This window comes from Pelophylax lessonae (genome assembly GCF_965119305.1).
Source record: "Pelophylax lessonae genome assembly, chromosome: 12".
NCBI classification, from domain to species: domain Eukaryota; kingdom Metazoa; phylum Chordata; class Amphibia; order Anura; family Ranidae; genus Pelophylax; species Pelophylax lessonae.
This window is the reverse complement of record NC_138779.1, coordinates 57,726,572-57,783,423: the sequence shown is the minus strand read 5'-3', so window position 1 is coordinate 57,783,423 and position 56,852 is coordinate 57,726,572. Positions and strand designations below refer to the sequence as shown.

Below are 56,852 nucleotides of genomic sequence, written 5' to 3'. Positions count from 1 at the left end.
CATATCATCTCTGTCTCTTCTTTCTTCCAAGCTATACATGTTAAGGTCCTTTAACCTTTCCTGGTAAGTTTTTTCCTGCAATCCATGTACTAGTTTAGTAGCTCTTCTCTGGACTCTCTCTAGAGTATCTATATCCTTCTGGAGATATGGCCTCCAGTACTGCGCACAATACTCCAAGTGAGGTCTCACCAGTGTTCTGTACAGCGGCATAAGCACTTCTCTCTTTCTACTGCTTATACCTCTCCCTATACATCCAAGCATTCTGCTGGCATTTCGTGTTGCTCTATTACATTGTCTTCCCACCTTTAAGTCTTCTGAAATAATTACTCCTAAATCCCTTTCCTCAGATACTGAGGTCAGGACTGTGTCAAATATTCTATATTCTGCCCTTGGGTTTTTACGCTCCAGGTGCATTATATTGCACTTATCCACATTAAATTTCAGTTGCCAGAGTTCTGACCATTCTTCTAGTTTTCCTAAATCCTTTTCCATTTGGCGTTTCCCTCCAGGAACATCAACCCTGTTACATATCTTTGTGTCATCAGCAAAAAGACAAACCTTACCATCGAGGCCTTTTGCAATATCACTTATGAAGATATTAAACAAAATTGGTCCCAGTACAGATCCCTTCTATTATGCTAAGCGGGAAATACTTCTTAAATGGAATGCCGGTTCCCCTCGTAGGTTCATGGGAAAAATCTATCAATGCTGTCCTTCCTAGATACAAATTGACATACATCAATAGGAATTGCTCTAAGAAATTTGACAAGGTGTGGCAGCCATGGACAGCCTAGGAGGAGGTCTTTTCTCCTTAAACCCTTGTTTAGGGCACTGGTATGGCTGCAATACCCTTCTCTTGCTTTGGACAGGCCCTGGTTTGGGCATCATTTTTCCTCTGGGTTATGTTTTTATCCTGGAGTTTATTTGTTTACCTGTTGTGTACTTTGAGTTCTCCAGACCTGTCCGAGTGTAACGAAATTCTTAAAACTGCTCATATTACTGAATTTGTACCATGCCTTTGTTTCAATAAAGGAACATTCGGTTTGCAAAAAAAAAAAAAAGTTCATATCTGTGTAAAAGCAGGTGTCCCAATACTTTTGGTAAGAGAGTATATATCTTAACTCTCACAGCATGAGAATCCCAAGCACGACCCCTAGGGTGGGAACTGACCAATCAATGGTCTAGGGGAAATGTGGGGGAGGGCAATCCTAAGGGTTAAAGAGAAACATAAATCAAACAAACACATCCAAAAATATCACAGGACTGGTACAATCCTGCAGAAATCGACAGCGCGGAAACAAAAATGCAGAAGGCAAGATGCTGATATCCTGCAGTTTACTATTTCAAAATAAATAGCCTATTGTACCTTATATAACTTTGCCAAACATGCAATACCTATTATCTCATGTGTTTGCCACCATGAGCCTCTTTCACGAGTCCTAGGGAAATTGTATTCATTATTCATGACTATAAGGGCTCTTGTGAGGCCAAAGGTTCTTAGTTTTATCTGTATTTTGTTTTATTTCATTCCCTTGTGCTGCCTGAAATCCAAAATGGCGCTTATTGGTGGGCTGGAAAGCATGCCGGCCCCCTGGGCTGGAAATTCAAGCCAGTATTGCGTTCCTGCTGGCACTTTCAGTCCATCGGAACGTAACTTATGGTGCGGTGGCCATCTATGAGTAGCTTGCTGCTAGAGGCCCTGAGAGCGATATTAACATCACCTCCAGGCCTCCGCTGCATCGCTTCCTGTTCTGTGGCCATTTTGTTGTGGCCAACTAGTAGAGAGTTAGAGTAACTCTCTAACTATGCCTGACTACACAGAATTATATTTTTTCTAATTGTCCCTGTTCACACTTCTATGCTTAGTCACCCTACTCTGCACACTCAAATAAAGTACATGAGCTTTTTTTGAGCATATTTAACCACTTAAGCCCCGGAAGAATTTACCCCCTTCCTGACCAGGGCCTATTTTGCGATTCGGCACTGCCTGACTTTAACGGACAATTGCACAGTCGTGCGACGCTGTACCTAAACTAATTTGACGTCCTTTTTTCCCACAAACAGAGCTTTCTTTTGGTGGTATTTGATCACCTGTGCGATTTTTACTTTTTGCGCTATAAACAAAAAAAGAGCGTCAATTTTGCAAAAATAACAATATTTTTCACATTTTTTATATGAAATTCCCCCCCAAAAAAAAGTAAAAATCAAAATTAAACAATTTAATTTAACATTTTAGGCCAATTTGTTTTATGCTACATATGTTTGGTAAAAAAAAAAATTGCAAAAAGCGTATTTTGATTGGTTTGCGCAAAAGTTATTGCGTTTACTAACTAATGGAAAGATTTCTGTCATTTTTGGTGTTTTTTTTTTTAACGCGTAATGGCGGCGATCTGCGATTTTTTTTGCGGTACTGCGACATTGCGGCGGACAGATCGGACCCTTGACTGACATTTTTGACACTTTTGGGGTTACCAGTGACATTTCTACAGTAATCAGTGCTATACATATGCACTGTTACTGCAAAATGACACTGGCAGGGAAGGGGTTAACTTTATTGGGGAAGGAGGGGTTAAGTGTGTCCCTAGGGGCGTGCTTCTAACTGTGATTGGACATGGCTACTGTTGTAGGAACAGTGATCAACGGTCCTACATAGTAGAACCGTATGATCACTATTCATACACAGGGGAGAATGACAGGCGGCTTGTTTACATTAGCCGCCTGCCTTTCTCCCTTCACGGCGGACAATCGCGAGTGACCGGCGGACATCGGGTCCGCCGGTCACACGCACGGACTTCCCAGGGAACGAGCCCAGAGTATGTGACGTACGTACCCATACGTCACTTTGCCTGGCCGCGGCTCTCCGCCGCAGTATATGTACTTGCGGCGGTTGGCAACCGGTTAAGCAATTTCTATACCGTAGACTTCAAAGGGAATGCCTGTATACTGTATGTACAATACATGTGTCTTTGTGTACATTTTACACTTGAAAAACTCATCTCCTCTAATAGAACTGCTCTCCTCCACTTGCCCAGTCCTGGAAACAAACTCTCGAAGCTTGTTATATGAAAAACTCCCTATAAAAATGCCTGTAATATGTCTATAAAATGACTGTAAAATGCCTAAAAATTCTTCAAAATCACCAGGAATATGTTTTGCTTACTCTCAGCTCAGGTTTAAATGCAGGGTTAAAGTGACAAATGGCAAATACAGGGGCACTGTGCTGCAGCTGCTCTATCTGCTCACACAGGACTCCTATGTTACAATTCTGCCTCCATCCACTGGAAAAAGTTGGTGAGACATAAAGTATTCAAAATATTTTTCATGAAGACTACGTTGTAGCTTGTTAAAATAACTCGGTTATAGCAGTGGATGGGTTGAAAGACTACAGTCTCCAGTGGAGAGACATGTAGGGGAGGAGAAAGAGCAGTTGTCCTGGGCTGTGAGAAGGACTTTCTCTTTCTCTGAGAGAACCGGAAGGATGAACACCTCCATTTAACTGTGTGCAGTCCGCAGAAGGGCATCATTCTTGGGTCTGAGACTACAACCTCGATGGTTGGGTGCCACAGAGAGGAGACTCACCCTAAAGGCATTGCTAGAAAAATTCTGGTTGCCAAGCACCTGGACTGGAGTTACTGAGTGCACAGGACTGGTAAGCAGCCGCTTGTAGGTATCACTCTACTGTCGCTAGCAGAGGCAGGCTGACTTTCACTTAAGAAGAACAGCAAACCACTGCATGCAGAATCCCTGAAGGCACAGTATCTAATTTCACCACTAAAAAGACTGGGCCCCACCACATAGCTGGTAGAAGAAATGATTATCTCACGTGACAACCCCTGTGAGTATAGGTGAACTTTAAAGGCACAACATGAGACATGTACACAAGTAATTTCTATAAAAATTCTATGTGTTTAACAAATCATTAAAAACAGCTGGTAGAAGGTTGAGAGCAAGGAGTTTTTTTTTATTTATAGCCAAAGACACCCTTTTCAGGTTAAATACAAAATTCCCTTTTGAGACATTCACTGATTGCTACCAGACAGGTTAACTGTTTGCTTTTGTCTTATCATTCTTGATATTGTTTATTGCTGATATTATTCTTTGCTTGATGCTCTTGGTTATATAACTGCAAAGTGTGAGTCACTATGACCTAACTGTTAATCCATTTAGAGCAAAAATCTTTCCTTTCACAGACTGATTCATTCTTGCACAATTGTTTACCCTTAATTTGTGATAATATATTCTACTTGCAGTCAACCAGTTTGGGTTAAATTTCTGGTGGCTTTTTCCTGGTTGTGTGTGGGAATATTTATATTTATTCATACATAGCTGTTTGCAGCAATCCTCTACCTAACCAGATGTGTCAGAGGGGATAGAGCTGTTCACAGAGGCAGAAGTACAGAGAACCAGATACATCAAGCCACTCCTCTAGGGGTAAGCGCTACATAAGACAACAAGGACTTTGCACTCTGTGAACTGTCTGATGGAAGTTTATGGAATTACAGTCTTCCTGTCCTGTTAGACAGTACTTATCTGAAGCTTCATTTAATGAAAACATGTTCCTGTTCCTACTGATAACAACCAAACCAAGAAACCAAACTACTTAGACACAATCAAAGAGTCAGAAAGGGGCGTGGCAAGGAACAGCATGTGAGCGAACGCTTCTTACAGAGCTCCCCGCTGAATACCGTCCAACGATCCTTCTCCAGCCACCCGTCCACCGCCACACAGATCCCCCTGCACCCTGCAATACCTGCTCTATCCTCCGGTGCCTTCCCACCTCACATTGCTTCTATTGGCTTCCGCCGCAACAAGTCAGACTCCGCCATGCAAGCCAGTCAAGATGGCGTCGTGGAGGCCCTCCCGCAGCGGAAACTGCGCGGCAGTACAGTATGTAAGGACCCTGCCAGTAAACTCCCCGAACCATCCAAGAAGGGCCCTAAAGACTCTCATAGAGACATGCGCTTTTGCACACAAAAGATGCCATCGGCCCTGGGGGAGCTAGAGGGGGCGGCTGCAACACAGTCTCGGTCCTCTTCCTGGGCAGACAGCATGGAGGATGGGCTGGAATCGTGCTCCCATGGTATGCATGCCCTTCTACCTACACAGATTGAAGCCACTACCAGGTTAGGTAGCTCTGAAGCTCAGCCTACCCTTGCTAACATTCTGCATGTGGTGCATAAGTGCACAGCTTCGGTGGACCTGATGAAAGAACAATTTGGGGGCCTTAAAGAGACAGTTGCCCTGATCCGGCAGGACCTCCAGAAGGTCCAAGAATGCACCACAGCTGTTGAAAGTTGTGTCAGCAATCTGGAAGAGCAGCCTCCCCCCATTTTGCGAGATGTATAACAGGTCTCCAGGTTGGCGAAGACCACCAACCTCAGGGCTGAGGACATTGAAAACGGGCTGAGGTGCAACAACGTGCGCATAGTCCGCCTACTGGAAAAAGTGGAGGGCAGGGATCCCACAGCATTTGTGGAACAGTGGCTTTTGGACATCTTTGGGAACAATTCCTTCTCCCCACTATATGCAATGGAATAAGCGCATAGGGTCCCCCCTAGGCCCCAACAACCAGGTCGACCTCCTCGTACCATGCTGGCCTGCCTATTAACCTTTTGAGATAAGGAAGCCATACTTAGGATGGCTAGGGAGAAACGCAATGTCCAATTTAACATAGTGCGCATTTCCTTCTACCCAGACTTTTCGGGCAGAGGCTCACAAGAACAGGGCTCGTTTTTCCTCTGTGAAGCAACGGTTGCAATGCCTCAGGGCCACCTATGCCATGCTGTACCCAGCCAAACTGCGAATTACAGCTCGAGACCAAGCCCACTTCTTTGAAACAGCGGAGGAGGCCTCCTCCTGGCTCGACCACAGTGAACATCTGCTGGATGAGACAGGGCTGAGGAGGATTGATGTTCACACTTTTGGATACCTCATGTCCGGTGGAGGCTTCTGTTTAATCCCCCACTGACTGCTGGGTTCTGAGCTATGGGGGACTGGAGCCGTTTATCCTTACTTCTCTTTACAGTGGAGTTTGAAATGTTTTTACCTACAAGAGTACCGAACTACCTTTTTCGTCCAGTTTATGATGTCCCTTCACCGTGATCTCCCGGAGGTGCCTATTCGAGGGTGGGGATGGCCTGTTGGCTTCCATTCACCCCCCTTGCTTCTTCTTGTTGGAGTAGTCTCGGCATACCCATGTTGGGCTCCGTTGAGTCCTTGGTTTGATTTCCTCACAGTTTTTTCGTTTTTTCCACTACCATGATATAGACCATTGCTACCGACATGTCCACCCAGTGTTCGAGATGCTGCTGATGCTTGGCCTGCCTTCGGTCCTGCCATGCTCCTGCCACATCTACCACGTTCTATACCATGATGACTGTCCCGATTGTTTCTTGGAACGTTAGGGGCTTACATGACCCCCTGAAGCACACTATGGTGTCTACTACTCTCCGTAAATACTTACCGGCCATTTGTGCGCTTCAGGAGACTCATCTCACCAAGGACTTCCAGTCCTCCCTGGGTTTTGCTTGGGTGGGGTGGGCATACCACGCCACCCACACCAGTTACTCACGGGGGGTTAGAGTGCTGGTACACGGGTATGCTTTGTCAACTGTATGCTTTGACGTGTATCCTTGCTTTTGTGTACATTCCTCCTCCCTTTCGCACTGACGCGTTACATGCTCTGCTGATATACCAGGTGGGCTTCCCGGGTATCCCTCTGTATGTCTTATGGGGGGGACTTTAATGGATATTTGGATCTGGCCCTGGACAAACACCCAGTGGTGCCTATACCTGGCCAGACGGGCCTTACCCCTTTAGGCAAATTTGTGTCCGAGGTGGGTTGGGAGGATTACGGGCATAATACGCACCCAGGGGAACGTCAATTTTCATGTTTTTCTAAGACCCACCTCTCCTTATCTAAGATTGACCTCTGTCTTTGCTCCAGAGATGCCACAAAACACTTAACTGACCTTACTTATGCTCCCAGATGTGTATTGGATCACTCCCCGCTGGTGATATCCCTCGAGGCGAAGTTGCCCTCAGTTTTGCCACGGGCATCTTGGAAGCTGAATGCATTCTGGGTTAAACTATTGCCCAGCCCTGATGGGTTGCCGGCCTAGATCACATCCTTCTGGGAGGATAACTCTGGTCTCCGTCCTCTATGTGCCACCTGGGAGAAATTCAAGGTCTTTCTCAGGGGATGTCTGATTTGGGAGGTCCAGGCTATCAAACAGAATACGGCGGCCCAGGGGGAGAGGTTGGCCAGCCTGGTACAGCAGCTGGAAACTCAGTTCACCACCAATCCTTGTGATGATAATAAGAACGCTTGGCTGGCTGCCCAGGAGGCCCTATCTCGTATGACTTCCTCGGCTGCCGAAAGGAAATGTTTTTTTAGCCGCCTGGTCTTTTATGAAGAGGGGGAACAGACCGGTAGCCTGTTGGCAACGATAGCTCGTGCCCACCAAACCGCCCCGGCTATTGGGGCTTTAAAGGGACCTGATGGTTGCCTCGTTAATTCCCCCAATTCGGTGATGGACGCACTGGTCTCCTTCTACACCTTGCTGTATTGCTCTAAACAAACTTTCTCCGAGGAGCAGTTCGACACCTATTTGCAGGACATTCCGCTACCCTCCCTATCGGAGGAGTCACAATGCATGTTAGACGCTCCCCTCATGCTGGAGGAGGAGATACAAACGGCGACCAGTACTTTTCCCAACTCCAAGGCGCCTGGTTTGGACGGCCTTCCCATGGAAATATTAAAATTGTTTGAGGCTGAGACCCTTCCGCATCTGATAGAAGTATTTGATGAAGCTAGGGAACAGGGTGTTCTTCCGGACTCTATGACAAAGGTCACTGTAATACTTATCCCCAAGCCGGGTAAAGACCCTTTAGACCCCGGTTCCTATAGACTGATCTCCCTGCTGTAAAGCAATATAAAAATTTTGGCCAAACCATTGGCTATTCGCCTCAACAAGGTCATTGCCTCTTTCATCCACCCCGACCAGTCGGGGCTATATGCCCCACAAATCCACGGCTATAGTGTATCGGGGTACCCATCAGGGATGTCCCCTTTCCCCTCTCCTGTTTGCCCTGGCCATTGAGCCCCTGGCAGCCCTGATCTGTTCGAACCCACTAGTGGTGGGCTTCCGATATGGTAACTTTCAGGAAAAAATTGTGTTATATGCGGATGACACCCTTCTGCTGCTGGGGGATGTGGGCCCCTCTCTGGGGGAGGCAATGCGGGTGATCATGCAGTTTGGTGCCTACTCAGGCTTGGTGATCAATTGGAGTAAGTCCTCGCTTATGCTGCTGGATCCCCCCTCGGATGGACCCCCCTTGCTGGTGGATGTTCCTGTTTCCACGTCCTTTAAATACTTGGGTATCCTGATTACTCCCCGCCCACTGGAGTATGTCAAGCTCAACGTGAGTCACCTCTTGGCCCGCTTCCAAACCAAGGTTAAGCTCTGGTCTAGGCTTCCCATGTCCCTCGCGGGACACGCAAACCTCATAAAAATTATCCTTCTGCCTCAGCTCCTCTACGTGCTGCATAACTCTCCTGTCGTGATTCCCCTGAAAATCTTCCGTATCATAAATACCATCTTTAGGTCCCTCCTGTGGCATACCGGCCGACCCAGAGTGAAATTGGAACAGCTCCAGAAGCCAAAAGAGGCTGGGGGTTTGGCGTTGCCAAACTCGTGGCTGTATTACCTTGCATCCCAACTACAGCAAATTACCCGAGCAGCTAACTCGGATTCAGGGGAGGATCCTATGTCCCGAGACCATGTTTCAGCACTGCTGAAGTTGACAACAGGTGGAAGGAATGTCCTTAGTAGCTTGGAGGCTTTGGCCTTCGCCAAGTCCAATAAGCTTTTTCCATCATATACCCTAATGTAGAAAGTGTGGAACAAAACCAGACAGCTGCAGGATGTTACCGGTTTCACGGCCTTCAGTCCCATATGGAGTAATGCCCATTACTTGGAACTAGTTAAACTGACCCAGGGGCCTAGATGGGAAAGGCAGGGGGTGGTATATCTAAAGCAGATTTTCTCCGGTGGGCTACTTCGCCCCTTTTTGGAGCTTATCACGCAGTTCCGTCTCCCGAACTCCTTGAAATTCTATTATTGCCAGCTACAGCATGCAGTTGTAACGCTCCTGCGTTTTTATATGGTGTGGATTTTCAGCTGCAGAAATAGTTCCACGTCAGTAGCCATGTAAGAGATATGCTGAGATACCATTCCCAACCTCAATGACTCATCATGTGTGGAAGGTCTTATTTCAGCCAGTAAATACACACAATTAGCAAGCTGGTTCTTAGAGTGACTTTATGCATGTGGTAACACAATGATGAAGGTTGAGGGATAGGTTGAGTGGAGATGGTAGGTGATAGACACTTGAAGGTGAGACAGTAGCAGATGGATGCAGGAAGGTTTAGCAATGTTGTATGATAGCAGATGATAGAATAGCAGGTGGACATACAAAAGAGATCAACCCAGTGCAGAAAAGTAGCAGTAGTCTCAAGAGCTAGCAATCTAGTTTATGCAGATGTGATAAACAGTCTCTACTATGCAGAGCTAGATAGTGTAAGCTTAGTATAAGTTTATAGAGAATTCCCCTGCGGGGTACTTAGCACTATTAGCGATACAGCCGAAGGGTGGTTCAGGAGAGGCGGATGATCCAGTAGCGGGATACAGGGATCAGCGCAGTGAGGTTCCGTCAGCGAAGTAAGCTTGCAAGCATGGAAGCTTCAAGCAAGGTTAGCATCCAGATAAGGGTGTTTGAACGAACACATGTGAGTGAGAACCGACGCCTTAAATAGCCATCTAGTCCGGCGCTGAGTGATGACAGCTCCAGTCTTAAAGGTGTATGCGCACCTTTCCAAAAGTAAATGGTAAGGCGCATACACTTGTGGAAAGTGTAATTTAGGGTACCAAAAGGTACCGAAACATTACAATACCCCCCCCTTAAGGCCTGCTCCTGAAGGCCTCTGGAGCTGGTTTGTCTGGGTATCTCGCATGAAAATTGCGGATTAATCTAGGGGCATGTATGTCAGAGGTGTTTAGCCAGGTGTCGTCTTGGGGCCCATATTTCTTCCATCTAACCAAGTACTGAAGTCTTTTTCTGTAGATACGAGAATCCAGAATCTCTTTTATCTCGTATTCTTCTCCACCTTCAACTTGTACAGGAGGGGGAGGTGGAATATTAGGCCTTATTCCTTGGTCCGGAACATGGGGTTTTAGTAGCGACACATGGAAAATGGGATGGATTTTTAGGTCCATTGGCAATGTAAGCTGCACTGCAGCTTTTCCAATAAGTTTCTTGATTGGGAAAGGTCCCAAGAACAGAGGTCCAAGCTTTTTGCTAGGGATCTTCAGTCTCAAGTTTTTTGTTGAGAGCCAAACGAGGTCCCTGATAGTATACTGTGGAGAAGGTCTTCTACGAAGATCATAGTACTTCTTTTGTTGACTGTGAGCGTGTGCAATGGTAGTATTTAGTAAACCCAGAGAATCCTTTATTTGGGAAAGATAGTCTGAGGCTACTGGGTTATTTGAAGGAAGGATGCGTGGAGGGAGAATAGAGGGATGGAACCCATAGTTCAAGTAGAACGGACTCTGCTTGGTTGTACTGTGAGTTGCGTTGTTGTAGGCAAATTCTGCCAGGGGGAGAAGATCCAACCAATCATCCTGTTGGTAAGAAGTGTAACAACGTAAATACTGCTCGATGCATTGGTTGACTCTTTCAGTCTGTCCGTTGGTCTGCGGATGGTAAGGAGAAGTGAGCTTCGGCTCAATCCGTAGTATGTGACATAGTTCTTGCCAGAATTTAGAAATAAATTGGGATCCACGGTCAGACAAAAGAGATTTTGGGATACCATGTAATCTGAAGACATGTTTCATCAGGAGTTCTGCCGTTTGTTTGGACGAAGGTAGTCTGCGAATAGCAATGAAATGTGCCATCTTTGTCAGATGGTCCACTGACACCAAGATGGTATTAAATCCTTTGGAAGGAGGCAATTCTACGATGAAGTCCAATGACAGAACCTCCCATGGAGTTTGGGGTATTGGTAGACTGCATAGTAGACCGGATGGTCTCGTAGTGTCAATTTTGGACCTGGCACAGACATTGCATGAAGAGACGAATTTTTGTATAGATGTTTTCATGTCAGGCCACCAGAATTGCCGAGAAATCAAATTGAAAGTCTTTGTCATACCCATATGTCCTGCCATAGGCACATCATGCGATAATTCCAAGATCTTGGTGCGTAGGGTAGGTGGTATGTAAAGTTTGTCGTTGTAGTAGAGGAAGCCTTCTGCATCGGTAGTTAGTTGTGGTGGGGGTGAATCCAACCTTATACCATGCAGAACCTCTTCCTTCAAGGAACGGACAACTCCAATAATGCGTTTGTGAGGTATTATAGGAACGGAAGGAATTTCAAAGTAGTTTTCTTCAGTTAGTCGTGATAGTGCATCCGCCTTTTTGTTCTTATCTGCAGGTGTGTAGGTCACTAGGAAGTTAAACCTTAGAAAGAATAGTGACCATCGTACCTGTCGATGCGAGAGAGTTTTGCTAGTCTGAAGATATTGGAGGTTTTTATGGTCCGTGTATATAATTATTGGTAATTGGGTGCCTTCGAGTAAATGTCGCCAATTCTCCAGAGCCAATTTTATAGCAAGCAGTTCCTTCTCACCCACGGGGTAATTTATCTCGGGACTGCTCAGGGATTTAGAAAAAAAGGCGACTGGATGAAGTGGTGAAGTGGGGGTAGGTCGTTGGGAGAGTATTGCTCCTACTGCCAGGTTTGACGCATCTACCTCCAGAATGTATTGGAGGGATGGGTCTGGATGGCGTAATATGGGAGCGGAAGTAAACCTTGTCTTTAACAAGTGGAAAGCCTTATTTGCTTCTTCTGACCATTTAAATGGTATTTTTATGCTAGTGAGCTGTGTGAGGGGTCTCACAATAGCAGAAAAGTTTTTTATGAACTTCCTGTAGAAATTTGAAAATCCCAGGAATCGCTGTAGCGCCTTGCGTGTAGTTGGTGTAGGCCAATCCTGAATGCAGGATATTTTACTCATGTCCATCTCGATTCCTGTTTTGGATATGATGTAGCCTAGAAAGAGTACCTCATCTTTATGGAACAAGCATTTCTTCAGCTTCACATAAAGATTATGTGCAAGCAATCTCGATAATACAAGTCTTACATGTCTTATGTGTTCAGACAGGGTCCGTGAATATATAAGTATATCGTCCAGATATACCACAACACAGACATCTAGTAAGTCTTTAAAAATATCGTTTATAAATCGTTGGAAAACTGCAGGGGCATTGCATAGGCCGAATGGCATCACAAGATATTCGAACAATCCGTATCTAGTTCTGAACGCAGTCTTCCACTCGTGTCCATCACGGATTCGAATGAGATTGTATGCTCCTTTCAGGTCTAATTTTGAAAAATAGGTAGCTCCACGCACCTGCTCAATGAGCTCAGGGATAAGCGGTAGAGGATAGCGATCTTTTATTGTGATAGCATTCAATTTCCTGTAGTCGATGATAGGTCTGAGACTTGAATCTTTATTGCGAACAAAAAAGAGTCCTGCTGCTGTGGAAGAAGTGGAAGGTCTAATAAAACCTTTTTCCAAGTTCTCATCCAAATAGGTTTTGAGATGGGCAAGTTCATCCTGTGAAAGAGGATAAACATGACCGAACGGCAATTTGCTATTTGGGAGTAGATCAATGCTACAATCATAGTCTCGATGAGGAGGTAATGCTTGAGCATTTTTCTCAAGAAAAACCTCAGAAAGATCCTGATAACATAGTGGTGCAATCTCATCTGTCACCACAGACAGAATCTTCCCGGAAAACGGGAGGTTACACGTTTCCTCGCAATAACAAGAAGGGAAGGTCAAGGACCGTTTCTTCCAATCTATGGTTGGTTGGTGTGTGTGCAACCAGGGAAGTCCCAACACAATGGGAAAGTGGGGTGATGGTATTAAATCGAAGGTAGAAGTCTCCCTATGAGACTCGTTAATAGTGACTAGAAGTGCTTGTGTCTGATCGGTGATCGGACCAGAGGATAACGGAACACCGGTAATAAGACTTACTGAGACAGGTTTGAGTTTAGAAATAATAGGAATTTTATTTAAAGCAGCAAAACATATATCCATATAATTTCCACAAGATCCTGTGTCAATCATGGCCTTAGTAGTAATCCTGTTCTGGTCCCACTGTAATGTCAGAAAAACAGAAATGTAGGGTGTGACGAGACCAACCTCGCCACATTGCATTGGAGGAGCCTGGTTGCCCGCCTGCTGCCTTTGGACTATGGACCAGACTTTAAAAGACTTTGACTCCCTGGCAATTAAACTGTATTCGTGGGGTCTGAGTGCCATTCACCGAATAATGTGCACTCAGACCTGAGCTATCTGGGGATATGTAGCATGTCTATGTTTAGTGTATAAAAAGTAACTTTATATATTTTAAAGCAGAATACTGTATTTGGGTCCCCATGCGTGTAATGGAGTCTCGCTGTGAAAACTAGTTCTAGCTGCAGAGAGAGAGGGGGGGGGGATTGTTTCCAGCAGCCCCCTCCTGAGGAATGTCTACTGATTAACTGAGACTATTGATAAACATGTTAATGAGCTCACCTGGCTGTCTACTAAGGGAGGAAGCCAGGATGCCTTGTGGGGATGTTTTGCTTCTGGGAGTCTGTAATGTGATACATGTCTGTTTGTGTTACAGTGTTCCATTTGGTTCCCTATGGGAGTGTCCACCAGGTGGGAGACCTGTATAAATACGGGGGCAGGTAGCCCTCAATAAACATACCACTGCTTGACCTTCCACACGGAGCTTTGTCTCGTTCTTGGGGAGATTCACTGTATGCTGTTGGAGACCGATTGCTAGGAATGTAAGCTGATGTATGCTTCTCCTGTTCGTCTGCTAGCAGCTATTCGTGAGGTTCCAGGTTGGAGTGCTATATTGTATCCAGTTCGGGAGTCTGATGTTCTGCAGTAGCTGTGCCTGCTCTCTCAGAAAGGGGCATATCGCCTAAACGGATTTTAACCCCTTGTCTGCTGAAACGGTCTGTTACATTTGGTGGCAGCGGTGGGATTGTTCCTACAGCCAGAAGGACAGCTACAGGAGACACCATTGCTCTGGATTTTACAATTGAGGGCAACGCATGTCCCAGTACAGCGACCCTGACAGCACCAGCATGGAACCAGCAGTGGAGTTCGATGAGGGTGCCATGGATGACCGAGATGCAGTCCGTAAAGGCATCTGGTACCAGGCACTGGGCATTGTGGAGTACCAGCGGGGTGAGAGACTCCCCAAGGAAGACCAGCGGTTGCAGAAGCGTGTAGCCCTGCGGATGCCCTTCCTGGGGGAGCAGCCCCGGGAGGAATGGGTAAAAGAATTGGAGCTCCGGGTATGGCAGGAGATGTGGCTGGAGGATGCCTACCAGGCGCTGTGGTGGTGTGTTGCACAGTACCTGCCCTGGACAGCCGAGCATGACAAGCCAGAGGGAGAGGAGTTTGATGGTCCTGGCTTGTTATGGGAGTCTTTTTCAGAGCTGGAATTTGGGAGCCCTACACAAGCCCGGTTCAATGATCTCTTGGAGTGGAGGGAGAGCAGGTATGACTGGGACGACGCTCACGAAATTGAGCAAGACCTGGTCCACCTGGTGACCCGGGAGATGGAGCTAGAACAGGGCTACCAGCAGCTGTTCCAACACTATGAGAAGGCTCAGCAGGAGGGATGACATGGTAAAGTTTTACTGGGAAGAACCCCAGGTGGCCGGTAGAGATGGGACCGAGGTCTCTCCACCGGTCCTGCAGGGAATTGGGAGCCCAGTCTCCATTCCCCAGCGGCAGTGTAAAGTGCAGGGAGAGGAGAGCAGCGTCCTCCCTCCCCAGCGGCTGGCTGAGTTACAGGGGGCAGAGGTAGTTGTTCCTGCCCCCCAGCAGCAGAGTGATATGCCAGGAAGGCAGTGTGAAGTGCAGGGAGAGGAGAGCAGTGTCCTCCCTCCCCAGCGGCAGCATGATTTGTTGGGAATTGGGAGCCCAGTCTCCATCCCACAGCAGCAGAGTGTCCTGCAGGAAACAGAGAGCCTAGTCTCCTTTCCCCAGCAACAGGACACTGTATTGGGAGCAGAGACAGACGGTCTCCCTCCCCAGGGGCTGGAAGTATATTTGGGAGAGGAGCTTGTTACCCCCTCTCCCCATGGACAGTTTGATTTGTTGGGAATTGGGAGCCCAGTCTCCATCCCACAGCAGCAGCTTAACGTACCAGGGGGAGACAGTAAGCCCCCCAACAGTGCAGATGGGACTGTGGTCTCTGCACTCACAGCACAGGGGGTAGGGACAGTCGGTCCTGACCCCCAGCAACAGGGCTGTTTAGCCAAAGGGAAGACAGTCAGTCTTCCCCCACAGCAGTATGGTGGTGTATCTAAAGGAGAGACAGGCGGTCTCCCCCTCCAACAACCCGTCTCCAACCAGGCTACTTCTGTGGTAGCGCTGGCACCAGGACAGAGTACCGCTGGTCTCTGCCCACTCAGCAACCCACCAAGGCAGCCTACCAGTCCCCTACACAGCCGTGGTGAGGCACCTGGACATGGACAAGTTTCTCCTCTACCCAGGTGTAGTGACCATTTATTGTGGGTGGGCTGTACTGTTTTTTCTGCTTTGTGGGTGGGCTGCTGGACTAACGAGGGCACTGACCGGCAGGAGGTCAGGTACCCTGTTAGTCTTTTTGGAAAGGGGGAGAGAGATGTGACGAGACCAATCTTGCCCCATTGCATTGGAGGAGCCTGGTTGCCCGCCTGCTGCCTTTGGACTATGGACCAGGCTTTAAAAGACTTTGTTCCCCTATGTTTTAGCTGCTACGCTCCAAATTCCTTTAAAGAGGTTGTCACTATGTCTGCAAATTCAATGGGTATTAGCTGCAGATTGAGGGGGGGATTGCTTCCAGCAGCCCCCTCCTAAAGAATGTCTACTGATTAACTCAGTGCTTTTGTCTAAAATAGGACAGTATGTTAATAGAGTCTGAGACTATTGATAAGCATGTTAATGAGCTAACCTGGCTATAATTACACAGTCATTGTTCATGTGGTATTCTCAAAGTATATATAAGTGTGTGTTTCTTGCAGTAAAAGAGAAGAGAGTTACTCTTGATCAAACCTCACTACAGAGCCTTGTCTCGTACTTGGGGGGGAATTATTGATGTGCTTCATGTATGGCGGATTGGAGTGGTCGATAGCTGTCCGGGTGTTTGGGAGTGGATTATCCTAGACGACTGTAACCCCTTTCATACTTTGGGGTGTCGTAACAATTGGTGGCAAGCGACGGGATCGATCCTACAGCCAGAAGGACAGCTACAGGGGACACCATTGCTCTGGATTTTACAATTGAGGGCAACGCATGTCCCAGTACAGCGACCCTGACAGCACCAGCATGGAACCAGCAGTGGAGTACAGATATTCTCTGAAAGAATATGACCGTATGATGTGGTTACGGATGAGCTTCTTCGGACCCAATCCACTGGAGAGATCCAAGCGGTTCGCGAAGAACTTAGTGTTCGGGACTCTGCTAGACAGGGCAGAGAGAGAGGGCCAGCTGGCACGTTGGGAGGAACTCCAGCGGCAGGTACAGTTAAGGGAAGAGGAGAACCCAGTCTCCATTCCCCAGCGGCAGCCTGATTTATTGGGAATTGGGAGCCCAGTCTCCATTCTCCAGCGGCAGGCTGAGTTACAGGGGGCAGAGACAGTCAGTCCTGTCGCCCAGCAGCAGATTGATTTGTTGGGAATTGGGAGCTCAGTCTCCATCCCACAGCAGCAGAGTGTCCTGCAGGAAACAGAGAGCCCAGTCTCCTTTCCTCAGCAACAGGACACTGTATTGGGAGCAGAGACAGTCGGTCTCCCTCCCCAGGGGCTGGAAGTATATTTGGGAGAGGAGCTTGTTACCCCCTCTCCCCATTGGCAGAGTGATATCCAGGGAATTGGGAGCGCAGTCTCCATCCCTCAGCGGCCGATTGACTTACAGGGGGCAGACACGGTTGGTCCTGTCCCCCAGCGGCAGATTGAGCTATTGGGAATTGGGAGCCCAGTCTCCATCCCACAGCAGCAGCTTAACATACCAGGGGGAGACAGTAAGCCCCCCAACAGTGCAGATGGGACCGTGGTCTCTGCACTCACAGCACAGGGGGTAGGGACAGTCGGTCCTGACCCCCAGCAACAGGGCTGTTTAGCCAAAGGGAAGACAGTCGGTCTTCCGCCACAGCAGCATGGTGTATCTAAAGGGGAGACAGTCGGTCTCCCCCTCCAACAACCCGTCTCCAACCAGGCTACTTCTGTGGTAGCGCTGGCACCAGGGCAGAGTACCGCTGGTCTCTGCCCACTCAGCAACCCACCAAGGCAGTCTGCCAGTCTCCCACACAGCCAAGGTGAGGCACCTGGACATGGACAAATTTCTCCTCTACCCAGGTGTAGTGACCATTTATTGTGGGTGGGCTGTACTGTGTTTTCTGCTTTGTGGGTGGGCTGCTGGACTAACGAGGGCACTGACCGGCAGGAGGTCAGGTACCCTGTTAGTCTTTTTGGAAAGGGGGAGAGATGTGACGAGACCAATCTTGCCCCATTGCATTGGAGGAGCCTGGTTGCCCGCCTGCTGCCTTTGGACTATGGACCAGGCTTTAAAAGACTTTGTTCCCCTATGTTTTAGCTGCTACGCTCCAAATTCCTTTAAAGAGGTTGTCACTATGTCTGCAAATTCAATGGGTATTAGCTGCAGATTGAGGAGGGGATTGCTTCCAGCAGCCCCCTCCTAAAGAATGTCTACTGATTAACTCAGTGCTTTTGTCTAAAATAGGACAGTATGTTAATAGAGTCTGAGACTATTGATAAGCATGTTAATGAGCTCACCTGGCTATAATTACACAGTCATTGTTCATGTGGTATTCTCAAAGTATATATAAGTGTGTGTTTCTTGCAGTAAAAGAGAAGAGAGTTACTCTTGATCAAACCTCACTACAGAGCCTTGTCTCGTACTTGGGGGGGAATTATTGATGTGCTTCATGTATGGCGGATTGAAGTGGTCGATAGCTGTCCGGGTGTTTGGGAGTGGATTATCCTAGATGACTGTAACCCCTTTCATACTTTGGGGTGTCGTAACATAGGGGTTAGTGAATGAAGTTGTCAATCCTCCTAGGGAGACATGTGAACACTCACCCTTCTTTTTGTTGACTAGGGGACAGACGTTTATCTTGTGATCCGGGGATGCACAGTACAAGCAGAGATTTTCATTTCGTCTTTTGGCTTTTTCCATAGTTGATAGCGGTGGGCGTATGGTTCCTACCTCCATAGGAACGGCCAGACTCCGAGAGGAAACGGAAAATGGCATTCCCATCTTTTCAGCCTTTCTTTCTCGTAGTCTTCTATCTATGGTAATACTGAGTTGTATTAATGCATCCAGGGTTTTTGGCAGATCCGCTCGGGCGAGCTCGTCCTTAACGGCTTCTGATAGGCCAAGCCTAAATTGGGTTTTCAGAGATGCATCATTCCATTCTGAATCAAGGGTCCATCTCTTGAACTCTGCGACAAAGTCTTCCACAGGCCTCCTTCCTTGTTTCAAGGATCTTAACTGAAGATCAGCAGTACTCTGCCTATTGGGGTCATCATATAGGCTAGTGAGCTCTGCCAGGAACAAGGCATAGGAGTTGAGAAGCTGGTCGTTTTTCTCAAAAAGAGAATCTGCCCAGGCTCGAGGATCGCTTGATAGGTAAGAAATAATAGTACAAACCTTAATGTGATCAGTAAGGTAGGTACGAGGTTTTAGCAAAAAAAGTAACTCACATGCGTTTTTAAATTCGCGAAATTTTTTGCGATCGCCTGTAAATACCAAAGGGGGATTTATCTTGGGTTCAGGGGACTGAGCAGAGGTAAGTTGTGTCAGTCTAATTACCTGCTGCGACATAGCCTGATTGTCTTCTTTTAATTCAGCAAGTGCGTGTATTAACGCAGATACTTGCTGTTTTAATTGTGTCACCTGAGTGGTTATTTCTGGAACTATTTCTGCTGAATCCATTTTTTGGTTCGTTCAATCTGTAACGCTCCTGCGTTTTTATATGGTGTGGATTTTCAGCTGCAGAAATAGTTCCACGTCAGTAGCCATGTAAGAGATATGCTGAGATACCATTCCCAACCTCAATGACTCATCATGTGTGGAAGGTCTTATTTCAGCCAGTAAATACACACAATTAGCAAGCTGGTTCTTAGAGTGACTTTATGCATGTGGTAACACAATGATGAAGGTTGAGGGATAGGTTGAGTGGAGATGGTAGGTGATAGACACTTGAAGGTGAGACAGTAGCAGATGGATGCAGGAAGGTTTAGCAATGTTGTATGATAGCAGATGATAGAATAGCAGGTGGACATACAAAAGAGATCAACCCAGTGCAGAAAAGTAGCAGTAGTCTCAAGAGCTAGCAATCTAGTTTATGCAGATGTGATAAACAGTCTCTACTATGCAGAGCTAGATAGTGTAAGCTTAGTATAACGGTACCCTTAAAATCCCTTCCTGGCCCCACACTTTGCTACCTTTCCTAAGCTTAGTATAAGTTTATAGAGAATTCCCCTGCGGGGTACTTAGCACTATTAGCGATACAGCCGAAGGGTGGTTCAGGAGAGGCGGATGATCCAGTAGCGGGATACAGGGATCAGCGCAGCGAGGTTCCGTCAGCGAAGTAAGCTTGCAAGCATGGAAGCTTCAAGCAAGGTTAGCATCCAGATAAGGGTGTTTGAACGAACACATGTGAGTGAGAACCGACGCCTTAAATAGCCATCTAGTCCGGCGCTGAGTGATGACAGCTCCAGTCTTAAAGGTGTATGCGCACCTTTCCAAAAGTAAATGGTAAGGCGCATACACTTGTGGAAAGTGTAATTTAGGGTACCAAAAGGTACCGAAACATTACAGCAGTGCGGGCTTAACAGGGAACGGACTTGTGGCACTTATCCCCTACTCCCATATTTACTTATGTTCGTGAAGTTCGTACAAAGTATTCATTTCCCAATGCTACCACATGTTGCTGACAATTTTTCTGGGAGGCCACCCGACCACGGCCGCTACCCGATAGGAAAGGGATGTGGACACCTTTGAGGATGACCAGTGGGAGGAGGCCCTAGCGGCTGTCCACCGCTGTTCACTTAGTGTGGCGCAATGGATATCCCAACTATATCTTCTCCTCAGAATGCATTACACCCCAGCTAAGTTGTTTAACATGGGTATCAGAGATTCCACCACGTGTTCTAGATGCAGTAGGGACCATGGAGACCTCATTCACATGGTATGGCGATGCCCAAAGCTTCACCTGTACTGGAGGACAGTCATAGACACTCTTAACAGAGTTTTCCAGATCTCTTTAACTGACGACCCTAAGAGCTGTATATTGGGGATACTCGGGGATCTCTCCGTTGCTGATGTTACGTTGCAGGCGGTGGGGAGGGCGCTGTTTCAGGCTAGCAAGTTTATCCTGCAAAATTGAAACTCCCCTAACTCTGCCACCGCGGAGGAATGGGTCAAGCTAACAGGCAATACTCTCCGGTTGGAAAAACATATTTGGCAGCACCGGGGATGTGCTGCCAAGTTTGAGAAACTATGGCATCCTTGGCTAGATACTCCTAGTTTTTCTCAGACTGTGTTGCTTTTGAATCGCATGCTGATTTCCTAAAGTACCCCCCCTCATAATCCCAAATGGTTGCTTACATTATGGTGGGTGGTGTGGTGGAGCGGAGGCATGCTTCTCGATATGCTAGATAATGTTGGGTAATGTTGGTCCTGATGTTTGATGTTGTACTGTATTCTGACGTTGTTTATATGACTATTGTAAATGGGTGGTGCCTGTACCCCCTGTTGGTTATTTCTATATGCTTTGTAGTGGATGTTAAACTTTCAATAAACTTCTTTTCTGATTAAAAAAAAGAGTCAGAAGGCCTCCTGAGTGGAATCTGGATATGTGATGTCATTAAAACACATAATAGTACTGTTTAATGAACTTATATAACTCTTTACATTGTTGTCTGAATTTTTAATACTGAAGAAAAAGACTGTTGTACTAGGAGGCGAATATGTAGTGTTCATACTTCTGGTTTGTAGTTGTCAATATTTACAGACATTACATGCATAATACTTTCTATACTCTTAGTTCCAGTTTCTGTCATAATAAATTCAAAAGCATACAAATGTATAATGGATGCATTATTTGTTGATAACTAATCTGCGTCCAAAAAAGGAATAAATCTCCTTTAGATTTACTAACAACTATTTGGGAAGACCTACCTGACCAGACAACCATCCCTAAACTGAGTTGGGAACCTTCAACAACTATCACCCACATTTAACGCTGTTTTACCATCTATCCTACGAACAGTCAACAATTTGCTCAATCGATTTGATCATTGCTTCAACTAGATGGACATGTGTCCTTTCTTTTTTCAACCAGACTTAAACTATGTAATTCACTCAAAATAAACTCAAACAGCTATCCCACATATCTTGGCACCATGATTAGGGTTGTTTCACAATCCTGTAATCCTGTCATGTTCTTGGACGGTCAACATTTGCCTTGACGCATTCCTTGGTGATTGGATTAAGGTGACAGATTTAAATGCTGGGGTATATTCCTGTCACTCATTAGAACTTTAGAGCCCCAGTAATCTTTATTAGAACTATAGAAAATGTTTTGGCAATGTTTCACCATCATCCACTTTACAGAACAGGTCTGAGTGCGATTATTATTAGCTTTATCTGTGTGGATATAAATCGACTGAATGGTTTAAGTAGGACCTTGCACTGCATCATTGTTTGTGTAGCACCCTCCTAGAATAGGTTACTAGAGAGGTTAAGGTAAATGTAGTCTTTTATAGCTCCTTTGTAATCAGTGGAGCATTGTGTGATAATTGTTTTGGCCGTTCTAGGTCTTGCTGTTGCAGGCTCAACTACTTTCCCCTGCCTTCTAGTGGATACTACATAGAATGTAGTGGACTGGAAAAGGCAGACCTTAGGCATGTGGTCTCAGCTAATTCCTGGGGTGAGAAATCCTTGTCCAGGAGGGGAAAACCCAGCCTGAAGGGCTGCTGCCGTTCTGGGCAGATTAGCTGAAGTCTGCAGGAGTTGATCAAGGTCTGAGCTCGGTGAGACCTGGGGAGCCTATTTTCTGAGAGGAGCTGGAGCCAATTTAGAGGGGTTCAATGAGGATCCAGTCTGGAGGCTCACAGGAGAAGTGTCTGTCCAGTCAGAGGACAGAGGCATCCAATTACACAGAGACATAGTAGGCCGGAGTGAGAGACCCTAGTGATTGTTGCTACTTAAACCTTCAAGCACCTGTTCCAGGGTTGCTGACTTAGGACTGCTCCTGTGTTTGGAGTCACCTAAATTGTTTGTTAACCTGTCTCTAGAAGTCAAGCCAGAGAGTGTCCTCTGCTACTTTGTGCACAAAATTTGGAGTATCCCAAGGCTTACCCTGCACCCCAACCAAGTTCAAGGAACATTAAACCCTAAAGAGATATTACTGCCTGGATATTGTGTCGTGAGACTGTGGGATTTTCTGTGTGCTTGGCTGCTTTGCTCTAAATTGGGAATAGAACCTGGGATAAATCTGTAGGGCCTGTCAGGGGTTTGAGCTACATTTGTAAATTTGAAGGAGATAGTACAGAAGTCATACTTTTTAGATTGTAACCTTTTGGGGCAGCTGGTACTAACTTGTTCTTCCCTTATAGTACAGAGGCTATCAAATGCCAATCCTTTCAAACTAGATCCAAAGACACAGTCTAGGTTTGTCATTTTTGTAGTTTATTGCTGGAAAAAAGTTTGCAATAGGAGAGAGGCTAGGAACATAAGATACTTCAAAACGGTTAACAACCAGAGGACAATCTTCTCTTTAAATGTACACCAGTTATTGATCAGTCTAAAACCTTCATATGTGATGACCATGAAATGACTGAACGAGTAAACACTTCACAGCTGAAGGCCATGTAGCAAAGTTTCTTAGCATATAATGGTGATTATTGAGCAGTCCGAAATGTAACAGCTGAAAAACATGGGGTGATTTTTTAACAGTCTAAAACTTCACAGCTGGGGGCCATAAGGTAAAGTTGAAGACCAAGTCTTTTGGGCATCTGATTACCTTGTGCAATACTCAGTGGTTGGTATCCAGCACAGTTCTCCAGCACACAGCCTCAAGGACCAAATTTGCAAGTCCCTAGAACCGCCTTCCAGCTTCCACCGGACACAATCCAGTGACTGTGATGGCTCCTCTCAGGACTGGATTTCCGGTGGTGCAGTTCTGCAGTTGGTACTAAGCAAAGTCCATGTAATCTTGGAACTTCTGAGGCCTCCTAGAGCAGTTGTACAGTCCATGTGCTACTTGACAGCAGTAGTCCTGAACCCCTGTAACCTCCTGGGGAGAAGCAACCCTGCTCTTCAGTTTCTCAGACTATTTATCCCCATCACAGTCCCCTACAGGACAATCCTCTCCAGGGATTGGCTGTAACACAATAAAAATTTAGGTTGGTTCATTTAAATCTCCCACCCTAAGCTCTTGAAGTTTCTTTCGGAGGCAGTGAGAAGCAATCAATTTCTCAGTGTCTGAGACCCTGATCAGGCCAGAACAAACAATCACTGCTACCTTGATTGCAGAAGGGGCCAACAGCTAAATATACCTAGCATCCTACCCTAGGAGGGTGCTACATCAATAACATTTTTAACCCTTACTCTATCCAAAGCAAAACATACAAGGCATTTTAGATGCAGAAAAAAAGAACATTTTACTGTGTTTGCAATGAAGCAATTTTAGGGGACATTTGTTATGCTGACAACTGGCTAAGTGAGGACTAACCATTTCCTACTCTTTCCAAAACTAAAAAAAAAGTTTAGCTTCAGATACAGTGTATTTTAAATATTTATTTTGTTGGCTGAAGACAATGCAGTCACCTGGATCTTGGCTGATCACAATGCAGTCACCTGAATCTTGGCTATCAAAGCATGATGACTTGAGTCACAATGTACTAATGTTGGGTGGCATTATAATGAAGTCATATTAATATTTAAATAGTTGTTCTATTCCATGCATCAGAAGATAGGAGACAAACTGGAAGATTGCTGTAGTGGAGATAACAATATCACACAATGGATCCTAGCTCTCATAAACTATACCATGTACATGGCTTCCATTCCTCGAAAATACCTAGACACATATTATTCCAGTAAACCGGAAATGCCCTTTACTCATGAGGCTTTGAAGTATCCTGCAAAGAAATTTCACGAAGCATTTTTATCGGGTAGGTAAAGCTCTTTTTGAATGATACATTCTTTGTGCAGGATGTATATATTAGGAGAAATGAAGCATTAACTATTTGTAGAGTTGTCTTGTACAAGGAAAGAAAGGACTGAGACTGAAAGAATAATTTTTAGAAAAACCTGGTAGATATAAAGCAGAACTGCTAGTGAGCCACTCTTTAGGATCCTATGATAATTTTAACTTCGTGTTGTAGTATAAGAATATGCATAAAGAGGCTGAGCATTAGCACAACATCATACAACTAAATGTGGTAAAAGGTAAATCAACCCAGCTATAGGGAGATGCTGGTTGTCTGACTTGGCCCATGGCTTCTTACATGTGTTGAATACTCCAACAAGGTCTCCCTGCCATAATTTCTAGCCTGATTATGTGCTCCTGGAAGTTTTAACTGTCCCCACCCACCTCTGTGTGTTCCAGCTATTCCAATTGCATTCTCTAGTCTAGATTGTAAAACAAATAACACTGTTATGGCAATGGTGGGAGAGCATTATAATGGGCACAGCAGGTGTGCAAACTGATGAACTCAATGGAGGGATGGTGGTCATACTTTCCAACTTTTTGAGATGGGAATGAGGGACACCTATTAGCAAAAGTATTTAGGCATAGGACACACATCCTGCCACATCCCCTTAATCGCTTGCCGACTGCTCACAGTATATTTACTGCGGCAGTCAGCCCCTCACAGGCAGAGTGACGTAGGTCTACGTCGCTCGCCTGTGAGGCTCTGGGGAGCGAGCGCGTGCCCGCGGAGGCGCGCTCCCGCTCCCGCACGGTCACGGACCCCCCCGCGCGTGTGACCAGCGGACCCGATGTCCGCCGGTCACTCGGCGATCGTCGGGGGAGAGGGAGAATGTCAGGCAGCTTGTGTAAACAAGCCACCTGTCATTCTCCTCGCTGTAAAAACACTGATCACATGGATCTACTATGTAGATCCGTTGATCAGTGTCCTTACAGCTCAAGCCACAGCCAATCACAGTAGAAAGCACGCCCCTAGGGACACACACAGCCCCTCCCTCCCAAATAAAGTTAACCCCTTCACTACCAGTGTATTTTTACAGTAACAGTGCATATATATAGCACTGATTACTGTAGAAATGTCACTGGTAACCCCAAAAGTGTCAAAAATGTCAGTCAAGGGTCCGATCTGTCCGCCCCAATGTCGCAGTACCGCGAAAAAAATCGCAGATCGCCGCCATTACACGTTAAAAAAAAAAAAAAACACCAAAAATGACAGAAAGCTTTCCTTTTGTTAGTAAACACAATAACTTTTACGCAAACCAATCAAAATACGCTTTATGCGATTTTTTTTTACCAAACATAGGTAGCATAAAACAAATTGGCCGAAAATTTTAAAACATTTTGATTTTTACATTTTTTTTGGGGGAATTTCATATAAAAAAATGTGAAAAATATTGTTATTTTTGCAAAATGTACGCTCTTTTTTGGTTTATAGCGCAAAAAGTAAAAATCGCACGGGTGATCAAATACCACCAAAAGAAAGCTCTGTTTGTGGGAAAAAAAGGATGCCAAATTCGTTTAGATACAGCGTCGCACGACCGCGCAATTGTCTGTTAAAGTCACGCAGTGCCGAATCGCAAAATACCCCCTGGTCGTTTAGCAGGAAAATCCTCCGGGGCTTAAGTGGTTAAAAGAGAATTATACAAAAAATAATGAATATTGATTAGTTAAACCCACCAGTGCTTTTTACTATTCACTTTTTTTGAAAAAAGTGTTCACTGTTCACTATTCACACTTTTTGAAAGATAAATAGTGCATTTATTATACAATTATATAGAGCAGACCAAAATGAGGGACAAATGAGGAGGAAAGAGGAGGAAAAATCAGGGACAGTCTCTCAAAATCAGAGACAGTTGGGAGCTATGTTAGTGGTAGCCCATAATAGTAGGCATAGCAGGTGTGTACAATCAGGACTACTTCTAGGGACAGTGGAAGCCCCTAGTAGCACAGAAGGTTTGCAGAGTTGGGACTTCAGCATAGAGATCTTATTAATAGAATGCTGAAGATGTAAAAGAAACTGGTAGATGGTTTAACTCTCCAGCACCTACCAATAAATGAAATATCAGTTTTTTAATAAATAGACCCTTTAAAAATACGTCCATTCCTTTCATGGATTATATTGATAGTGCTGCATAATTTTTAGAACATTGTATAATTGATGCATATTTCTTGTTATAGGATGTGTGTGAACATTATTTAATGTACAAATTGAAGGCAGGATAGTGTGTTATTCTTGCTGGCAATTTAGCATATTCAGGTAGAACACAGTTGTGTTTTAACTGTTCCAAATTCAAATGCACGTGTATAGAGACCAGACCAAAGCTCTCCTTGAAGATTGTTTTGAATCTTTTGCTGCAGGTGACTTTAAAGGAAACGTGTTGTTTGACATCAGCCTTGGACCCGTCATTCACCATCTCTATTCAGCGCAGAAATATTTCAGAGATATCATCCTTCTGAAGCCTACTGAGCACTGTATAGTAGAAGTAAAAAAATGGACGAACAGCCGAACTGGAGATTTAGTTGGTCGCACACCACTACACTTGGTACACAAATGGCAGAAAAAAAGGTAAAGTATCTGCCAATTTTTTTATTTTTTTTTTGTCAGTCAGGCTGAATTCCTGGAGTGATGAGCCAGTAATGCTGGGAGGGGAGCAGGCATTATTTGTAAAACATTTTTTTTTAATTAGCCATTTCAGCTGGCGGGAAGATTTGTAAATCAGGTGATATTACAAGGGGGAAAAAAAGGATGATGACAAATCCTTTATACTTCACTAATATCAAATAAAATAATGCTAGAAGAATCTTTATTTTTACATGTAGCATGTGAACCCCAACAGGCCCGGACTGGGACAAAAAAATAGGCCTAGCCATTTTAGACTGAGCAGCCCTGAGCCCAGGGAGATTGGGGGGTGAATGCCAGGGCCCAGTCGCAAGTGCAACATTTGCGACCCTGGTAGTCCTGCCACTGGTGTCAGTTGTTTTTTATTTTTATTTTTTACAATTTTATTTTATTTTATTTTATTTTTTTTATTTTATTATTTTTTTACAATTTTTTTTACGAGCCTCATTGGAGGGCTTTGGTGAGATATCAGAAGTCTAAACAGACCTCTGATGTTTCACCTTTAAGACAGAGTAAGGAGATTGAGGACACAGCCCTGAATCTACATCTCTGCAGCCTCAGTTGCACAGAATGAATGAACATGAATAGCTCTGTAAAGAGACTTCCCATTCATTCATAAACTGAATTATAGTAAACAGTGTTTACTATGCCTCAGTTATGAATGGACAAAGTCAGTGATCGGTGCCAATCACTGACTGTCCATACAGACAAGGAAGGGGCCAGTAAATTACATATTATCAGCCCCTTCCTCACTCATCCTGACAGGTTCCCGCAGCACCTGGCGGGAATGGGGAGGGGGGAACTCAGCAGCGCTGCAGGAGAGGAGGGGGGTCTATGAGAGCATACAGGGGCCCATAGAGAGTACAGGGGAACCAGGAGAGAGGACAGGGGCTCAGGGCTAACAGAAATAAGATGGATAGTAGCAGAGGCATAATTAGAACCTTCAGGGCCCTGGTGCAAGAAACTATGAAGTTCTCCCCTGACCTCTGATCCTGGTGTCCTTCCCTCTGGGGTCCTTCACACTGATCCTGGGATCTTTACTCCCATTGTGGGGCCCTTCATTAATGTCCCGATGCAGAACCCTTTTATATGTTCAGCTGCAGGGCCCCCCACAGTGGTGGAATGCAGGGGCCCCGCAGCCCCCCAATGGGTGCTAGCAATATTTTTGAGGCTCTGTAGCAACCCCCTGGTGCTGCTCCTAATGACAGGGAGGCCACACTGGCTCCCTGCAGCATGGGCAGGGTCGCTATTGCTAACCCTAAAGCTCCACCAGTGAAACATTATACAGTGGGAGGGAGCAGTGAGCAGTGATAAATGTGGGGGGGGGGGAGCAATATACAGTGGGGAGGGGGGCAGTGAGCAGTATACAGAGGGGGAACAGTGGGCAGTATACAGTGGGGGGGGAGACAATGAGCAATATACGGTTGGAGAGCAGTGAGCAGTAGGGCAGTATACGGGGGCAGTGGGCAGAAGTTAACAGTATACAGGGGCAGCGAGCAGTATACAGGGGAGAGCAGTGGGTAGTATACAGTGGGGGATAGAGCAATGAGCAGTATATGGGGGGGGGCAGTCGACAATATACAGTGGGGGGAGGGCAGTGAGCAGTATACAGGGGAAGAGCAGTAGGCAGCATATAAGGGAGCAGTTAGCAGTATACAGGGGGGGGCAGCGAGCAGTATACAGGGGGAGCAGTTAGTAGTATACAGGTAGAGAGCAGTATACAGGGGGGACAGTGAGCAGTATACAGGGGGGACAGTGAGCAGTATACAGGCGGAAAGCAGGGGGTACTATACGGGAGGGAGCAGTTAGCAGTATACAGGGAGTTACAGTAGGCAGTATACAGGGGGGGAGGAGTGGGCAGTATACGGGGCAGTATACAGTGGGGGGGAGCAGTTAACAGTATATGGGGGAAGTGAGCAGTATACAGGGGGAGAGTAGTGGGCAGTATATGGAAGGGAGCAGTTAGCAATATACAGGGGGGGTACAGTAAGCAGTATACAGGGGGAGAGCAGGGGGCAGTATACAGTGGGGGGAGCTGTTAGCAGTATACGTGGGGGGGGGGCAGTACAGTAAGCAGTACACAGAGGGAGAGCAGTGGGCAGTATATGGCGGCAGTATACAGTGGGGGGAGCAATTAGCAGTAAATGGGGGGCAGCAAGCAATATACAGGGGGGAGAGTTGCGGGCAGTATACGGAGGGAGCAGTTGGTTGTATACAGGGGGCGGTACAGTAAACAGTATTCAGGGGGAGAGCAGTGGGCAGTATACAGTGGGGGGAGCAGTTAGCAGTATACGGGGGCAGCAAGCAGTATACAGGAGGAGAGTACTAGGAAGTATACGGGAGGGAGCAGTTAGCAGTATATGGGGGGTACAGTAAGCAGTATACGGGGGGAGAGCAGAGGGCAGTATACGGGGCAGTGGGCAGTATACAGTGGGGGGGAGGGGGGCAGTGAGCAGTATACAGGGGAGCAGTGAGCAGTTTACAGGAGGGAGGGGAGGGAGCTGAAGAATAATGTTGGAGGAAATTGCAGCAGAAGTCACTTACCATATGGGTAGTGGTGAAGACTCCCAGGGTCACCACGTATGCTCCTCCGAGAGTCCTGTACTATTTTCAGCATGGACAACCACCTGCTCGAGTAAGTGAAGGTGGCCAGTGGAGAAGCTACCGGCTGAGAGATAGACCATCAGGTCTGCCAGCCACAGGAGGCTACACTTCGGGAAAAAAGCAAAGGGAGCTTGTAGCTCCCTATGGGCAGCCCTGGTTGCATAGATTAAACCTGAATGTCCTCCAGTGGATGAGAGTGGCGGCATAAGTAGGAACCATTCTGTTTATTTCTCTCATGCTGCCTCTGGATGCCTGCGGGAGAGGGAGAGGGAGGAGGAGAAGCAGACTTTCAGCGGTCGCAGGAGAGAAATGGATGGATCCGTTCCTACATATGCCACCCCTCCCACCCAGACGGCCCTGGCCCACTGGGCAAATGCCCGGTGTGCCCTATGGCCAGTCTGGGCCTGATCCCTAATAATTGGGGTGGAGGAGAGTTGAGAGAAGAGAGGGGAGGAGAGAAAGCTGGAAAGAACAGGAGCGGAGAAAGACAGGTAGAGAGGGGAATACGGAATAAGTGAGGACAGGAGAGGAAGGAAGGTTAGGAGAGGTGAGAGGACAGAAGACAAGAAGAGAGGAGGTGATGAAAGGAGAGGAGAAAAATGCGTAGGGGAAGAAAGGGAAGTAGGGGCATTTTTTGAATGCAGTAGGCCCATGTAAAAGATACTCAGTTGGACCCCCAGTGAGCCTGCAACAAGGGAGAACCATGCAACACTCCACCCACCTACACACAGAGATGTATAGTAACGAAGTAGAACTACTTAAGTACTGTACTTAAGTACCGAAATGCAGTATCTGTACTTTCCTAGAGTAGAATTTTTTCTCCTACTTCTACTTTTACTTCACTACATTTTTTCGATGATTTCGATACTTCTACTCCGATATTTTTTTTTGTGCTGCATCGTTACTCGTTACTTTTCTCTGCCTTTCCCTTTTTCTTTTTTGTTTGGTTTCCCTCCTTACTGCTCTCTCCTACTCTTTCAATTATCCTCCCTATTCTGCCTTCCCCCCTCCCCTCCCCTTTTCTATAGGAAGGCAAAGGTAAAGATACCCCCCTTTTTCATGGGTACCTGGTCTCTGGCCATTTGGGTAGCGTTGTTCCGCTCCAGGCTTCCGCTGGGCCGGCGTGGAGTGCTCCCACATGCGCCTCTCGGCTCTCTGACATGTGTGGTGGCCTTCGGCCACTCCGCTCCTCCCCTCCTTGTCTCCATTCGCTGACGTCTCAGCGCTGGGAGGCGGGGATTCCGGCGGCCGCGCAGTAGAGGCACGTGCGCATGCGCAGTGCGATCGAGGCACTGGTGGCCATCTTTGTTAAGGGAAACATGGGGGGTTCTCTGATGTAAGGGGGGGCTTTGTGTGGGCGGTCTCTGATGTAAGGGGGCTCTGTGTGGGGGGTCTCTGATGTAAGGGGGGCTCTGTGTGGGAGGGCTCTGATGTAAGGGGAGCTCTGTGTGGAGGGGCTCTGATGTAGGGGGAGCTCTGTGGGGGGGGCTCTGATGTAAAGGGGGCTCTGTGGGGATGGTCTCTGATGTAAGGGGGCTCTGTGTTGGGGTCTCTGGATGTAAGGGGGGCTTTGTGTGAGGGGTCTCTAAAGTAAGGGGGCTTTGTGTGGGGGGTCTCTGATGTAAGGGGGGCTCTGTGTGTGGGGTCTCTGATGTAAAGGGGGCTTTGTGTGGGGGGTCTTTGATGTAAGGGGGCTCTGTGTGTGGGGTCTTTGATGTAAGGGGGCTCTGTGTGGGGGGTCTCTGGTGTAAGGGGGCTCTGTGTGGGGGGTCTCTGATGTGTGGGGGTCTCTGATGTAAGGGGTCTCTGTGTGGGGGGTCTCTGATGTGTGGGGGTCTCTGTGTGGGGGGGGGGTCTCTGATGTAAGGGGGACTCTGTGTGGGAGGGCTCTGATGTGGGGGGCTCTGATGTAAGGGGAGCTCTGTGTGGAGGGGCTCTGATGTAAGGGGAGCTCTGTGGGGGGCTCTATGGGGGGGGCTCTGTGGGGATGGTCTCTGATGTAAGGGGGCTCTGTGTTGGGGTCTCTGATGTAAGGGGGGCTTTGTGTGAGGGGTCTCTAAAGTAAGGGGGCTTTGTGTGGGGATGGTCTCTGATGTAAGGGGGCTCTGTGTTGGGGTCTCTGATGTAAGGGGGCTTTGTGTGGGGGGCTCTGATGTTAGGGGGCTCTGTGGGGGGGTCTCTGATGTAAGGGGAGCTCTGTGTGTGGGGGGGGGGTCTCTGATGTAAGGGGGCTCTGTGTGGGGGTCTTTGATGTAAGGGGGCTCTGTGTGGGGGGTCTCTGATGTAAAGGGGGCTCTTTGTGGGGGATGGGGGGTCTCTGCTGTAAGGGTGCTCTGTGTGGGGGGTTTCTTTTGTAAGGGGGCTCCGTTGGGGGGTTTCTGTTGTTGGGGGGTCTCTGATGCAAGGGGGGTCTCTAATGTAAGGGGGGCTAAGTTTGTAGTGATCATAAAAAAGAAAAGTCAAATGAAGTGCAAAAAAAGTGCAAGAAAAAATGTGCAGGGCGCTGGTGGGGGCGCCACAGGATCAGCTCGCACAGGGAGCTTGAACACCTAAGGCCGGCCCTGGTTGGGAGGTTCTTTCCCATTAACAGCAGATATGAAATTATATTCATCTTGTTTTGTCACATATATATATTTGAAGATTCACAATATTTTGAACTTTTTATTGACTTTGATTTCATACACTCTTCCTTTATTTCATTATTGGAATATATTGTTGTATATCACATTGGTTTATATATGATTTTGCGCACCAATAAGCTGTGGAGAAAAAAAAAACAGGCAGGGAAGAGAAGGAGGGATGCTTTAAAAGGGGAAGGGAGGGACATACTTTATCTGTTTTTTTGTTTACAAAAAGTTACAGCCTAAGGAATTGTGATTGTCCTTTAGGTTAATCATTTGAATAAATCATTTGAAATAATAAAAAACAATATGATGTTCAAACTTTTGACTTCTTTCTTTAATAACTACATAACACAGTACTTCTACTTCTACTTTCAGTACTTGAGTAGAATTTTTTTTCCAAAACTACTGGTACTTTTTACTTTTAGTACTTAAGTAGCAATTTTTTTGAAAAAACTACTTGCAATACTTAAGTAAAAAAAATGTTGAATACTTTAGTACTTCCACTTAAGTAACTTTTTCTGCGAGCACTTCCACTTCTACTTAAGTCACTTTTTGATCGAGCACTTGTACTTTTACTCAAGTAGAAATGTCGAGTACTTTAAACAAGTCTGTCTACACATGTAGATAAAACAAATAATTCTGTTTTACAAAGTAGTGGACACAGAGCAACTTGCCGAATAGTAGGTGCAGCCAGATTGCTCTAACAATCCTAAAGGGCATGGCTAAATAAAACCTAACTCTAAAAATACATTGGCCCAGCATTGGTTGTCAGAGGCTGGTTTGCTGGAACAGTAACCTACCCCCAACCATAGTTTCACAAAAAAAAATCCAAATGTCCTGTTTCCTTTACCCAGTTTCAAGCATTTTTACTGTGAATAGCCATCTACAGCTCAGAAATGTTAGCAGTATTTACCAGCTCAGAGTTTATATACTCAGTGCTTCTTAGAATATCAGTTGAAAAGTGCTGTAAGTGACAAGGGATATGCTTCTTCCTTCCAGTGACCAATGTGAGGACAAGGACATTGGACTCAGGGCTGTAAAATTCGATCTCAACCAGGAAAATCTCACAGACCCAATTGAGCTACCACAAGCCGACTGCCTCGTGTTCTGGTGTATTCTGGAAACCATCAGCAAAGACCTTGAAGATTTTGTGAGAAACTTCAGGAAATTCTCAAAGCTTCTAAAACCTGGCGGGCGCTTGATGTATTATGGAGTTTTAAATAACACGTTCTATGTGGTTGGGGGAGAGAGGTTTCATATGGTAAAGTATAATGAAAGCGACTTTAGAAGTATGCTCAGTAATAAAGGGTATGTTATCACCCATTTGGAGCTTTCTCAAAGAATGGCAAGGAGTGATCTGATGGATTTTGATTCAGTAGTGTTCTACACGGCTTTAAAAGAACAGAAGCTTTAGGTCCAATTTAACAATTGTGTTAGACACACTAAGTACATATGCATTTTAATGAAAGAGCATGATGCGTTTTTAGTGCAATTTTAATGCATAATGGTAAAATGTAATGCAAGGCAAAATGCAGGCTATGTGGGCATTGAGTTTGATTAGGATATAGGGATTGAGGACTTCTCTTGGATATAAAAAGGGAAACTCCACTTTCGTGGGAGAAATAAAAAAAGAAGTTATTAAAAATTACCTTTCCTTTTCAATCTGCAGCCATTGTAATTTTCTGAAAATGCAATGCAATATGGCTACCTGGAGCTGTTTTGTACACAGAATGTGTACTGACCACACCCCAGAAACATAATTTCCTACTTGTGTGATTGGCTCACCAATTTTCCCAGAAGTCTGCCTAACATGCAAGTCAGATTTCTGGCATCCGCTGCGACAAAAATGTCATTTTTGGTGAAATACCCCCAATAGGAACACGTCTAAAGGGATGCAGGCCCAGCAGCGTTCCTCATTAGAGCCCTGCAGCTGCCACATCTGATAGATAATTATGAAACCACTCCCATTTGACCCACTTAGCACAGAGGAACAAACAATGATTTCTTCAGAATAACAAAAGTAGGAATCTGCAACAAAGTTTGTTAAAATCCTTGTACTGTACAGAGATCACCCAAAGGGGAATGTTTTTTCTCAACAAAATTGGAGTTACGCTTTAAGATTCATCATGCAGGCATTCCTATACATGTCAAGTACACAGACACGGACACTGCTCCTAATTTGGCATCTGTGTGAGTGCAGGTGCAGGTGCGGGTAGACGTCTCTGAATGCAGACAGTGTGAATTCGGGGACTTGTACCCATGGCTCTTCATTTATCAAACAGAACTCAGACATTTCACCATGCCACCTATGTACTAACTGAAGTGTTGAGGCAGTCCTCTGAACATAGAAATCACAAACCACAAGTCTGCTCCCAAAACCTGAAAATGAACATTTTATGCTGACAACCTGTGACCATTGTTAGCTAAGCATGCTAGGCAGGTTTAAGAAACGTGCTTCTATGATTCATTTGTAAACCAATAAAAAGGATAAAAAAAAAATATTCTGATTCCAGAATTTTTATTTGTGGTGCTTCCACACCTTGACTTACCCTTTTTTATTAACACTCAGTAACCATCAATTATTTTCATTAACCACTTCCTTCCCTTCTTCAGTTTTATATTTTATATTTTTTTTTACTGATTTTCTTTTTACTGTTCATAAATAACCATTCTATTTTTGTCCATTTTAAGAATTCATTTTAGTAGCTTTACGTTACATATTAACCTAAAACAATTAAAAATGTTTCTTAATTTATAAGCAACCTCATCATGCTTTGTTCCAGAAACATAGGTTTTTTTTGGAAGCTATGCTTTCAGTGACGGAGGACCTTGTCCTGACACTTTATGCAATTGGTTTAATGTCCCCTCGTTGGCTGTCCATTAATATAGCAGGCTCAGATATACCATTTGTTCAGACAGTTCAGATTGAATTTAGTCTCCTTGCAGGTATCAAGACTTCAGCATTTACAGGTAAATACATATTTAATTACAGCAACAACTCCAGGTGTATGTAAATTACCCAGAAATTCTCCTCATTCTTCCCTAATCTGTCTTATAATTATGCTTCAGATGTCAAGTGATGGACTAGTACTGCAGATAATGATCACTCATCCATAAAGACTTCCCTGATTGGTTATTCAAGCTAGGTTCACACCTATGCAGTTTGCAGCTGCTCCATTTTTATATGCGTTTTGTGGTGCATGTTGCATTTTTGTACCTGTGTTTTTCATGCGTTTTGTATTTTTGTTTAGGCCAATACAATAATTTTGCAGGGTAGCATGGGAAGTCTGTCAGCGGGAGGTGTTTGCAGTGAAGCATGGTCAAAAACGCAGGCCGCAAAACGTAGCAAAAATGCTGTAAAAAAAAGCAGGCAAGCCACAGGACACACGCAGCACTTGCATTTTGGATATGGGCCCATTGAAGTCTATTGGACCAAAAATGTAAACCGCTGCAGGGAAAGAAGTCTCAGACCCTTTCTAAAAAAAAACATGCCCGCAGGAACCACATAGATGTGAACGTTACCCAAAGGAAATCATGTTAAATTGCTTGCACTGGGTTTCTGAAAAACGCAAGCCGCACTAGAAAACGCAATAATGTGAACCTAGCTTTAAAGGGTGCAAAGCTGCAAAAGCAGGTACCATGGAGGGATGGAGAGGTGCAATAAAAGTAGTGATTGACTCTTGAATGAAGAGGGGGGGGGGGGAATGATAAAAACGTTTTCAACTATTAGAAGCTAAAGTTATCTGCCCCAGCAATAATTTACAATAATTTTTTCTTAGATTACATCAACTAGACATAATTGTGGCTTTTTATTATATACTATACATTCTTCAATGTCCCTGCCATGGTGATGGGAGCAGACTGGCCCCCAATAAATATATTGGCTTTAGAAAAAATAGTTTGGTTTTGAAATTTTATGGCATGGGGCATTTATCCACTGAATATTTGGCCACAGAGGGCTCATGTGTATACTAAACGACCGAATCCTTGCTTGATCCAGAAAGGGAAGTTGAGGAGGTAGATGTAAAGGAATAAGAGCAGAAGCTGGTAAAACCCTACCTGCAGATTTTTCACATTAGCCAATTAAATAAAATAATTGTTCAGGAAGTTCCAATTATAAGTGCTATGTGATGAAACCTATCCTAAATACATTTCACAGTGATTCTGCTGTCCTCTACTCTGACTTCATCATGATAACATCTCTGGTTATCAACCACCTGCCTGAATCAGCTTCCATCATGTTTGTTAGATGTTTGCCGAAATTATCAGTTATGATTGTTTTTTTGCATATAAAATAAATAGATTATTAGAGTTTATAAAAAACCTTTTTAGATCGCTCTGTTAATGTCCACAAAAGTCATTTAAAGGGCTGCAATTTTTTTGGTATTGGTGTGCAGTGCACTATATAGGGGGGGGAGGGGGGTAATCCACAGTATAATATACTTTGTAGAAGGCATATTGTAGTGGATTAGTATTGTGCACTGTGCAGCATTGTGACAGGTGTGGTGACTGAGCGTTGCTGCAGCAATACTACAAACAGTGGCAAAAGCGCTTTTAATGTATTACAACTGGTGTGATAGACCAGTGCCCCCCCCCCCCCCAATACCACATATTGAAGTGGGGTGTTATCTGAGTATACTTTCCTAAGTGTATTTCTGTCCTGCAACAATATTGCCTCTTTTGCTGCGTTCAGTCTGATACACACAGTGCCAAACTCCCTGGCAAGTTTTTGAACAACTGGTGTGATAGACCAGTGACCCCCCAATACCACATATTGAAGTGGGGTGTTATTTAACAGTATACTTTTCTAAGAGTGTATTGTAGTCCTGAAAACATTTGGCCTCTGTTGCTGTGTTAACTCTGCTACACACAGTGACAACAGTTGCTGGCCAATTATTTGTAGAACTGGTGTAATAAGCCTGTGGCCCCCAATACCACAGATTGAAGCGGGTGTTATCTGAGTATACTTTCATAAGTGTATTTGTGTCCTGCAACAATTTTGCCTCTTTTGCTGCGTTCAGTCTGATACACAAAGTGCCAAACTCCCTGGCCAATTTTTTGAACAACTGGTGTGATAGACCAGTGGCCCCCCAATACCACATATTGAAGTGGGGTGTTGTTTAACAGTATACTTTTCTAAGTGTATTTGTGTCCTGCAACAATATTCCCTCTTTTGCTGCATTCAGTCTGATACACACAGTGCCAAACTCCCTGGCCAATTTTTTGAACAACTGATGTGATAGACCAGTGGCCCCCCAATACCACATATTGAAGTGGGGTGTTATCAGAGTATACTTTTACAAGTGTATTTGTGTCTTGCAACAATATTGCCTCTTTTGCTGTGTTCAGTCCAATACACACAGTGCCAAACTCCCTGGCCAACTTTTTGAACAACTGGTGTGATAGATCAGTGGCCCCCCAATACCACATATTGAAGTGGGGTGTTATCTGAGTATACTTTCATAAGTGTATTTGTGTCCTGCAACAATATTGCCTCTTTTGCTGCGTTAATTCTGATACACACCGTGCCAAACTCATTGGCCAATTTTTTGAACAACTGGTGTGATAGACCAGTGGCCCCCAATACCACATATTGAAGTGGGTGTTATCTGAGTATACTTTCATAAGTGTATTTGTGTCCTGCAACAATATTGTCTCTTTTGCTGTGTTAATTCTGATACACACAGTGCCAAACTCACTGGCCAATTTTTTGAACAACTGGTGTGATAAACCAGTGGCCCCCCAATACCACATATTGAAGTGGGGTGTTATTTAACATTATACTTTTCTAAGAGTGTATTTTAGTCCTGCAAAAATTTGGCCTCTTTTGCTGTGTTAACTGTGCTACACACAGTGACAACAGTTACTGTCCAATTATTTGAAGAACTGGTGTGATAAACCTGTGGCCCCCCAATACCACAGATTGAAGCAGGGTGTTATATACCTTTTTCCAGATATACTGCGATTCTCTAGAGACTTTTGTCACAGGGTAATTTAAAAACATGACAGGCAGAGGAAAAGGCAGACACTTATGCAGGGGTGGTAGGGGTAGGGCAGGAGCAGTAGGCCGGAGCCAAAGTGTGAAGTTTCAGAAGGCACGTCAAAGGACGCACCAGGCTTGGTTGAGTGGCTCACTCTGCCTTCCTCTTCTGCACCCTCCTCATCCTCTCTATCTGTACCCTCTTCACTCTCTGCTGCGTGCACCCCCAAAGACACCACCACAACACCACCACATACCCTCTGCTTGGGTCTCTGGAATTATTTTCCGATCCATCACAAGACATTTGCGATGCGCAGCCATTGTTGGCATCGGATCAGGAAGCGGAGGTAGCAACAGCCGCCACTCAGCAGTCTGACGACAGTACCCAGATCAGCCCAAGGAGGTTGGTCCCCGCTGTTGCTGCCTACTCCGAGATCTCGATTGTTAGTGGTGGGGGAAGGTGACGTGGATGATGACGTGTCTATGGATGTCACGTGTGTGCCCACAAGAGAGGAAGAGGAGGGGAGATCAGAGGGAGAGACGAACCGGCAGATAGGGAGGAGAGTCAGGCAGAGCTTTCATTGCACAAGAGGTACAAAGCAGACTGCAAATGTATCAGGAGCGAGCCATCAACCATGTACAGTCACATCTGGCGCTCCCAGGATGCCGACACATGGCTCCACAGTGTGGGCTTTTTTTAATGTGTCCGTTGCTGACAACAGTGTTGCCATCTGCAGCCTTTGCAGTCAACGCATAAGTCGCGGTAAGCCCAACACTCACCTAGGGACGACCGCCTTAAGAAAGCACCTGAACTCCCATCACCGAGCCCAGTAGGAGCAACACCGTCAGAACCCACAAAGCCACACTCCAGGCTCTCACCGTCCAGCCTCTTCTCCTTCTCCTCTCTCCTCACATGTGTCCTCCACTCAGGGCCGGTGCTAGACTATTTTGCCGCCCTAGGCAAGACCAGCTACTTGCACCCCCCCAAGAAAAAAACTGTACACATTGCCCCCCTTTCTGCACATAATGCCCCCCCTTTAACCCTACACTCCCTTTCCTGTATACACTGCCCTCTTTAATCCTACACCCCTCTTCCTCTACTCATTGCCCTCCTTTAACCCTACACCTCCCTTCCTGAACACACTGCCCCCCTTCCTCCACACAGCTACACCCTCTTCCTGCACACACTGCCCTCCTTTAATGCTTCACCCCCTTTAACCCTACACCCCCTTTCCTATACACACTGCCCCCCTTTAACCCTACACAACCCTTCCTGTACACACTGCCCCCCTCTCTAGAGGTGACATCCACTGGGGATGGGGAGGTGACAGGAGAGGAATATGGCACTGCGCCTAGGTGGCAGTGCACCCTAGGCGGCTGCCTAGTTTGCCTAGTGGTAGCACCGGCCCTGCCTCCACTCCACCTTCCACGATGCTGTCGTCACGTTGTTCTGGAAAAAGGCAGGCTTCTGTAGCCCAAATGTTGGAGCGTAAAAAAATGATGACGCCGGATAACCCTCTTGCCCAACATTTGACTGCTGGCTTGTCGGAACTGATAGCCCACCAACTACTGCCATATCAACTGGTGGACTCGGAGGCCTTTTGTAAATTTGTGGCAATTGGAACACCACAATGGAAAGTCACAGGCAGGAAATATTTCTCGCAGAAGGGCATTCCAGAGCTGTATGGCCATGTTCAGCGGCAAGTGAATATATCTCTGGCACACAGTGTTGGTGCCAAGATACATCTGACCACAGACACATGGTCTAGCAAACACGGGCAGGGAAGGTATATTACTTTCACTGCCCACTGAGTGAACCTTCTGATGGCCGTCAAGCATGTAACCCGTGGCACCAGTGTAGATTTGGTTGTACCGCCATGGATTGCATGCAGGCCTGCCTCTTCTTCTCCTCCTCCTCCTCCATCCTCCCTCTCCTCCTCGGCTGACTCCTCCTTTTCCACTGCTACCGTCTCTTCCACTGCGCCGCCCAAAATCCCCAGAACCTATTCCACATGCCAGGTGAGACATTGCCATGCTGTGCTGCGTCTGTTGTGCCTGGAAGCCAAGAGCCACACTGGTCCTGCACTCCTTTCAGCTTTGCGTTCACAGGCAGATCAGTGGCTGACACCGCTGAATTTGACAGTTGGTAAATTGGTGTGCGACAATGGTGCCAATCTGCTGAGCGCGCTGAAACAGGGCAAAATAACACACATGCCATGCATGGCACACGTCCTGAACTTGGTGGTGCAGCGATTGGTTGCCAAATACCCTGGGGTCCAGGACGTCTTACGGCAGGCCAGGAAAATCTCGGGCCATTTCCGAAGATCTTACACAGCCATGGCTCGCCTTGCTGAGATTCAACGGCGACACAACCTGCCCGTCAGGCACCTCATTTGTGACTTGCCGACGAGATGGAACTCAACGTTGCATATGCTTGATAGGCTGCTCCAGCAGAAACGCGCAGTTAACGACTACCTGTACGAACTCTGCGGCAGGACAGGTTCTGGGGAGCTTGGGTTTTTTTCACCTCGCCAGTGGCTGCTCATGCGGGACGCATGCAGACTTTTGCGGCCATTCGATGAGATCACCAAACTGGTCAGTCATGGCCAGGGCGCCATCAGTGACATCGTACCTTACGCCTTCTTTCTTGAGCGTGCATTGCGTCGTGTTATTGAGCAAGCCGTCGGGGAGCAAGAGCAGGAAGATGAGGAAGTCGCAATGTTGGATGAATTCCCAGTGGGTGCTACTCCATCTGAGACAAGTCAACAGCAGAAGTCTGAAGAGGAGTCAGAGGAGGATGGTGCTGGGGGGGTGAGGAGGAGCAAGAAGAGCATGCTTTAAACCTTTTTGGGATCCCTGGTGTTATCCGTGGATGGGGGGAGGAGAACGAGGACGACATTATCCTGGATGATGTGCTGGAAGCAGGCCACTACACCGCTTCCAGTTTAGTGCGAATGGGGGCCTTCATGATCCAGTGTTTAAGGGGGACCCCCGTATAAAAAGCATAAACGCCAAGAACCAGTACTGGGTGGCAACGTACTTAGACCCCCGGTACAAACAAAAAATGGCGGAAATGTTACCACAATCACAGAGGGTGGTCAGAATGCAGCACTTCCAGGCCTTGCTGCGGGAAATGCTGCATTCTGCTTTTGCGTGTGCTGGCAGAGGAATTTCCACTCACAGAGAGACAGTTGCGGGTAGCAATCCAACAGCACCTTCAAGAGGGCGGTTTGAAGATGTCTTGGTGACTTCCGATATGAGATCCTTCTTTCAGCCGACCCATCGACAGCTGTACTCCGGATACAGTATCTGGGAACAACTAGACCAACAGGTGTCCGACTACATCGGGTTAACGGCCGATGTGGATGCTCTGAGGAGTGATGAACCCCTGGACTACTGGGTGGGCAGGCTTGACCTCTGGCCAGAGCTTGCACAATTTGCAATGGAAATGTTGGCTTGCCCCCCGTCCAGTGTCCTGTCCGAAAGGACGTTCAGCGCAGCAGGGGGGATCGTGACCGATAAGCGCACTCACCTAGCTCATGACAGTGTAGACTACCTCACATTTATAAAAATGAATGAGGCATGGATCTCTGAGGAATTTAACATATGTGACCAGTAGACCATGTTTCATTGAAATTCCTCATGCCAGGCTACAAATATCCACCAGACTGCCATCCACCCACAGCAATTCCTGGTCCTTGGCTTCGTTACATACAGCGGCATAAAAGACATTTCATGTCCATTGAATGGCAAATTTTTGGGGCCTATACAGGCCGACACTTACTTCTGTATCGTGTGAATGCCTAATGTACCTTCAGCCACAGAATACAACGTTCTTAGCTGTCAGGTAAACCCATGTGGGCTAATTTTTGGGGCCAATACTGGCCGACACTTACTTCTGTATCCTGTGAATGCCTAATGTACCTTCAGCCACAGAATACAACATTCTTAGCTGTCAGGTAAACCTATGTGGGCTAATTTTTGGGGCCAATACTAGCCGACACTTACTTCTGTATCCTGTGAATGCCTAATGTACATTCAGCCACAAAATATAACGTTCTTAGCTGTCAGGTAAACCCATGTGGGCTAATTTTTGGGGCCAATACTGGCCAACACTTACTTCTGTATCCTGTGAATGCCTAATGTACCTTCAGCCACAGAATACAACATTCTTAGCTGTCAGGTAAACCCATGTGGGCTAATTTTTGGGGCCAATACTGGCCAACACTTACTTCTGTATCCTGTGAATGCCTAATGTACCTTCAGCCACAGAATACAACATTCTTAGCTGTCAGGTAAACCCATGTGGGCTAATTTTTGGGGCCAATACTGGCCGACACTTACTTCTGTATCCTGTGAATGCCTAATGTACCTTCAGCCACAGAATACTAAGTTATTAGCTGTCAGGCAAACGCATGTGGGCTAATTTCTGGGGCCTGGAATGGCCGACACTTACTTCTTTATCCTTTGAATGCCTAATTGTTCATACTGTAATTGAAAATCAGTTGATTCTGTAAAGGTTCCGCCAAATTGTGGAATGGATGCGGACCTATTTTACAGATGTGTGAATGGACCCTATTTGTATTAGACAATGTATTTACTGGCTGCTGTCAGTTCTGGCTGATTTATGAAAAAAAAAAATAATAATAATTTTTTGCTGTAAAAAAAAAAAAAATTTAGGGCAACTTTTCCAATTGCAATACTTCTGTTATGACATTGTCCATGTGCTGGGACTATTTGTCTACAGCTAGTACGTCTTTTGTGGCTGCAAATATGACCTAAAGGTTTTTAAATTTCCCCTCCCGTTAAAGTCAATGGGGCCCGCCGCGAACTTGCGGTTCGCGGACTTTTGAGAAAATTTGCGGCTGATGTTCGTCCATCACTAAGTATAAGTCCCCTGGCTTATATGATATTTACAAATTACCCACAACAACCATATTTACAATACAATGGATTGAATACAAGCATGGAGTTAGTTTACCTTTCCACTTCAGGTCGGGGCATGGTGCCTGCCGTGTGTTCCCATACAAAAAGAGCATAGCTTGGTGAAAAAGCATTCTATCCCCCTCTCCTTTCTGTACTGTGGCTAATATAACTCTTCCTAATTGGCCACTGTACCTAGCAAATGTATATTTGGCACAGCCTGATTGGATGAGTTAAAGATGGCTGCTGTTTACTACCCATGTAGTAATCAGGGTAAACAAAAGGCCAACCTTTGAAGTGGAACACCACCACAGTAACAGTAACACCACCACAACACTCCATGCTTTTCATCCATTTCCTTCTAATTGAAATATATTTCTAATTACAATAATATTTATAGCTTTTAATGGAGATTTCATATAAATCTATTATGTAACAGCAGTGATACCTCACTTGTGTAGTTTGAACACTGTTTTCATTTGTGGGCTTGATTTACATATAAGTTTTCTTTTGTAAGTGAGCTCTCCACGACAGGGGCATTTTAAAATGTTTTTTTTTTTTTTTTTTTTAGCTTTGTTTTTTGAAAAAAAAAAAAATCTGATCACTTTTATTGCTGTCATAAGGAATGTAAACATCCCTTGTGACAGTAATAGGAAGTGGCAGGTATTCTTTATGGAGGGAGCGGGGTCTAAAAGATCTCAGACCCCTCCACTGTACTATAAAGTATTCAAAATGAAGAAATCTGCATTTTTGAATACTGACAGTTTATTAAATTTGGCGCCGTTAGCCACCGAGTAAACCGGAAGTGGTGTCATGACGCCGCTTTCGGGTTAATACATCGGAGACCCAATCAAAGCCGAATCTGGCTTTGTTCAGGACTCCAACCAGCCAGCGGACCTGCTGACCGGTGCGTGGGTTTTCCCGGTGGGACAAGAGACCCGGGCAGAGCCACGGAAGGCGGCAGGATGGGAGACGTCCCCTCCCGCTCGCTGGCATAACGGCCGAGCAGCTCCATTGGCTGCTATCGTCTGAAAGCCAATCGCCAGCTGTAAAGAATAGTACTGGATTGATGCCTGCAGCTGCAGGCATCATCTCGGTAAAACCACTTCTCTGAGCCGACGTACAGGTAGTGTTAAACCTTACTCTATCCAAAGCAAAATGCACAAGGCATTTGGCAACTGAAAAAAAAAAAAACCTCTATTCTCTACTTGTAATGCAGTAATTTGTGGCAGTCACATATTACGTTGACAACTGTCTAAGAAAGGATCAACTCTCTTCCACTCCCACAACTAAAAAAAGAAAAAAAAAAAACTTTGGCCTTAGATAAACTTTAACCAGTTCCCGACTGCCCGCCGCCGATTTACTGTGGCAGTGCGGCTCTCCTGCGACACCCGCGATCGCTCCCCGCTGAGAGAGAAGAACGATCAGCTGTTGTTAACACAGCTGACCGTTCTTCTCTCTGGAATGATCACAGAGCCCCTGTGATCCTGCTATATAGGATCACAGGTCTCTTTGATCATTTCACAAGCCATGCCCCCCACAGTTAGAATCACTCCCCTAGGCTCACATTTTACCCCTTGATCACCCACAGCCAGTGTCATTATTACAGTAATAGTGCATATTTTTAGCACTGATTTCTGTAGTAATGTCACTGGTCCCCCTAAAAGTGTCAAAAATGTCAGTTAGGGGTCTGATCTGTCCTCCGCAATGTCGCAGTTCTGCAAAAAAAAATCGCAGATCGCCGCCATTACTAGTAAAAAAAAAAAAAAAAGCAATAAAAATGACATAAATCTTTCCCGTAGTTAGTAGACGCGATAACTTTTGTGCAAACTAATCAAAATACGCTTATTGTGATTTTTCTTTTACCAAAAATATGTAGCAGAAAACAAATTGGCCTAAAATGTTAAAACATTTAGATTTTTACATTTTGTTTTTGAGAATGTTATATAGCAGAAAGTGAAAAATATTGTTTTTTTCCAGAATTGTCGCTCTTTTTTTGTTTATAGCGCAAAAAATAGAAATTGTAGAGGTGATCAAATACCACCAAAAGAAAGCTCTATTTGTGGGAAAAAAAGGACATCAATTTTATTTGGGTACAGCGTTGCACGACCGCGCAATTTTCCATTAAAGTAACGCAGCGCCAAATTGGAAAATATGGCCTGGTCATTAGGGGGGAAAATCTTCCGGTCCAGAAGTGGTTAAATTGTTTATTTTGCAAGCTGATCACAATACAGTCACCTTAATCTCTGTTATCAAAGCATGATGACTTAAGTCACATTGTATAAATATTGGGTGACATTCTAATAAAGTCACATTAGTATTCATAAAAGTTTAATTTATCCCACACATCAGAAGATAGGAGACACACTGGAAGATTGCTGTAGTAGAGATAACAATATTACAGGATGGAGCCCAGCTCTCATAAACTCTACTCTGTCCACGGCTTCCACTCCCGGAATGCCTTAGACACATACTATTCCAATAAAACAGAAATGAGACATGAGACATTAATTTATCCTATGGAGAAATTTCACAATGCATTTTCCACAGGTGGGTAAAGCTCTTTTCGAATAATAAATGATTTGTGCAGTAAGTATATATTAGGAGGAATTGAGCATAGAATTGCTGCTGATCCTCTCTTGAGGAAAACATATGGATATTTTAACTTGCTTTTGAAGTATAAGAATATGCATAGGGAGGCTGAACATTAGCAAGAGATCCTACATCCAAATGTGTTAAGAGGCAATTCTAACCTCGGTTTCCTAAATGTGTTGAATACTAAAATAATGAGATGACTCCTGTCAATCAGCATCTGCCTTTACACTTTATTGGGTAATTGGATTAAGGTGACCTGTATGTCTCTAAATGCCATGGTATGTTCCCCAACACTCATTACAATTGAAGAAGCTGTTTGGATCATGGTGAAATTTCTTTAACGTTACAGAACAGGTCCAGCTGAAAGTGACAAACTACCATTGGCTTTACTGGAGTGGATATGAATTGACTGGGTGGTTTAGCTCAGACCTTTACTGAAAAGTTGTTTGTAAAAGTGAAGTAGATAGTATAGAGGGTGTACTTTCAACATGTAATGTACATGACCATCCTAAAAGAATTTCTAAACCTTACTCTATCCAAAGCAAAACACACAAGACATGTTGGCTGTAGAAAAGAAAAAGACATCTGTTCTATTCATGTAATGCAGTATTTTGTAGGGTCAAATGTTATAGTGCCAACTCTGTAAGAAAGGATCGAGCCTCATGTACTCCCAAAACTTAACAAAATTGGGCTTTAGATATACTTTAAATTGTTTATTTTGTTGGCTGATCACAATGTAGTCACCTGAATACTGTAATGGATGGTGGAAGCCCCACATAATGGACACAGCAGGTGTGCACACCCATGAACTCAATGCATGGATGGTGGGAACCCCTCATAGTAGGCATAGCAAGTGTGCAGACTCAGAACTACTTGCAGGGATAATGGGACCCCCTAATAATGATTAGGCACAATAATGGGCACAGAAAGGGTCCAGAGCCGGTTACCTCAACACAGAGATCTCAATAATAGAATCCTCAAGAGATTGAATAAACTGGTAGGTGGTTTACTCAACACATAACCAATAGCTGAAATATCAGTTTTTAATTAACCAATTCTTTATTTTATATGCCCATTCCTTGCATGGTTTATATTCATAGTGCTGCATCATTTTTAAAACATGTCACAACTGAAGCATATTTGATGTTGTAGGATTTATGTAAACAATATTTAACCCCTTGCCGACCTCCTCACATAGATTTATTGGGGGCGCAGCTCCTTTGTGCAGAATCATGTACCTGTACATGAGTCTGCACTTATGGGTCTGGGTTGCCGCCAGTGGCCCGTTTCCACTATGATTGGACACAGCGGGAGCCAATCAGTGGGTCCGGCGCATTCGATGTCCGCTGGCACCCGCCGATCATTCCGGAGAGAAGCAGAACAGCAGTCTGCCTCTGAGAACAAAGCAAATCACCGTAATGCCAGTAGGGAAGGTAGTGATCCTGTGTTTCTGCTAAGCGGGAATACAAATCTCTCAGTACAAAAACCTCTCCCACAATTACAGTAGTAAACACTCCCTAGGCACACATTTAACCCTTTGATCGCCCCTGATGTTAACCCCTTCCCTGACAGTGTCATGATTACAGTGGCAGTGTATATTTTTAGCACAGTTTACTATATTAGTGTCACTGGTCCCCAAACAAAGTGACACTTAGTGTTCGAGGTAGCAGCCTGTATCTCAGCTTGAGTGAGAGCCTTCACTTGCTACACAGCTTGTGAGTCTCTCTCCCACTCACTTCCTTGACACAAGTGCTGAATTCCCTCTGCCCTTTCAAGCCTCCCTCACCTGGGACTTAACCCCTTCGGGACCAGAGTCCTGGTAGTCAGGGTTTGAAGGCTCTCCCCCCCCCCCCCCCCCAGTCTCTTTAAACCTTCAGAATCCTGGGTCCCTGATATAAACTTAGCAATCCAGAGAGTTCTGGAAGTCAGTTCTCTCCAGCCAAACTTAACCCGTGACACCTCACCCTGCATGGGTGAGAACCCCTGAGTACCATAAAAGCTCTGCAACTGTCTCCATTAAAGGGACCACAACTCATATTGGGGAAATGTACCTGCCATCCAGGACACATTCCCAGTGTCCTGTACATTGGGTACAGTGTTGCACGACCGCACAATTGTCAGTTAAAGTAACATAGTGTCGTATCGCAAAAAATGGCCTGGTCATGAAGGGGGGTAAACCTTCCAGAGCTGAAGTGGTTAATGTACAATTACTGTAGGCAGGATAGTGTGTCATTCTTGCTGGCAATTTAGCATATTCAAATGGAACACAGTTGTGCTTTAACTGTTCTGAATTCGAATGCAAGTGTGTTGAGATCATACCCCATCTCTCTTTGAAGATTGTTTTGAATCTTTTGCTGCAGGTAACTTTAAAGGAGACGTATTAATTGACATCAGCGCTGGTCCCGTCATTCACCATCTCTATGCATCGCAGAAATATTTCAGAGATATCATTCTTCTCAAGACTACTGAGCACTGTATTGTAGAAGTGAAAAAATGGATGGACAGCCGAACCGGAGCATTTGATTGGTCACACACCACTACAATTGCTACAAAATTGGCAGGAAAGAGGTGAAGTATCTGACAATTTTTTCGTCAGTGTCCATCTGAATGCCTAGAGACATTCAGATGGACACTGGCTGAATATTTAACCCTATAGGCGTGGCTGCTGGGTAATACCAGCTCACCCTCTAAAGAGTTCATTTAGTGGGACCTTTGACACACGGATGGTGGGATCCTCACGAGTGTGCACTGAAGGCACTTGCTAAATGTGGATTTCTAGCACTGTTTTTTGCACTATTCCTGCACTGGCACCTTGCTCTTTATCAAGACCTCTTTTGATGAATTGTGGACTTTTTAAAGATACTTATTATAACGTATTTATTCACAGATATATGTTTACAACTTGTATGAATTTCTTGGATATGGACTCATTATGAAATTAATTTTTTCTTTTTTGCTTGATACATTTGTGCACCTTATGTACATTTTTTTTTTAAACTATGTCTACCTTAAAGTGGAGTTCCGGGCACAGATGTCATTTTTCAATAAGCATACCCCCGGGACAGTCAGGGCTAGCACATTCCACAATGGCTAGCCTCTGATCTGTCCCGGTTCGCACTTACCTTTTAGAAGAAATACTTACTTATAAAATTTCTTCCACAGCGTTTCCATCTCTCTTGTGGGCAGCTGAAGCCGGCGCGGTCCTCTTCTGCATCTTCTTCCGCGTCTTCTTCTCCCAGAATGCGCCGCACCGGCCCCTCTCGTCACTTCCGGTGCGGCGCCGCATTCCTAAACAGCTTCTGGGCATGCCCAGAAGCTGTTTAGCAGGGGAATGCGGCGTCGCCCGGAAATGACGTGCGGGGCCGGTGCCGTCGCATTGATTCCTGGGAGCGATTACGTTCAGCTCCCAGGAATCATCGCGAGGCAGGACGTGACGGGGTGAGCCGCGGCTCCGAGGGAGGAAGTACCCTGAGGTGAGTATTTACGATCTACAATTACAAGGTGAGTTTTAAAAAAAAAAACTAACTATCCAATTCCTTTTCAGGTTATCCAGAACTAGCGGACGGGCACAAAAAAAAAAACATAGATTTTGTGCCCGGAACTCCGCTTTAAAGAAGAACTTCATAATATAGTCTGTGACTGCTTGTCAACCAGCTACTGTTAACACAATACACATTTTGGCCAGAAGTATTGGTGGTTAGTGAATGAAGATAGCAATCAGCACAGTTCCCTAGTAGTCCCCTACTAGTGTGAACTAAAGATCTATATTAGATATGTTATTATTTGATACAATGTTGTGTCCTCCAATTGAGTGTGAAAATGTCAGAGACTGAAAAAATATAAAAAATCTGTGAAAAAAAAAATACTGTGTATGTGTCTCAAATATCTAAGAGCAAAATAATTTTTCTTGGAAAGTGCCAAGTGCAATCAAATGAATAAACTATGTTATATACATAGACAAGTGCAATCAGAAATTGTAGTGCAGTGTGTCAATAAACGTGTAAAGTGCCAAAAAACATTGACTAGCTTCCTGGAAAATGTATGTAAAGTACACAAGTAGAAGAAAAACCCTTTTTAAAAAGGTCAAAACATTGACCAGCTTCCTGGAAATTGTATATAAGGTGCACAAGTGTATCAAGAAAAAATTAATTTCATAATGACATATCCAAGAAATTCATACAAGTTGTAAACATATATCCGTGAATAAATACGTTATAATAAATATCTTTAAAAAGTCCACAATTCATCAAAAGAGGTCTTGATAAAGAGCAAGGTGCCAGTGCAGGAATAGTGCAAAAAACAGTGCTAGAAATCCACATATAGCAAGTGCCTTCAGTGCACACTCGTGAGGATCCCACCATCCGTGTGTCAAAGGTCTCACTAAATGAACTCATCAGAGGGTGAGCTGGTATTACCCAGCAGCCACGCCTATAGGGTTAAATATTTAGCATACTCATCATATTCTGGAGGTAACCACTAGTGATGGACGAACATCGGCCGGGGCGGTTCGCGTACGTCAGCTGCAAATTTTCTCAAAAGTCTGCGAACCGCAAGTTCGCGGCGGGCCCCATTGACTTTAAAAACCTTTAGGTCATATTTGCAGCCACAAAAGACGTACTAGCTGTGCACAAATAGTCCCACAACATGGACAATGTCATAACAGAAGTATTGCAATTGGAAAAGTTTTTTTTTTTCTTTTTACAGCTAATTTTTTTTTTTTTTTCATAAATCAGCCAGAACTGACAGCAGCCGGTAAATACATGTCTAATACATATAGGGTCCATTCACACATCTGTAAAATGGGTTTTAACACAGCAAAAGAGGCAATATTGTTGCAGGACACAAATACACTTATAAAAGTATACTCAGATAACACCCCACTTCAATATGTGGTATTGGGGGGCCACTGGTCTATCACACCAGTTATAATACTTTAAAAGTGCTTTTGTCACTGTTTGTAGTATTGCTGCAGAAACACTCAACACACCAGTCAGTCACAATGCTGCACAGTGCACACAATACAAATCCACTATAATATGCTTTCTAGAAGTATATTATAACAGTGGATTTCCCCCCTCCCCCCCTATATAGTGCACTGCACACCTATACCAAATACCAGTTATTAAAATTACTTTTGTGGACCTTAACAGAGTGATTTGTGTCACTGACGATCTGTCCCTGTAGCACCCAGCAAAACTCTCCCTACACTGATAAAATACACTGTAGACCCATACCAAATATCAGCCCTTAAAAAGGGCTTTTGTGGATCTTAACACAGCGATTTGTGTCACTGGTAGTCTCTGACTCTCTGTCCCTGCTCCTCAGCATCAACCTCTCCCTATGCTGACAAAAAGCAGAATGTGAAATGGTGGCCAGCTCAGGTCTATTTATAAGGTAGGGGGACTGTTCATGTGCTGGAATGTCTCAATTGGCTGTCCTGTACCACCTGACGGCTGTGTCATGGGTCAAAGTTCTTGTGAATGAAAAAGAAAATGGTGGCACGGACATCTTCGCGAACAACGGCAAAAGTCCGACTTTTTGCGAATTTGCGAACAAGCAAAGTTCTCTGCGAACTGACCGCCGGGCGAACTGCCACCAACAGCCATGCTTATGAGATTAAATCTTCCACATGATCACCATGTTTCCATAATAGTTGTCAGAGTAATGGAGTCTCAAATCATATATAGAGGAGGAGGAAAAATAATGCAAAAATAGTGTAATCCCGTAAAAAAAAAAAAAAAAAAAACGTGTTTATTTAAAACGAATGCAAAATTACACTCACATTTGATAGTGTCTAGCCCGACACTAGGGTTGCTGAGCAGTCACAAAGACATAAAGACACCACTCCGGCTGAAGCAGTCAGAGCCGAGAGTGTGTGTCTTTTCCGTGTGGTGTTACTTTCGGCGTCCAGAAGCCCCGCCCTACTAGTTTAGTCTATTGACGTCTTCCCAGATGTCTTCCGCTTCGGGACTTCTGGACGCCGAAAGCAACACCGCACGGAATAGACATATGCTCTCAAGCTCTGACTGCTTTAGCCGAAGCGGTGTCTTTATGTCTTTGTGACTGCTCAGCAACCCTAGTGTCGGGCTAGACACTATCAAATGTGAGTGTTATTTTGCATTAGTTTTAAATAAACACGTTTTTTTTTTATGGGATTATACTATTTTTTTTCCTCCTCCTCTATATATGATTTGAGACTCCATTACTCTGACAACTTTTATGGAAACATGATGATCATGTGGAAGATTTAATCTCATAAGCATGGCTGTTGGTGGTTACCTCCAGAATATGATGATTATGCTGAATATTTAACCCTATAGGCGTGGCTGCTGGGTAATACCAGCTCACCCTCTGATGAGTTCATTTAGTGAGACCTTGGACACACGGATGGTGGGATCCTCTTGAGTGTGCACTGAAGGCACTTGCTATATGTGGATTTCTAGCACTGTTTTTTGCACTATTCCTGCACTGGCACCTTGCTCTTTATCAAGACCTCTTTTGATGAATTGTGGACTTTTTTAAGATATTTATAATAACGTTTTTTTTTTTAAGGATATATGTTTACATATATAATTAATTTTTTCTTGATACACTTGTGCACCTTATATACAATTTCCAGGAAGCTGGTCAATATTTTGACCTTTTTAAAAAGGGTTTTTCTTCTACTTGTGTACTTTACATACATTTTCCAGGAAGCTGGTCAATGTTTTTTGGCACTTTACACGTTTATTGACACTTTGCACTACAATTTCTGATTGAAATTGTCTATGTATATAAAATAGTTTATTCATTTGATTGCACTTGGCCCTTTCCAAGAAAAATTATTTTGCTCTTAGATATTTGGGACACATATACAGTATATATTTTTTCACAGATTTTTAATATTTTTTCAGTCCTGTGACATTTTCACACTCAATTGGAGGACACAACATTGTATCAAATAATAACATATCTAATATAGATCTTTAGTTCACACTAGTAGGGGACTACTAGGAAACTGCGCTGGTTGCTATCTTCATTCACTTTTGCAGACTATCTGCAATACATTAGCAGCACTTCCTTACCCCTCTGTCAATTAGTTACTTACCTTTGGTGTCCTGGGTGCTTGATTATTTATTTTTTCCTCATTATTGGTGGTCAGAGGCTGGCTGTAACAATACCCCCCTCCCTCAACCCCCTACACTCTGGTGATAAGTAGCTTTCTGACTGGAACACTAAACCACCTCCAATCATCATTGGTGGTTAGAGGCTGGAAGCTCTTTATCACTATTGTAACTGAGTGAAGCCAGATCTCTCCCACTCACTTCTGGTTATCAGAGGGAGACTGCAGCAGCTCTGATGATTGACCTGTGAAGTGACCAATAGGATGCCTTGCAGCACAGACCTGTCTGCATCCTCTTCTCTCTCTTAGCATCCAATTGAGTGCTGGATAGAGGCTTCTTTTAGTGCCAGCCACAAAAATGCAGATAGCATTCCAATAACTGGCATACCACTACCACTCTGCCTATTTAATTGGGGCACCCTATAAGTGGTGTTACACAGTGCAGATCAGACTTCTAATGTGTGCAGTGAATGCACAGTTTATGCTATCACCCTTGGAGCCCATGTGCATTGCACACACTGCACACATTATGGTTGCACCGTTGGATGGTAGTGAAGAAATAGACAGTAGAGGAGACAAGAGGACTGGGGCAGGGAGAGAAGGAGAGGAGAAGATATATAGAAAAGGGGGGGGAGAGAGAGAGAGAGGAGAGGACTTTTACTTTAACAAAACAAAATCCAAATGCTCACTATGGCAATAATTCAATTCTTCTTTTCCCCAGTATTCATGGAACAAATAGCCATCTACAGCTCAGAAATGTTAGCAGTATTCACCAGCTCAGACCTAATATATTTATTGCCTCAAAGAATATTAATTGAATGCTGTAGGTGACATGGGATGTGCTTTTTCCTTCTAGTGACCAATGTGAGAACAAAGAAATTGGACTCAGATCGGCAATTACACATGTTTTAAAATTCAATCTCAACCAGGAAAATGTCACAGACCCAATTGTGCTACCACAAGCGGACTGCCTGGTGCTCAGGACTATTCTGGAGAGCATCAGCAAAGATCTACATGATTTTGTGACAAACTTCAGGAGATTCTCAAAGCTTTTAAAACCTGGTGGGAACTTGATGTATTATGGAGCTTTAAATTGCACATTCTATGTGGTTGAGGGAGAGAAGTTCCATATGGTAAAGTATAATGAAAGTGACTTGAGAAGTATGCTCAGTAATGAGGGGTTTATTATCACCCATTTGGAGGTTTCCCAAAGAAAGGCAGAGAGTGAGACTGATCTGATAGATTTTGATTCGGTTGTGTTCTGCACAGCTTATAAAGATCAGAAGTTTTAGACTCTATTCACAACATTGCATTTGAAAGTGCACGTGCAATTTTATCAGACAGCACGATGCATTTTTAGTCCAATTTTAATGCATAATGTGAAAATGTAATGCAAAGCAAAATGTTGGCTATGTGTAGTTTGAGTGTGTTTTACATGCATTTTCTTCCTGGGAAATCCATCATGTGACTTTAAAATTAATTAAAATGCATATTGCGTTTTTAGTACATGTGTTGCCATTGACTATAATGAAATGTGAGTTTTTACCAAAAACTCATACAAAAGATACAGAAAGCAAGATTTGTCAAAAACAAAATGCACTGCCCTCTAATACAACACATTGATGTGAACAGCTTCACAGATTATATTGGCAATTAGAGTTTGCATGCGCTTTTAGCACACTGTTAAATTTTAGTAATAGATAGTCCGTATAATGTAAAGTTCTAATATAAATAGGCCATACATTTTATTCATATAATAAAAAGTGCAGCGCTAGATAATAACTGATACAATCCAATGACAGTGTATTAAAAAGTGACAAAAGTGAGGAAAAATGAAAATGAAATTCAAGTGAAAACGTAATAATAAGTCCCAAGTGTTGAGAAGAACCATCCAAAGCTTTTACAGGTGATCAAACTAGGTAGACTTGCACAGGTCATCAGACCAGGAAAAGAATCCCACACCACCAACATGAATATAGGAATATGCTCACCAGAGGGTGTGGACCCAAGTACCATATAGCAAATGGGTCTACAACACTTAATGTAATCCGTGGATCTCACAATCAATGGTTGTCCTAGAAGGTGTCATTCATAGGGTATTGATGATTCCCTGGAAGTGGATGACCAGGGCTCCCAAAATGTTATCTGTATGTATGTGAAGTTGCAAGTAGGCTCCCAGACCAGAAGCACTGTCTACTCGAAGTAATACTGCATCCTTTTGTTGTGTAGTAAAGCCAACTGCAAGTTGATCATCTCTTGTACTGGGACGGTCATTAGGAGGCCAGGTATAGGTGATAAGAGCTCCTCTTTTTCCAAATATATATGTAGTACCTGCATTCTTTTTCAATCTACAGCACTGTAATTTTCTGCAAAATGCAATGAAATATGGCAGCCTGGAGAGGTTCTGTACACAGATGGTATACAGCTCCCAGAAATATAATTTCCTGCTTGTATGGTTGGCTTACAGTACTGATTTTCCCATAAGTCTGCAAGATACAAGTCAGATTTTGGACATCCCAGTTAGCGCAGTAAGAGCTACATGATACTCATACATTTTATTGATTATATAAGGCTAAACAAACAGTCCTGCAGTAAAAACGCTGACATATTTAAGCCTAAATGACCTTAGTCATGGTTACCCGCTGGAGTCTGCCATAGTCCATTAAAAGTGCATTTAATGGACTACAGCACAATCCAGCAGGAAGCTATGACTTAGGCCGTTTAGGTTGAAGCATGTCAGCTTTTCCCACTGAAAGTAAGTTGGCAGAACCTAAGAGTCGGCTCTGGAGCCCCACAGTCTGCTTAATTGGGATTGAGCACTTCTCTTAGATTTTAGCACACAGTGATCCTGTGTTGTAGGGCATATAAGACCTCATTCACACAGGCATACTTAAGCATATACCTGTGTGAGGGTCGTGTTTTGGATGCAGGTGTTCTGTGCATCCACATGCAGGCAGTCCTATTTATGTCAATTAGGACGCTGTGGCTTCACGGATGCAACCATGGCTCCCAATTTGCTCCATGTGGGTACAGGTGCATCTCGGATACAGACAGTTTGAGTTCAGAAATCCAATTTCATGCAAAAACAAAACTTAGAAACATATTTCAGAATGCCACCTATTTACTGATCAAAGTGTGGAGGTAATCCTATGAACATAGATAACATTACCACAAACTTGCTTCCAAAAACATGAAAGCCTACTTTTTTGGTGACATAAGCAAGCTGTGTAAACCAAAATGTGTAGCGCTTAGCAATAAAAATTATTTTCACATCCACAAATATAAGCAATAAACTGTCATCCACTACTTCTTATACTATCCTCCTCATTACAAAACGCATAAGTGTACACAATAAAGTGCCATCAGTGCAAAACATATATGCAAATGAAACAGTAAAGGGTATGGTTACTCGTACACCATACAATCAAAATCGATGACAAGTAAAGGTGCAAATTGTAAACATCCACAGAGTGGTTCATAAAGTGACGTCATTATGCATGTTACAGCTGATTGGACCCAAGTTCAGATGTCTGCTTGGTTGGACTTTCTTATAAGGTGTTACATGGATTTTTAATGTGAGTGCTTAATTTTAATAAAAAATACTTGTATTTGAAATACTGCACTGTAGTTGGCCATCTTTACCTTTTATTTTGGCTCACTGCAAACACTCGCCACTGAGAAGGAAGATCGCTACCTGCCCGCCAGTAATGATATTGTTTGTAAAGCACTGTTAGACCATTCTTATGTTAATGGTCAATATTCTCTGGTAGGTAATTTGACACTTCTGAATGTCCGGATGGGCTCATGTGGAGTGGCATATTTGCTTGGAACGGCCTAAAACCTAAAATAAAGCATTATTGGATAATTGTAGATGTAATGGTCGAATGATTCTGGTAAGGGACTGGTGTTGGGTTACCTGGGTCATTTGGACACTGTCCAGTCAAGATTTGCACATTAGACTGCACTTTATTTCTGGACTTTTTTAATGTTTATTCATTTTATACATTAATGTTTTGTGAACGTCATGTATGCTCTTTTTTTTTT

The 56,852-nt window shown here is 44.6% G+C and overlaps 1 pseudogene across 1 annotated transcript; it reads left to right on the top strand.

Moving 5' to 3' along the window:
- Positions 1-24,170: 24,170 nt before the first annotated feature.
- Positions 24,171-54,555, top strand: LOC309568755 (nicotinamide N-methyltransferase-like; annotated as a pseudogene). Its single transcript, XR_014226126.1, has 3 exons — positions 24,171-24,322; positions 48,067-48,274; positions 53,665-54,555. The product of XR_014226126.1 is annotated as a nicotinamide N-methyltransferase-like (transcript).
- Positions 54,556-56,852: the final 2,297 nt, after the last annotated feature.